Source organism: Wolffia australiana, chromosome 4 (assembly GCF_029677425.1).
Source record: "Wolffia australiana isolate 7733 chromosome 4, ASM2967742v1".
Lineage (NCBI taxonomy): Eukaryota > Viridiplantae > Streptophyta > Magnoliopsida > Alismatales > Araceae > Wolffia > Wolffia australiana.
In genome coordinates this window covers 20,132,984-20,203,800 of record NC_135838.1, presented here as the reverse complement: position 1 = coordinate 20,203,800, position 70,817 = coordinate 20,132,984, and the positions used below count along the sequence as shown (strand labels likewise).

At 44.7% G+C, this 70,817-nt stretch overlaps 4 protein-coding genes across 7 annotated transcripts; 3 read left to right on the top strand and 1 right to left on the bottom strand.

The window, feature by feature from the left end:
• The first annotated feature begins 9,656 nt into the window (after positions 1-9,656).
• Positions 9,657-12,004, top strand: LOC144702299 (glucan endo-1,3-beta-glucosidase 7-like). 2 transcript variants are annotated; one of them, XM_078574303.1, is made up of 3 exons: positions 9,661-10,970; positions 11,469-11,733; positions 11,835-12,004. In XM_078574303.1, the coding sequence occupies exons 1-3, from the start codon at positions 9,879-9,881 to the stop codon at positions 11,870-11,872; spliced, it is 1,395 nt and encodes a 464-aa protein (XP_078430429.1). In that variant the 5' UTR covers positions 9,661-9,878; the 3' UTR covers positions 11,873-12,004. The 2 variants fall into 2 exon arrangements, with proteins under 2 accessions (XP_078430428.1, XP_078430429.1); XM_078574302.1 differs by having other exon boundaries at positions 9,657-10,970; positions 11,469-12,004.
• Positions 11,949-17,626, bottom strand: CHR1 (chromatin remodeling 1). The gene is made up of 16 exons (XM_078574301.1): positions 17,518-17,626; positions 17,264-17,359; positions 16,657-17,001; positions 16,483-16,572; positions 14,955-15,301; positions 14,689-14,875; positions 14,397-14,572; positions 13,820-13,889; positions 13,557-13,746; positions 13,374-13,478; positions 13,202-13,296; positions 12,993-13,112; positions 12,780-12,899; positions 12,599-12,697; positions 12,428-12,529; positions 11,949-12,347 (listed from the first exon to the last, which is right to left on the bottom strand). Exons 2-16 carry the CDS (start codon positions 17,354-17,356, stop codon positions 12,123-12,125), a joined length of 2,364 nt encoding a protein of 787 aa, XP_078430427.1. The 5' UTR covers positions 17,357-17,359; positions 17,518-17,626; the 3' UTR covers positions 11,949-12,122.
• Positions 17,627-22,858: 5,232 nt separating this feature from the next.
• On the top strand, positions 22,859-33,911 carry LOC144702297 (Sugar isomerase (SIS) family protein). 2 transcript variants are annotated; one of them, XM_078574299.1, is made up of 24 exons: positions 22,859-23,009; positions 23,103-23,159; positions 23,246-23,322; positions 23,389-23,470; positions 23,547-23,594; positions 29,384-29,539; positions 29,656-29,752; positions 29,849-29,891; positions 30,248-30,315; positions 30,412-30,496; positions 30,580-30,628; positions 31,252-31,324; positions 31,407-31,467; positions 31,814-31,880; positions 31,951-32,007; positions 32,126-32,179; positions 32,279-32,407; positions 32,634-32,697; positions 32,831-32,904; positions 32,982-33,035; positions 33,128-33,196; positions 33,343-33,432; positions 33,508-33,615; positions 33,725-33,911. In XM_078574299.1, exons 2-24 carry the CDS (start codon positions 23,109-23,111, stop codon positions 33,773-33,775), a joined length of 1,707 nt encoding a protein of 568 aa, XP_078430425.1. In that variant the 5' UTR covers positions 22,859-23,009; positions 23,103-23,108; the 3' UTR covers positions 33,776-33,911. The 2 variants fall into 2 exon arrangements, with proteins under 2 accessions (XP_078430425.1, XP_078430426.1); XM_078574300.1 differs by having other exon boundaries at positions 22,867-23,013.
• Positions 33,912-45,439: 11,528 nt separating this feature from the next.
• On the top strand, positions 45,440-48,315 carry AGB1 (GTP binding protein beta 1). 2 transcript variants are annotated; one of them, XM_078574298.1, is made up of 7 exons: positions 45,474-45,634; positions 45,713-45,807; positions 45,882-45,951; positions 46,231-46,655; positions 47,251-47,611; positions 47,829-47,942; positions 48,113-48,315. In XM_078574298.1, the coding sequence occupies exons 2-7, from the start codon at positions 45,722-45,724 to the stop codon at positions 48,146-48,148; spliced, it is 1,092 nt and encodes a 363-aa protein (XP_078430424.1). In that variant the 5' UTR covers positions 45,474-45,634; positions 45,713-45,721; the 3' UTR covers positions 48,149-48,315. The 2 variants fall into 2 exon arrangements, with proteins under 2 accessions (XP_078430423.1, XP_078430424.1); XM_078574297.1 differs by lacking the exon at positions 45,882-45,951 and having other exon boundaries at positions 45,440-45,634.
• Positions 48,316-70,817: the final 22,502 nt, after the last annotated feature.

The following is a 70,817-nucleotide window of genomic DNA, read 5'->3' as shown; positions in this document are numbered from 1 at the left end:
AGATCTCTCTCTTCCTCTCCACTCCTCCATTTGCATCTGCCTCAAATTTTTTTGAAGGGCAGAGTTTCTAGGGTTGACTTTGGCTCTGCACCATTGTAGGCATAGGATGACGTATGAGGCAGCCTCTCGACAATGTCCTTGAGCTGACAAGGAGAGAGAAGGTTGAATCAGTATAAAATAGTTGCCTTAGATAACATCAAAAAAAGAGCTATGAAAAGATAACTGAAAGGTTAGAGATTTAATAACCGCTTTGGCAGTCTTTGACGTGGCAGATTCCTCAGCGGCCATTGCGGCTGCTTCCTTGGCTCTCTTGGTGGTTGCCTCAAGATCAAGCTCTTGTAGCTCGCGTCGCTGCTTGAGACTCTCGACCTAACAGAATCCAACATAATAACAAGCATTATCTCTCTCTATTTGACTTTAAAACATTCATCGATTTCATCTTTACGATAATCACTAACCTAGGCCCGCAACTTCAAGACTTCGTGGCTTTCTTGAGAAAGGCGAGACTGCTCTTGAATTACCCACGGAATAGGTGTTGACGGCGTTGACCAAGATACAATCAAACTGTTTTACAAGTTCTGGCGTTGTGCCCTTGCTGCCTGCAGCTAGAGCAAGTGACACCCCTCTGCTTCTTTTTACTTTGCAGATGCTCTGCCATGCTTATGTAGCGCTTGTTCCCTATTTTGGGTCGTCCTTTGCAATGAGCTTTCAACGGATTTCTAACAATATCTTCCTCTAAATCAGACAATGCAGGGTGCGATGTCTGTAGGTTTCTTTCAATAGTTTCGCCCAAAACAATCATTGATGCCTTGTACAACTGAAATGTGCTCTCGGTTCCAATTGAACAGTGTAAAATGGGCTTTGTCAAAGCCGTTAGTTCAGAAAAACATTGATCTTCGGTCATTCCTTGTGTAGCCCTGACTTCAGAGCTGGGTCGCGTAGCCAACGCAGTATCGATGAAGACAGACTGAATATCCACAGTTTCACAGTCCTTTTTCCAGCGTCGATTAAACATTGAGACAGGGCATGATAATATGTTACAGTTGTGTCTGCATACAATACCGAGCCAAATCGCCTTCCTACAGGTGCACGTACTTTGCTCAACGGAGCCAATGGATATCCTCACAACACAAAATTTGTTTGGAAAGTCTTTGTGACTGATTAGGAAATATCCCTGATCTTTGGAATCATCTGCAACACAATTATATGAAAGCGACATTCCTGATTCAGCTTTGAGAAGAACCTGGGCATAATTTGTCAGTATTTGAAGGGCCTCATTAATTAGAGGATCCATTGTTGTTGTGGCGAACTTGGTGGAAAGGCTAGCTTGGGACAACTTGTCTCGCGATCGTGTTTCGACTGCATCGAAACCATCAATAATACGCAATAGAGATGAATTTGACAATAACGCGGATTTGATCTGATAGTTGACCATCTCCTGGCGTTATGTAGAAGACACACCTGAGGCGAAGTTGTTATGGGTGTAGGCGAATGCCCATTGCTTCTTTTTTTCCTTGAGAACTCGAAGATAGGATTCTGCCGCTTGCCATTTTGACTTCAATGTTGAAAATTCCATCTCGAATTCATCAACATCTTCAATGGAGCCGACCCTCCAGAAATCATCCATGAATCCGCTGACATTGGCCCTCAAAGAGCTAGCTAGAGCACGAGTGATATTCTGGGAAATGTGGAATCTGCACAGTAGATGGACTGTAGTGGGCCAAATGTCCTTAATAGCTCGGGCCAATTCCATATCGCCATCTGTAAACAAGACGATGGGATCAAGATTCGTATATGATCAAAATTGTTGAAGAGCCCAAGAGTAGGATTCAAATTGCTCGTTGGACAAAAGAAAACCAGCACTCAATACTGTCAAACCATGGTTATCGACCACTGTGAACAGCACTAGAGGCATGCCAAAGTGATTCATCTTGTATGTAGCATCGATTTCTAAAACATTGTTGAACTGCACATACTTCTCTTTGCCATTGCTGAAATCCAGAAAACTCTCTCCAAGCGAAGTGTGTCATCATTCAATTAGAAATTGAAGGACTAACCATGATTGGACTTCTCTTTCAATAATTTGTCAAAATCGTTAGTCTCGCGAGCTCTGCTAGAAGATTTTTGTAACAAATTATGTACGTATCTTAGTGTCCACGTGACTGGAACATCTGGGAAATGCTCCTGCTCTATCAATGTCTTGATTTGAGAGCACCCAAGCATGCCAAGTTCGTTTAACTCCAGCATTTTTTTTTTCACTTCGTCCGAAATGAAGTGATTTTGCGGCATTTGGGCCAATTCAACTTCAGTAAAAAGATCGTGATTGTGCTGATTATTTATCTGATACACTTCATAGACGCACGAGGCTCTATTTAACCACAGCTTAATTACGAATAGACATTGATATTTCAATGTCCTCTTCTCTCTTTGGAACTCTGTAGAAACTGAGGACTGCTTCATCGATGCCTGACCACCGCGAAAACAAAGAAACCTAATGAATTCAAGTGCTTGGAACTCTTCTGACCAAGGGGGCAGTTGGCGTACTTGGTACACTTCTCACGTGCTTGCTCGAGTGTTTCAAAGACATCTCCAACGGATACTTTCTGAGTTTCTACAGAAGCCAAAATCAAGTTTCTACAACTGTTCAAACTCCTTAGAACACCACTAGATGATGCATGCCAAGCATGAGCAATTGACGATTCGACGACGGGAGCAACATCTAATACTCCCGTGCTAGCACAGCCAACATCTTCATTCAAGGAGCTACCGGTGACCAACATCGCTTGAGGCAGCGGTGAAGCAGTTGCGTCTTCAGAGATCGTAGCAACCCCAGCTTCAGCACCCTTCATTGCCGAAAACAGTGGAGACAACATGTTTCATTAGATAGATAGATAGATAGATGGAGAGATTGCGGAAAATGCGGACGAAGCAGGGTCCTACCTGGACTCGTCTTTCCCGGTCCGTCATTGCGTAGCCTAGTAGCCGTGTCTCGGCGTTGATGGTCGGGGCAGCGATTGTATGCACTAACGGGGCTTTCCGGAAGCCGGAGAATTGCCGGAGTATCGCCGGAGGATCGCCGGAGGATCGCCGGAGGATCGCCAGGAAGAGAGATATAGAGAGAGAGAGAGGGGATTACGGGTTGCCCAGGAAAACTTCCAGAGAGAGTGTATTTGGGGGTTCCCGGGCTTCCACGCCCAATCCTTGCAAGACACGTGGCTTTTTTTCCACTTGTCCCGGTTGCCCAAGATTCCTTTGGGGCAACCGGTTGCCCGTGTAGCTGGGTGGTAAAAATAATTCAGGATATATATTGCTAACAAAATTTTAAGTGACTGCATTAGCAAAATATATTCCTACTTAATGTTCTCTTGATTCCTCCAAAAATAATTTCTTAAGAATCAGTCATTTTTAGGTGAATCGTCAAGCTGAGAAATTCTAATATGAAATGAATCATATTGTGATGAATATTTATGATACGATTGTAATTATTTTCACAAAAATTTATGGATGTAAAGATAAATTTCTATTAGGAGGAGAAGAATTAGAATGATTTTTCCCATATTACTCTTGATGTTGATGACAACGATCGTGATCATGATAATTACAACTCCTTTCACAAAAATATGAACTCATTGCATTGTAAGAATTTTATCAAAGGATAAAGTGAGCAGAGTTGCCAATGAATTCCACATTTAATTTTGGTTCTGTAGTTATAAAATGTCAGAAAATATTGTAAATCAAAATTAAATTTACTTACTCAATGGCACCTGCTCTCCGGCAACGACACCAGTCGATAAACCAGACATTTGGGTTAAATAAGGCTTTCAAGATCTCTAGATTTTATGAAAATATTTATAATTACCTTATGAGCATAGAATGAGTAAGGGTCGAATCCATAGAGAGAAAGTATCGAATAAGTGAATTTTTTATGAGATTTATACTCTTTTAGGATTTTTTGAATATTTATTTTAGGAAAAAATCCACTTTAACAGAAAAACTAGTGAAAGAAGTTAAAATAATTATAGGAAGGTCAGAAAATATTTAATTCAATTTAACCTTATTAATTTAGGTTTTATAAAATAACTATGAGAATTTGACTATGAATTTAGGCCAACAATTGGGAACATCGGGTGATGGTAGATGGAGATACACATGAGTGGAGTGGAGCGGATGAAAGAGATACATTGCATATTGTAACAGAGATGAAAGAGATACACGTGCGTCGACGAGCGACGAAGAACGAGTGAGTGACTATAAGTTTACTGTCTCTAGTGCGATGGAGATGGAGGCAGATACATGCCGATGAGTGGCGAAGTTGAAGGTGGTGTGCATGAGAGTAGAAACCTAGGGTATAGGCAATGATAACCTAGGAAAATGGACAAGATGTGACTTATACGTCAGATCACACTAACCTCATCGTCACGTGCCCATAGGGCCGAGTGGTGCTTTTTCTTCACGTGTCTAAAAATCACTCCTTTAATCCTTCGCTCTTGTATTACAAGAATGTACCCAAAAGAGATTTTGAATGATCAAAAAACTCTTGCAATCATAATTAGGCAAAAAATACAAGGCCAGTGTCTTTTCACAATGATGGGGGGTTCTATTTATAGATCCAATAGATGGACGGATATAGAAGGGAAATGTGGAACTACCCTCAAAATTTCAGCCCGAAACTCCTTCTATATCATTAAATAACATCGTTTTAATTCGAAGCCATTTGAGCCATCTAATTATCTCGTCTCAAATTTTCTCACTCCTCCTAATTGATGGTGCAGCACCGTCCGAGACCGCAGGACCATCGCTCGAGGAGTCGGCACCGCCTTCGATCTCGCACTAACTCGCATCCAGCCCGCACGACAAGCCAATGCGACGACGCGCGCACCCAGATTCAGATATCCTGGGTAACGGCGCGCCCCCTTCGAGTCCATCTATCATTTGCTTGCGTTTATTTCCTTTCGTAGTTTTATCATCTCCTCTGCGATGTAGAGAGGGGAAGTTCCCGTATGAGGATACCTTTGTTGGGTTCTATAGAGGCCTAGATCTGGATGAACAGAACAAAACGATGCGCAGCGAAAGTGCTTTTTGCGAATTGAACGGCATCAACAAAAATATTGAAACGAGGTACCTTTGCACGAATCTCATTCTTGATTTCTTCGATCCCGGAGCGAGACGAGTCGAGCTGCTCAAGTGTGCAGCCTCTAGATGTATCCACGCAGTCCTCGGCACGTCGGATCTCCTCCTTCTCGTTGACGAGCCCTGTTCTTTCTCCGTCGGCGTCGTTACGTCGTCCCGATCACATCAGGGATGGAGACGGGGTGTGGGGAGAGTGGAGAAGAAGGGGAAAGGCCCCTGAACAATTCAGGCCTGGGTCAATTTCGTTCAAGGCCTTCCCCTATTTATACTAAGTAGGTATTTTTCATAAAAACCCCCAAAACTTAAATATATCTTCCAACGTCCAAAAGACCATTTGCGTGTGACCCTCTAGGCCCATGTATCAGTCTAGTTAACGACTCCAGTGGCCGAATAACCTTTATTGGCCTTCCAAATTAATTAACTATATCATCATATAGATTAATTAATGTCGGATCGATTTAACCCAATCGATAGGTCGAGACTCCGACACGTGGGGTGCCAAGCTACACCTCGTGTCCTAGAAGATACAAAGGAGTGTGTATCGAATCACTCATGGAACATGTTCATCATCGGTTACCGTGTATGTATAATCCCTCATCCACTTGACGCTCCTTGGACGACTTAGGGTATGGTCAACTGTCAAACCCTAATCGATCATCCGAGTTAGTACTAATGCATTCGGAAATCATCGGAGAACTCTTCTCCGATATTTCACTACCTTGGCCAAGGACTTCATTGCATCGTCTTCCTTGAGCTGTCACCTCTTATACCGAGGGTGGACGATCCCATCTTGACCACTCAATCGCCTTCGTGTACTTCTTGATGCACCCGAACTAAGACCGTTTAGAATCCCATGATTAGAGACTCGTTGGCCATAGCCAAAGTACAACCGTCCATCCACAAGACGTCTTTGGTGTCTCAGGTCTAAGGACCACTTACACAACCGTGACGTGAATCAACCTGATTGACAGTTCGGTATAATACCATTCAGGGATTCGTACAGATCAAATCAGTGAACTCTTTCCACTAAAGAGCACCCACTATCTATCCTTACTGTCACCACACTAATGGCTACAAGACCGGCCATACTCATCATATGAGTGAGGCTAGATAGTGCTATTCTATCTGGATACTTCGATGTCCTTCTCGCGTATCCTTTGAATAGGAATGGTTAGAACACATGCTTAAAGACTAGTTATCTCCGTATTACGATCTCATCGTAATTCACTAAATCCGATCATGTATTCATGGACTTCATTATACGCATCACACGTGCATTATAATGAATATGTTCTATTAATGAATATGGAATGAGATGTGGAATGTGTGATTGGCTTGCCGGCCACATATATTTCCATCAACCTTCCCCTCCCTTATTGGGCCTTCATAAACCCTTGTTTTATTTCTCATCTTGTTTCCCATTTTGTAGTTCAAGGGGCCCATTTACCTCTCTCCTATAAAAGGGAGGGGTGGGCGCCCCCCCAAGTCACTCTTGAATTTCATTTTGAAAGTTTTAATGTAAGAAGTTGAAGAGTCATTCTCGTTGAGGAGAGGAAGAAGAAGAAAGAAGAAGAAGAAGGAAGAAGAAGAAGGATGAAGAAGAAGGAAGAAGAAGAAGAAGGAAGAAGAAGAAGAAGAAGGAGAGGGAAAGGAGAGAAAAGAAGGGAAGGAGGAGGTCGCCGACGCCATCGCCCACCCTCCAGAGCGCCGACGTCTGCCGCTTCAAGCGCCGCCGCCGTCGTTGTTCCTGCCATCGAACGCCACCGCCCGCACCTTGCGTTGCGGGCCACGCCCTGTGACGCGTCGTGCTCCGCCTACACCACGCCTACCTCCTCCGACCGCACCCCGCGCAGTGGATCGCGCCCAGCACCACGCCGGCACCGCTCCCGAGCTGCACCTGGTCTCTGCGCCGTGCCCACATCTCGTGCCGCGCCTGCGTCGCGCCGACCACCGCCGTCCGTGACCCGGGCTGCAACCCGCGCCCAACGCCGTGCCCGCGCCGTGCCCGAGCTCAGCATCGCGCCCGCGCCTTATGTCGCGCCCGCACCGCTGCGCCTGCGTCGCGTAGCACCCAGCACGCCCGCGCCCCACAGCTTTGCCGCGCCCCCGTCAACACCGCTACCTCCGGTCCCTCGTGTTACGAAATTTCCGTCACAAGACGCGACGAAGGTACCCCTCTTACTGCTCTTTACGTCTCTTATCTACTTCAGTATACTTTCGTATTTCCTCCTCCGCGCTCGGATTAGACGTAGGTGAGAGAGACAGGTTGAGAAGATGACGATTATTTACATGAGAGTCTTACCTATCCGGTACGAGTCGGGTTCTCCCGACGCGTGTGAGCATACTAGCGGGAAATTCCCGTTCGGCGACGTATTCGCCCTCAACCCTCTCGGGCGAGGTTCAGGAAGTCCGTTTGACCTCACCACAAGCGACCCCGTCAATCCTTGGAATGGCGTAACCGCATCTTCGGCTCCTGCACGTACTACAGCTAGCGCTTTCATAGTTACGTACTCTCTGTTCACCCGTGTTATTGGTCAATACCCCCGGTCGCTGACCGATAGACATTCAGATTCGATACCGAGCCACTACCCTCGGTGACGACCGAACGACGTCTTGACGACGTCCGGCATCACTAATCATCTACCGGATTGCCAGCCTGGCATGAACCTCTAGGAGCAAATAAAGTCAATTAATTCATTAATAATATTTAAGTAAATCCAAATTTATATTTTTTAATCATATAATTATATTCATTATGAATTTAACTTCAAACAATTCCATAAAAATATGACAATATCATCTTAAAAATATAATAAACATTTCTTAATATTTAAATATATCTAAAAAGATATTTTATGAATTGTGAAAGTATTTTGTTTATGATACTGATGTCAGAAAACTATGCTTAAGTATTGAAATTTTAGAAAATGAGTGAAATAAATCATTTGAACTCTAATAACATGTATTTATGATAATTTCAAGGAGAATAAACACAAAGTGCATGACATTACTATGAAAGTTAACATCTCATTCGTGATTATCAGCATGGTTCATCTCTTCTTGGGTAAACGAGTAATTTCTTCAGAACATTAAAGATGAAAAAAATGATTCAAACTCTTTGATTGATATTTGTGTATTTTATAAAAAAACTAGCTCACATATTTTCTACATTTAAAACTCTATAAATATGTCATAGTACTCATTATCAAATATTAGAAACCAAAAATAATCCATTTTACATAAATTAAATAATGATGTGTATTTTATTGGTCAAAATTCAAAAGTGACAATTGCTCATATTAATTCTAAATACTAGTGTAGTTGAATTTGAATATTTATTCCCTTAAAATAAATATAATGTATTGATGCATTATAAAATGGTCAGCGTTTTCAATATTATGTATGTATATAAATGTTTATTCTCTACAAATAAAAAGGCTGCAATAAAACACTCAATAGTGCAGTATTATAATATTTAATTTTAATAAAAAATATAATTTACACTATGTAATTTGACTCTTACATATATAAATTTACAACCCCAAAATAGAGGGTGGTAATTCTGTTGGCTGAAACAATAACTTCCCAATTGATGCCATTTGCTTTCAAAATATGGTTGTCCCTAGTCGTAATTTATTGCTTAAACTGTTTTGTCACTAGACTATTCGACCAATCTTTTTATTGCAAAAAAGATAAAAAAAGAATTGAATTTGAAATGAGCATTCATTTTCCTTTCATTCGTTCATGTGCTATAAAAAATACAAAAAAAAAATCCAGAAGAAGTAATTCTGGATGGAGACCAAGAGATCCAGAGGAACAATTCAAAAGATAAAGAGGTATCAGAATTTAATCCAATTATGGGGACCCCAAGATTCATTCTGCTTCTGAAACTAGCTTCCGAATTCCTTCAACTATAAAATCTACACGACGTGGGAGGAAGAGAATGAAGAATGAATCAAAAAAAACTCCCCACGTTGTAGTGATCCATTGAATGAATCTCCCTTCTCTATTCCCTAAAAAAGCAAGGGCTCCCTTTAAGACACACTACACATTAGACTAATAAATGTGACCGTGTAATATTCTTCTAGAAAGGTCAGTTACGACCCAGCCTCGCCAAAAGTTTAGAAATGCCCGGCTGAATATTTTAAGAAACGCACTACCTCTATGAATCACTACAAATTTGAGCCACTGTCCATACTCCAAGAGTTGTTACGTTTCAGAGATTAACAAGTTCAATGAATCCCTGGAATCCTCTCTCTGATAAAATAATAAAACCTCCACAGCTCATAAATTTTATTCAGCATTCATTAACAGGGTTGAAAAAAATTCAACAACGGACGACCCAGGGTTGAAAAAAAATTAAGACACATTACACATTAGGCTAATAAATGTGACCGTGTAATATTCTTCAAGAAAGGTCAGCCTCGCTAGAAGTCTATAAATGCCCGGCTGAAAATATTAAGAAACGCACTACCTCCACGAATTACCAAGAATTCGAGCCACCGACCATGCTTTACGTTTCAGAGATTAACAAGTCCAAAAGAAGACGGCGGCGCGGGGTGGGCACGAAAGCCACACGTACGATCCGGATCCAACGGCTGACGCGATTCCGCGATGACAGCTCACCGACTTCCCTAGATCTCTATATTCCCTCTGACGAAGGAAAATACCCATAATACCCCTGATGGGCCACCAGCTAACAGCGACCGTCAAATGGGTAATCCGGGGAAGAGTCCAGCAGAGAAGCGATGGCGGCGGAGCGCCGCCTCTTCTCTCTCCTCCTCCTCTTCGCGACGGCGGCCTCCGCCGTGGATCCGAGCAGCCTGGTCGGCGTGAACTACGGCGAAGTGGCGGACAACCTGCCGGCGCCGGCGGCCACGGCGAAGCTCCTCCGATCGACGAGCCTATCCAGACTCCGCCTCTACGGCGCCAACCCCGCCGTCATGCAGGCAATGGCAGGCACCGGCATCGCCCTCGTCATCGCCGCCGCCAACGCCGACATCGCCGCCCTCGCCGCCGACCCCGCCGCCGCCGCCGGCTGGGTCGCCGCCAACGTCCTCCCCTTCCACCCCGCCACCGCCATCTCCACCATCTCCGTCGGCAACGAAGTCCTCCTCTACGGAGACCCCGCCGCCGCCGCCCAGCTCCTCCCCGCCATGCAGAACCTCCGCGCCGCCCTCGCGGCTAACTCCCTCGCCGACCGGATCGCCGTCTCCACGGTCCACCCCATGTCGGTCCTGGCCCAGTCCGCGCCGCCCTCCGCCGGGGCCTTCCACCCCGCCCACTCCGCCACCCTCGCCCGGATCCTCGACTTCCTGAACCAGACCCGCGGGCCGTTCATGGTCAACCCTTACCCGTTCTTCGCTTACCAGGCCGACCCCCGCCCGGAGACTTTGGCCTTCTGCCTCTTCCAGCCCAACCCCGGCCGGTTCGACCCGGGCTCGCAGAAGACCTACGCCAACATGTTCGACGCGCAGGTCGACGCGGTCCGGTCGGCGATCGACCGTGCGGGGTTCCCCGGGGTGGAGATCGTGGTGGCGGAGACCGGCTGGCCGTACAGGGGGGACCCGACCGAGGCCGGCGCGGGCCTGGACAACGCCCGGGCTTACGTCCGAAACCTGGTGGCCCATATCCGGTCCGGGGCTGGCACGCCGCTGATGCCGGGCCGGCCCGTGGAGACCTACCTCTTCGCCCTTTACGACGAGGACCTCAAGCCCGGGCCGGCCTCCGAGCGGGCCTTTGGTCTGTACCGGCCCGCGGACCAGACCCCGAACTACGACGCCGGCCTAGCCCAAGCCCAGCCCCAGGCCCCAGCCCCGGTCCCTGCCCCAGGCGATAAGGTATTGTGAAGGGTAAAGTTTCACTAGGGGACGGATGACGGACCCCCTTCCGTCCAAATGCTGGACAGTGGACCAGTCAGTCCTATCTAGTGTTAGATTTCAGATGCTGGCATCTGTCTGATTCTGGATATATGCCTGATATCACGGAGGGGTCAGAATGGTGGCAATTGACTGTACCAGCAGTACAGGCATTTGCCAATAATCGCCTGATATCAGGGGGCTAGGGAACGGCAGGCGTCATCCGTCACTCGTTACAGAGATGATATGTTTCTAAATTTAGGCATGATGGTGACATGTTTCTAAATTTAGTCCTGTGACGGTGGTGGTGACAGGGCAGATGCCAAAGGGGTAGATGGAATCGAGATGCCTGAATATCGGACATCGGATGGATATTTGATATTCGCATCATATCAGATATTGGGACGGACACCGAAGGGCTTAGGATGGTGGCAGATGACGGTACCAACAGGATAGGTACTTACCGGTAAACCATGGCAGGGATCCCCGACTCCGGCGCCGGCGAGGTGGTGCGTACCGGTGCAGGCCGGGGTGACAGAGCAGCAGCTGCAAGGGAATCTAGACTACGCCTGCGGGCAGCCGGCGGTAGACTGCAGCGCAATTCAACCAGGGAAACCCTGCTACGAACCCAACACAGTGGCCTCCCACGCCGCCTACGCCATGAACATGCTGTTCCAGGTCGCGGGGAGGCAGCCGGCGAGCTGCTACTTCAAGCAGACGGGTGTGATCACGGTGAAGGACCCAAGTGCGCACCTCTTAACGATGTGGCTAGCAAGCCCTGGCAGGGTGATGACATGGGCAGTTCTGACTTGGTGGTGCTTCCTCTCCTTTCTGCTTGTCTGGTAGGTTTCGGCGGATGTAGGTTCCCGGGGACGGGTGCTTGAGGCCGGCAGCGGCAGCAGCGGCAGCAGCGGGCACGTCACCAACAATAAATTATGATCCAAAGGCTAATTCTGAAGATTTTGGAAATCACTGTTTGCCCATTTTCTTCACAAAATGGAGTTTTTTCACAAAAATTGAGCGGCGCATGCGGTTAGAAAGCATGACGCCGCTGGGGAATGGGCTTTGTATGGGATTTGATGCCTCAAATTTTTTCGGCGACAAAAAGAAAAGTAGGATAAGCGCACCTGGGCCTTAGCTGTTGACAGCAGAGAGCAGGCCTCCGCCGGCTTTGGCGGGAAGAACGACCTCCCAGCCGGGCCCTCTTAGTCGGTAGGACGGGACTTGTTCGCCGCCAGGGGAGACGACGAGATCGCTGCGATCAAGAACCCGAAGTAGATCCGAATCGCTGATATCTCTCTGGACCAGCTTGTCCTCCGGGCTCTCGTCATCTCGAAGCAAAGCCAAAAGCTCCGCCTCCTAAAACCCACCAGAAAACCAAAGTTAATTGGGCCGTAAATGGGCTTGGAACTGATCCCAGAAGCAGCGGCCGAGCAAACCTCTAGAGTTTCAGGTTTTCTTCTCTCCTGCTCGAACCGTCCCTTTCCGATGACAACATGCTCCAGTTTCAGCTTACCGAAAGCTCTCTTCAGCATCCGACCCTACATCAAACAAAAATTGCAACTAAAAAGGCGCCCGAGAACGAAACCCCGGCAAATTAAAACACGTACTTCTATTGAATGCGCAGTGGCCAATCTGTAAACATGGACGGGCTTGGTCTGGCCAATCCTGTGGCACCGATCCATCGCCTGTAGATCCATCTGCGGATTCTGGATCCGCAAAAGAAGCGCGTTGAGTAGATCACCCTCGCATCGCTGAACTTTGGTAATAAATGTAAATAACTTCACAAACCCAATCGCTGTCGTAGAGTATGCAGGTGTCTGCTGCAGTTAAGTTGATGCCCAGTCCACCGGCTCTGGTGCTGAGAAGAAACACTTGGGTGTCGCTATTCACATCATTGAAATCATCAATCTGTGAGAATTCAACGAGAGAACAGCAGAAGATTAGACCGAATAGAAGATCAAAAGAGGAAATAAAAGCGATGAAACAGCCAGTCACACCTACCTGCCTTCTCCTTTCTGCAAGATTCACATTTCCATCTATCCTACAGACTTGGAGGCCTTTCTCCTCGAGAAAATATTCTAAGATGTCTAGAACTTTAGTCCACTGGGAGAAGATTAGGACCTGATAATTCTCATGCCGAAGAAAATGAGTAAACAGAGTACGCAGGAGATGCAGAATCAAAGGTTTATGTAAAGTCTATGTATCAGAACCTTATGTTTACGTTCAAGTAACAAAGTTAATAGCCTATCGAGCAAGCGAAGTTTGCCGCATTGTTCAATCATGTTGTCGATCGGAGGGTACATGGCTTGCGAGGGATTCGACAGAGTTAGTTCTATCTCCACCAAACAAAAAACACCGTCGACAAAGAGTTGCAGAACTTACTTGATTCGTCGTATGCAGATTCTAAAAGATCCGGGTGGTTGCAGTTCTTTCTCAACTGAATAGCCAGATTATTCAGCTTCCCCTTCAAACCTTTTCTAGTTATCACTGCATCCGTATAACGAACCCATTAAGAAACAGAATTGCACTTAATTTATCTTTATCTCGCGTCGATTGACGACTCACCGTTATCGGCAAGATTTTCCATGTAGTTTTCAAGTGTCTTGTTGAGCAAGTGATCTTGGATGTTCTTCTGATGATCAGTCATGTCTGCATAAAGAATGATTTCCTTCTTTCGCGGGAGCAACTGTTCAACGTCTTGTTTCATTCTTCTCAGAAGAAATGGACGCAAGATAGAATGAAGCTTCGAAACCACCTGAAGAAATTAGAGAGAGGCGAGCGGAGATTAGAGTGCAAACTAAGTTCACAGAGGCATAATGTCGATTTACCTCAATCCTTCTTTTTTCTTCGCTTTCCTCCGGATGAGTGTCTGAGCCATGCTTGCGAGAAAAATCGAACCTGAAAAGCAACAAGTCCACGTGCCAGCTCAGCAGAGCAAGAACAAAATCCAAGGCCACAAATCAATCATCCTCTTGAATATGACTCCGACAGGTGGAACAGGCACACGTATCGACCAAAGACTGATTTTGTTATGCGCCTTTACATGTCTCACTTGTGCCTCCAACAGTCGAATTTATTTATTTTGGTAGCAATTATCCCTGAACTTATAGCGTGACAATCCGGAGACTCCTTTTATTTTCGGACCAATTAATACTTAAATTGTGCTTGCAAATCATTCAGAAATGAGTCATTTTAATTGAAGCCGTAAGTTTTCCTCTCAACATTGATACGTGATTCCGTATAATCGGTGATCCATTCAAGAGCATATCGTTGTGAGTTCGAATAGACTTCTAGAAAGTCTTAAGGCAGCAAACGTTTTATCCGCGGGCAATGGTAATGCATAAAGAAGGGACGTCAAAATTCCATCGTATGAAATTAACTATGTGCCGCAGGAAAAGAACGTACCAAGACTCGAATTCCTGATGGGATGAAAAAATATCAGGAAGAATAAAATTCAACAACGACCACAACTCAGCTAGGTTGTTTTGTAACGGAGTTCCGGTGAGCAAAAGCTTATTCTCGATAGGAAAACGTCTCAATGCCTTCACTAACAGGCAGTTTGTGTTCTTCAAGCGATGACCCTATAAAAGAGAGAACCCGTGTCAAACAGAAGACCAAATGCCATCAGACCAAAGCGATGAAGCTATGTCATGAATGAGAGTAACAGCAAATATTTTCCAGTTTACATCCAGCTAACCTCGTCAACAACAACATACTTCCACTTGTAGAGAGACAGAGGCACTGCGTCGTTCAAAGCAACCTCATATGACGTCACAATGATAGGAAATTTTGGACCAATCCCTTTGGGCATAACCTTCTTACGTATATCCATCCTCTCTTGCTTCGATCCATGATATATAATGGCTTTCATCCCAGGAGTAAACCTGTATTTGCATGGAGAGAGAAATTCCTGATTACAACGATTTCATTACGAAATTTAGAGAATGAGAGTGATAATAATACCTTGAGATTTCGTTCACCCAATTCGAAAGTGTGGAAAGTGGAGCTATTATTAAATACGGCCCGTGTAATCCCTTCCCTTTGAGATGCGCGAGAAAGGCAATTGTTTGGATCGTTTTACCAAGCCCCATTTGATCAGCTAGTATTCCATTCAGGCCATTCTGCCACAACGATATTAGCCACTTCACGCCCTTTAGTTGGTACGACTTCAACTTTCCACCAGTCAACAGTGGTACAAGTTCAGCTTGTTCTTTCCCAATTCTCTCCTCCTCAGAGAGTTGAAGATCCTCAGATTCCGCACTTTCCTGGGCCCTCGTCAACATAGCGGCAACAGCTGTTTTCGCTCTTCCCTGGGAGCAAAATTAAAAATAAATCACTAGGATAAAAGCAGAAAGGAGAAAAAGGCCGTGAAACAAAGTAAAAAGAAAAACAGAAACAGTATTAACAAATGGAAAGATCAAAGATGGATGAATAATCTTTGTTGCCGACAAAAGGAAGACCAATTTAACTGAGATTCAAAAAAATTCGGATACTGTAGGGACCCTATGATTCAGCATCAGCATCCCCTGGAATATAACTTTCATTTCTTAGTTTAGTTTATACTTAACCGATAAAATTTCTATATCAGAAAGACACCTCGTTCAATCAAATAATAAACAACTGGCACAGAGGGCGGAACGAGCCGAGTGGAAATTTCACCACATGCTCGTCTTGTTTCAGTAGAGAAAAGAGGAACAAAAGGTTTAAACGACACCCCAAGAAATAGGATAACATTTCGATATTTATTCAATTCAAAAAATAGGATTTAAATGGATGAGAATTAAACGACAACCCAAAGTTCATCAACTAACCAACAGTCAAACATTACATTCAGGATAACATTTTTTCAAAGGTAATTTTTTTTTGAACTATTTTTCAAAGGTAATATGTTGAGCAAAATAGGGATCAGCCTAAATCAAATCGAAAAAATCCAAGCCGTCGTCATACCTAAGCAGAAAAAGTCATGCAATAAATATTAAGATTGCGCTATACCGGTTAAGGGCAGAATGAAATAATAGAAAACATCAGGAATTGAAATATCAAATTTTATATTCATGCACCCAAATTACTGCATTTCAATCATTCGCACTCTATCTTGACAACATCCTTTTCCGTCTTCTCCTTCACTTAATGATTTGACTAGTCAATCGTTAAGTCCGACATAGAAATATTGATTCTATTGCGCCATCTCAATATGATTGTCTCCTTACATTTGTACGGATCCGCCACAATCACACTCACTTTTCAAGATTAACCCAGCTCAAACATCCGCAGTTAGAACAGATTCTAACAGGGAAAAAGATGGTCGTGATGGACCAACACAACATGACCGAGCTTGAGTCAATGAAAGATAATTTTTACACTCGAAATAATAAGTCCATCCCTAGGCTGGCGAGTATCACTCTCATTCATGAGCAAACACCTCTGCCCAAAGGATTAAAAAACGTGTATTTTAAGCGTCGATTGCAGAATGTATCAAAGAGAGGCTTACCGAGTTATATTGAGCAGCGTTCTTCCGCTTACGGCCTCTCCCCTTCTGCTTCCCCGTCGGCATTTCTTCTGTTTCCTTCTGACTGCCGGTCTGAAGGGAAAGGAATGAGAATGAAACTTACATTAGAAGGATGCACACAAAACTAATGAAGGTAAATTTAAAGAGAAGTCGTACAAAAGATATGTCATCCATCTTCTCGAGAAGGAACTCCGAGTAAAGCTGCGTTTGGGTCAACAGTTCATCTAGTTTGCTGAACTGCGAATTTTTGTCTACGGCCGGCTTAACAACATCTTCACTTTCGCCTTCTTCATGTTTTATTCTCTCCGCCAGTAACTTTTCCTCCTCTTCGGCCATGGTTTTCGAAATGAGGGAAGTATCGGCATTTTTAGCGTCACTGAGCAAAAAACTATGTTCCATAAGGTTATCTTTTCCTTCGGGATCATTAATGGCTTCCAGCCGAGGTTTATCTCCATCTTCGGAGATAGCTCGCTGACCGTCGATGCTGCTGCAAGTGTCCTGCTAAAACCACAAAAAATAAGCGTCACAAAAGGTAACACAGACGACATGAAGAAGAAAAGAAGATTGAAACTTGATAAAGAACGGAAATATCGACTCCACCAGTCTGTAAGTTAACCGAAGTCTCGGAGACGCCGACTGATTAGAAAACAAAAATCGAATGCGACGCAAGCATCAGAGGATGTGACAGAATCATGGCAAGATCATGATCAAACAACATATTTTTAACACAGGATCGCGTGAAGAGGAAACATAGAAATACAACCTCGTCCTCCAGCACAGAGGTCGGCGACTCCGCAGGCAACTCGATCTTGGTATCATTCTCGGACCTCATTTCCATCTCTTTTCCGTTCCCCATTCACTGCGCCGCAATGAAAAATATAAAATCACGATCACCACTAGGAATCAAAAGAAAAGAAAAACAAAACGAACGAAAAATGTTTCCACAGCGGTTGATCGACTGATGATCGGAGAAGAATAATCGCGAAATGCCGATGAAATCACCGATTAAGAGCTTACCTAGGAACCCCCGCAACGAGGGTTTCGACGAGGAAATGAATGTAGTAACCTCTGCGTCGAACCTAGCAACTGACGAATACCCATAAGCATCGCTTGTAGAAAGGGCGGGAAAATTGCGCCGCTCTGACCGAATAAAAAAGGACTTCCTTTTTTCTAATATTTATTATAGTGCCATTATCTGGGACCCACGGTCCGTAATTTGAAATTTTAAGGGACGGACGACGGAACTGTCGGACAGTTCACTAAATTTGACGTCTACGAGGTTTGATGACACGGGTACTTATATTTTACTAAACTTCAGAAAGGAATTGGGAGGAAAACATAGGTGTTTATTTTTTAATTATAACCCTTGCATTGCTATGATGTAATCTGGGCCAATTTTCAAAATTTATTATTTTCCACTGTCCACCTACTGCATGCCAGCCCTCATTGCCATGTTTTTTTTTATGAAGCATATATATCTTCCCTCATGGGCATGTTATATTTTGGAAGATTTTGTGGCATCAAAATATGTTTACTATGTATGCTCAGCTTTCAGGTTAGGACCCGTACGTGCAGAAAAAATCATGACAGGAAATTGGAACACAACCTTAAAGAAATTACGGACCTCTCCATTAGACTCGAGATTCATCTAGAAATTGTACCTCCAGTAGGGCGTCGGCCCAGCCTATAATGAATTATACAAATTATAGCAGTTCCACAACACCTATTTCCACAAGGGCAAATCAACTTTATAAAAAGAAAATCCTCAAAATTGCAACATCCACATTACTAAAGCAGAATTCCAATATATAATATAATGGTTCGTGTTATTGTTATAGTGAGATTTTTTCTCATGGACATCACTGTGCATGAGATCTTTATATCGTGATGGTCCTATAGAAAGAGGTTGAAGAGGGAAAGCAAGCAGAATAACTTTATATGATACATGTAGAAAAAGAAACTACTACTTGTGGATCAGACTTTACAGCACAAGTGCCATTTTATTTGATGCCAGGGACTCGTGTATGCGGAATGATAAAGCTTGGGGAAACATATTGTGATTCCATGTACTCATAGTAAATGGTACCTTACAATATTCAACTAGTATATGCTGGGACATCCTATATTATTTATAAGGCACAAGTACAACTCAAGTTTTCTAATCACTATAAATGAGAGACGTGGAAATTGTGCTGGAATTGTCTTGTTTGAGGACTATGAAATGGCTTCCCAGCAAGTGTGATTTACTCAGATTAAATATGGGCATGTTATATTTTGGAAGATTTTGTGGCATCAAAATATGTTTACTATGTATGCTCAGCTTTCAGGTTAGGACCTGTACGTGCAGAAAAAAATCATGACAGGAAATTGGAACACAACCTTAAAGAAATTACGGACCTCTCCATTAGACTCGAGATTCATCTAGAAATTGTACCTCCAGTAGGGCGTCGGCCCAGCCTATAATGAATTATACAAATTATAGCAGTTCCACAACACCTATTTCCACAAGGGCAAATCAACTTTATAAAAAGAAAATCCTCAAAATTGCAACATCCACATTACTAAAGCAGAATTCCAATATATAATATAATGGTTCGTGTTATTGTTATAGTGAGATTTTTTCTCATGGACATCACTGTGCATGAGATCTTTATATCGTGATGGTCCTATAGAAAGAGGTTGAAGAGGGAAAGCAAGCAGAATAACTTTATATGATACATGTAGAAAAAGAAACTACTACTTGTGGATCAGACTTTACAGCACAAGTGCCATTTTATTTGATGCCAGGGACTCGTGTATGCGGAATGATAAAGCTTGGGGAAACATATTGTGATTCCATGTACTCATAGTAAATGGTACCTTACAATATTCAACTAGTATATGCTGGGACATCCTATATTATTTATAAGGCACAAGTACAACTCAAGTTTTCTAATCACTATAAATGAGAGACGTGGAAATTGTGCTGGAATTGTCTTGTTTGAGGACTATGAAATGGCTTCCCAGCAAGTGTGATTTACTCAGATTAAATATATTATAATAGGATGTTTATGAGATAAAGAAAGATCTAGTGTTATTTTTCATCCACTGTAATCCCAACCCTGAGAAATCGTGAGATATTAAATGCATGTGATCCTTCAAAAAAAATTATTCCATCTCATCCTACTTCCTTTCATCGGTGATTTTACACTGACAATCTCCGATGGTTTTTTTAATTGTCTATTAATTTGCCACCAAGAATACCATTGAACCACAAAATACGTCACTGACCAAACACAAAGCCTATATATCCCTGACCCAACCATTGTTCTCACTTCTGTAGATTGGTTGTCATTCTATTAGCACCTATTATAGCCCTACACTGCAAGAAAAAAATAAAGTCGAGGGGTGGAGAACATGTATCGATTATTAGCCCGTTGATTGTACCGATATTCCAAATAGACACTATATCTCAACCTTTGATAAGTTATTCAATGAGCTCCACAAGTTTATGACATATGCTAAATTAGATTTGAAATATGTCCCCTAACAACTTACAATGTGCAAATATGATATTCGGTATACAACCTTCAAGATACTTCATGAACATTTTGAATTTTTATTAGTGCTATTTGATTTGACCCATGCCCCCTCCACTAATGGGTCATTAGAAAACGACGAGGCAAAACTTAATTGATTCACAAATTGGAATTCGGGGAATATAATCACAATGGCACATTAATTACTTAAGCACAAATGTCCTTCCCCGAGATACCTTTGGCGTCTTATGTCAAAGGACCACTCACACGAGCGTGACATGAATCAACATGATTGACAATTTTGTATAATACCATTTAGGTATTTGTGTGTATTCATTCGTTAAAATCTAATGAACATTCTATTAATGAAAATGCAATGAGATATGTAATGTGTAATTGGCTCATTGGCCACATATATTTTCATCAATCTCCCACATGGATAAATCAATCGTTCATTTATTAATTAATCAATCCACTTGTCAATATTTATAATTAGTAGGATTATTGTATTGTGATTAGTGGGCCACAAAATTTGTTACCTAGATTGATATATGACCGAGAATGCCATATGCAAATGGTCTTTTGGATGTCAACAATATACTTCAAGATTACGATATTTTATGAAAAAAATTATGTTAAATATAAATATGAGAATTCTCGAGGTGCCCATCCGTCTTCTCCCTTCTCACGTTAGCTCCCATCCATTCTCAATGCGATTGGGGGATCAATAATAGGAGGGCATCGAGACGAAAGATTATATTTGACATAGCAATGACGACGTGGACACATCTAGATGCTAGACACATGCAAAACTCAACATATCTCACTTCACGAAAAACAAGATAATGGATCTGATATGTGTCATGGTAATTTAATCATTGGGGTTTAAGGTCAATTACAATTCTATTATGTTATTTGCTACACAAACCAATAAAGTTTCACATCAATCACCACAATAGAAACCAACAGTAAAATATTTTGATACATGGACGAAGGGAGAAGGAAAATAGGGTGGGAGGAAGAAAGAGGGCGAGAGAGCGGGAGAGAGAGAGAGGAATACGGGAGGAAGATGAAGAGAGAGAGGGAGGGAGAGAGAGAGAGAGGAATACAGGAGGAAGATGGAGAGAGAGAGAGGAAGAGGGATAGATAGAGAGGAAGAGGGAGGGAGAGGGAGAGAAGGGGGGAGAGAGAGTGAGAGAGAGAGAGAGGAAGAGGTTGGGGAGAGGGATAGATAGAGAGGAAGAGGGAGGGAGACGGAGAGAAGGGGGGAGAGAGTGAGAGAGAGAGAGAGGAAGAGGTTGGGGAGAGGGAGAGAGGGAGAGAGAGGGGGGGAGAGATAGCGGGAGAGAGGGAGAGGGAGAGGGATAGAGAGAGGGAGGGAGAGAGAGAGGGAGAGGGTGAGAGTGATACGATCCCGGATCTGGGCTCGTATCGGAGGGACGGTAGAGGATGAGATAAGGTAGAAATTCCCGGGGGTAGAGAGAGGGAAGGATAAGAGAAGAGGCCGATCAGAGGGGGCAAGGATTGGGCGAGGATGAGCCGTTGCAATCGGAAGGAGGGTAGACGAGCGAGGCGAGGTAGAAGTTCCGGGGTAAAGAGGAGAACGGGAATGGTCGGGGGAAGGCCAAGCAGAGGGGGCAGGGATCGGCCGAGGACAAGCCGCTTGAAGACGTAGTGAGGTAGAGACGATCTCGAGAGTGGGGATCGTAGAGGGAGAGGGGAAACCAGACCAAGACGAGGAGAGGGGAGACAAGAACTTCTTTCTTCTATCTTCTTGGCTGCCCTCCTAAATGGAGGGTATCCCTATTTAAAGGAAATACAGATTGCGAAATGACTGAAATGCCCCTACAGGCTAAAATGACAAGACTACCCCGAAATAGGTTGAGGCTCCTATCAAGGAGCTTATAAGAGAGATGGGTTTGACGGTCTTGGGCCGGGTTTTTAGCAAAGACCTAAACTTCGGTCCAGTTCCGGTATGTTCTTATTCGTTCCTAGTCCAGTCCGGACCAGTCCCAGTCTGGTCAGGTTGACTAGTCAATTTAAAAGTCAAAGTATATCAAATTTATGTTCGCGGTTGTGTTGAATATCCTCTACGCCAAGAGGGTGACCACGAATGGTCAAATATACAGAGGTTACGCTGAGCTCACTAGAAACCTCTTTGGCGAGTTGAATTTGATATTTTTAGAATTTTACAAAAATATTAAATGAGTAACTAATAATTCACTTCCGGTTCTAGTAAGGGGGAGAGAGAGGGAGAGGGGGAGAGAGAGGGAGAGGGGGAGAGAGAGAGAGAGGGAGAGAGAGAGAGAGAGAGAGAGAGAGAGAGAGAGAGAGAGAGAGAGAGAGAGAGAGAGAGAGAGAGAGAGAGAGAGAGAGAGAGAGAGAGAGAGAGAGAGAGAGAGAGAGAGAGAGAGAGAGAGAGAGAGAGAGAGAGAGAGAGAGAGAGAGAGAGAGAGAGAGAGAGAGAGAGAGAGAGAGAGAGAGAGAGAGAGAGAGAGAGAGAGGACAAAAATGAAATGGGGGTGTCCTCTTAATGGACAGCCGTTCATACCCGTCCCAGTCGTCCACGTAGCGTGGACTCAGAAAACACTGAACTAAAAAAAACTAAAAAAATCCTTATTTGAAGTATTAAAATGTTGTATTTCCCTCGTCAGAAAACCCAATGATGAAACTCCAAGACTTCCAAATTAAACTAACACTTAATGATTTTAAATAACTATTCTCGCATGGTCAGACCTTCCGGTTATACACAATAAATAAAACCAGAAGAGTTAAAACAAACCACCTGGCAGCGTCAGACGTAGCCACGGCAGCAGTCAGACAGAGAAATTCCACGGGGATCTTTTCTTCTCCGCCTCAGCCCCAAAGCGAATGCGATAAATCGAGATAATAGCCCGACAAAATTTATTTTCTTCCAGCGTCGTCCGCAGACTTCGTTTCAGTCGCCGGCTCTTCGCTCTCGGCGATTGCATTCATTCATCAGATTCGCTCGTAGGTGATGCTACATTGAATTATTTTTCATTGTTTTCTTTTCTGTTTTGGATGCGATGTTGCGATTTTTCTGTTTGTATTGCTTTTGTGCAGCGATCGATGGCTTCTGGACCTCTTATTTGCGACACGGAGCCATGGAAGAATCTGAAGGTATCGGATTTCGTGATGTTAGTCCGTGGCTTCTGTCGATGTTGATGGCGGTGTTTGATGTCAAATTTTTTTTTGGTGGAATGCAGGCGCACGTTGATGATGTTAAGAAGACACATTTGCGTGAGCTGCTGGCGGACGAGGAGAGATGCAAGTCGATGATCATGTAGGGACTGCGGTGTGGATAAATGGGGATTTCCCGACGGCGTCTGATTTTTCATTTTCGATGCAGAGATCACGATGGAATAGTTTTGGATTTCTCTCGGCAGCAGATCCTGAAGGAGACTATCGAAGGGCTCTTCAAGTTGGCCGAGGTTGGTATCCATTTTCCGTTGAGCGCATCAATTGATTCTGAAAATGCACAATTTTGATAAATTATTGCGAATACAGGCTGCTCGGCTCAAAGAGAAGATCGATAAAATGTTCAGCGGAGAAAAGGTAATCATCCGATTCTTAATTAGGGGAAATCGTTCTGCCTCTTGCGTAGATTCGTCTAGGATCCGTGTTTGACTTTTTTCGGATGTTTCTATCATAATCAAAGGTACCCTTCAATATACTCACTCGAGAACTACAAATAACCTAAGTTAAGGTCGCCTTCTGTCTTATTGGGATTCTTCTACGACTTACGTAAGGAGATATTGTCGTCATCACCCGTGAAATTCCTGTTGACAGAGTATCGTCGTCAAATTTCGTTCAACATTTATATCTACAACTTTTGGAATAATTAGTGTGAACCCTAGAGGGTCCTTGGAGAGAACGAGAGATTGAGAGGAGAATAGAGTAATGACTTAAGAGAATAAGGAGATGTACAAGGGGTATATATACCCTATGGAGAGAGAAACAGATAAGAGGGCTAATGGGCTTATAGAACAGGGCCCATTAGCCCATATAGGATATGTCTCACTAACAGCCCCCCGCAAGCGAAGCATGGATATCGTTCATACTGAGCTTGGACACTGCACGTTGCAAGAGAGGCCTGGACAGGCCCTTGGTAAGCACATCAGCGGCTTGGTCCGAAGAGGCAACAAAATCAATGTCGAAAATGCCCTCGTCAACCCGCTCCTTGAAGAAGTAGCGGTCACGTTCCATGTGCTTGAACTTTCCCTGCTGGCCAGGATTCTTGGCCAGTGCAATTGCTGACTTGTTGTCACAGAAGAAGTGAATCGGGCCGGAATACTCAACCCGTAGGTCTTGAAGTATCCCATAGATCCACTGAGCCTCGGAGGCCCCATCAGCAAGCGCTCGGTACTCGGCTTCGGCACTAGAGCGGGATACTTTGTCCTGCTTGCTGCTCTTCCAACTAACCAAGCTGCCGAAGATGAATGTGCAATACCCTGTGGTGGAGCGATAATCGATAAGAGACCCACCAAAAATCTGCATCAGTATATACTTTCACCGTCCGGTTCGAGCTTCGCGGGAAGAGCACACCCTTCCCTGGGCAGCCCTTCAGATACGCGAGTACCCGAGTGACCGCCTGACGATGAATGACGTGCGGATCATGCATGAACTGGCTCAGGAGGTTGACGGCAAAGCTGATGTCGGGCCGAGTGTGCGTCAAGTAGATCAATTTCCCCACAATCTGCTGGTACTCATAGTGATCCACTGGATGCGAGTCCTCCCCCTTCCCCAATTTGACGTTAGGGTCGAGGGGAGTGCTAGCTGGCGTGCACTCTGTCATACCAGTCAAAGTCAACAGATCCGTGCAATACTTCTGCTGGGAGACGAAGATACCCCTCGAAGAGTAAGCAACTTCAAGGCCAAGGAAATACCAGAGTTCTCCCAGGGCCTTGATCTCGAACTCCTTGGCCAAAGCAGCAGCAAGACGAGTAGCTTCGACTGTATCGGACCCCGTCAACAGCATATCATCAACATAAACAGCAAGGATGGAGACGCCACCAGGAGAATGTCGGAAAAACAAGGTGGCATCCCCATTGCTCTGGGTGTATCCTTCGGCCTTCATGACTGAGGCAAAGCGGCCGAACCACATCCGTGGCGACTGCTTCAGCCCATAAATGGACTTACGCAATCGACAGACGGTGCCCGGCGGGCCAAGAGGATATCCCGGAGGCTGCTGCATGTATACCTCCTCGGTCAGATCGCCGTGCAGAAAGGCGTTCTTCACATCAAATTGCCGAATCACCCAGTGGAAATGAGCCGCCAATGCCAAGAGAAGACGGATAGTCTCCATCTTCGCCACCGGAGAGAATGTCTCGAAGTAGTCGATGCCGTAAGCTTGGGTGAACCCCCAGGCCACAAGTCGAGATTTGCGGCGCTCGAGGGTCCCGTCTGCGTGGTGCTTCTTGGCGTGGACCCACTTGCAACCCACCGCCTTCTTGCCCGGAGGGAGGGGGACGACATCCCATGGGTGGTTCTTGAGCAAGGACTGCATCTCCTCGTCCATCGCCGCTTTCCAATGAGGAGAAGCGATAGCATCGGTGATGCGGCGAGGGATAGGATCCGAGTCGATGCGAGAAAGAAACAGCCGGTAGGGGTTACTCAGCCGTGCAAGAGAGACATAATGAGACATCGGATAAAGGGAAGTGCGGGTGCACTTGCGAACCCCTTTGCGAAGGGCGATGGGCCTGCCAAGGTGGTCATCGTCACCATCAGAGGAAGGAGGCCCACCGGAAGAAGAGGGAGCGGAAGCATGAGTATGAGGAAGTGAGTTCTCCACTAGAGGAAAAACGGGAGAAGAATCCTCATTGGGAGTCGACGATGAGGTGGCCTCAAGGGGAGGCAAAGACGGAACGACGTCGAAATTAGGAATGGTCGGCTCCGTACGCACCTCGGGAGATGGCACGGGGGGAACGGAAGGATCAAAGGAAGGCGGATCAGGAGAAGATGACAAAGGATCAACCGAAGGAGCCTCATCCAACGGAAGGCGGGATGAGGAAGAGGAGTCTCCAAAATAGGGCTCGTACTCAGCGAAGGTGACATTCGCCGAGACAAAGAACCGCCTCGAAGGAGGATGATAACAGCGGTACCCTTTTTGGAGAGTCGAGTACCCCACGAACACACACCGTAGAGCTCTAGCATCCAGCTTCGTCAAGGACGGTGAGGTGTCGTGGACGTACGCGGTGCAACCAAAGATGCGAGGAAGAAGACCGGTCTTCAAGGAGACCTCCGGGAAAGCCGCACTGAAACGATCAAGAGGACTAGTGAAGCCCAGTGATTGGGATGGGAGACGATTGACGAGATGTGTACTCGTCAAAATCGCCTCACCCCAATACGTCCACGGGACCTCATAGTTCCCCAGAAGCGTCCGAGCTGTCGATGTCACGTAGCCGATCCGTCTTTCGGCCATGCTGTTCTGCTCCGGTGTAGCCACGCACGAGGACTCATGGAGGATCCCTCTGTCGGCAAAGAACGCAGCAAGATCGGCGTTGACGAAATCTCGTGCATTGTCCGACCGGAAGCGCTGAATACCACGGCCAAACTGTGTCTGGATCATGGCGCAATAATGGCGAACAGTCTCCGATACATCGGACATGGCCCGAAGTAGATACGTCCACGTGAGCCGGGTGGCCTCGTCAACGAAAATCAGGAAGTAACGATGTCCCTGCAGGCTCGGTCGGGGGGCTGGTCCCCAGACATCACTATGAATGCGAAACAGCGGCGTCGAGGTATGAGACTAAGATGGGGGAAAAGACGAACGACGGTGTTTAGCCAATTGACAAGCCTCACACACGATAGTCTTCGGGTCCAATCCCACAAACAAAGTCGGAAATAAGCGCCGCAAAGACGTGAAAGACGGATGTCCGAGGCGCTGATGCGTCAGATGAAGTCGACCCCTCCGTTGCTCATCGGCCGGCCGAAGACTAAGCTGTACCCGGAAGCACTGCGAGGTCCCCCCGTCGTCCAACAGCAGTAGCCCGTGCTCTCGTCTAATCGGTGTAGTCCTCCCCACCTTGTCAGACAGAGACATTCCGTCAGGTGTCAGGTGAAAAGAGCAAAACACTGAATCGACAAGACGCTGGGGTGACATCAAAATCGCTCTTAAAGACGGAACATGAAGAACCCCCTGAACCACGCCGAGGCCATCAATGTAAACTGCCCCAATGCCCGCCACTGGGAGTCGGCCACCTCCCGCGGTGAGTACTGTACGACCCCCAACATGCCGATCATACGAGACAAACTGGTGGTTGAAGGGGGTCATATGTTCCGTGGCCCGCGAATCAATCACCCAAGTCGTGTCCGAAACAAGGGGAGCAGTAAAGGCGGTATGGCCACAATACCACTCCGTAGTGGGGGAGGGAGAGCACGCACCAAAGAAGGAGGACGACTGCGTAGGGGCAGATGGCTGAAGGGCAGCTAGCTGGGACGTGAGACTAGCAAGCTGGGCCTGCACACGGTCAAACTGCTCAACGGTGACGGAAGACGAAGTGCCGGACGTGGACGGGGTAGACTGAGTAACCATGGTCGCATCTTTCTTCTTCTTCTTCTTCTGTTCAGCCCATAATTTCTTCCGACAGTGGGACTCAGTATGGCCAATGCGGTTGCAGTATGAGCACACAGGGGCACTACCACCCGGGGCCGGTGTAGGAGTGGAGGAGGGGCGAGAGAGGAGGGCCGTCGAGTCCCTTGAATCCTCAGAAGCTGGACGGCCAAACTTCAGGATGTGACTCTCCTCTTCTTGAAGTTCCTTCACTAAGTCAGTAATAGTGGGCAGGCCTTCCTTGCGGTACATGGCAGCACGTCGAATATGCTCGTACTCACGATTCAGTCCACGGATAAAGCCCAGCAAGCGGAGACGCATCGTATGCTGATACATAAGACAGGTGGTATCATCCGGAGGAAGATAGTGATCCACCTCATCCCATATACGTTTGTGGGCCAGGGCATACTCCATAATTGACAGTGACCCCTGGCAGAGGGAGTAGGCCTGGTCAACGAGATCAAGGAGACGCCAATTGTCCCCATCTTTGCCGCAGAATAAGTTGGCTTGGTCCCAAAAACCCTTGACCGTGGCCTGATAAGGGAACGTGTCTGCAAACTCCGGCGTGAGAGTGTGAAGACGAAGCCAATTCAATATGAAATGTTCCTCCGCATCCCATGCGGCATAATGAGGGTGGGAGGCCGGAAGTGCTGGAGCCGTGCAGTGCTTGTACAACTGTCGAGCCCGCAGCGTAGACTCCACGAAGCGACTCCATTTGAGAACATTGGGGCCAGAAAGACGACCCGCATCGGATGGATGCGGCAGGGGGTGAACCACTTTATGTGACAGTGGTTTTTCCAGAAAATCGTTGTCGGAGAATTCCTCCGCCGTGGCGGCAGTCTTGTCATCAACCATGGCCTCGGCTTCACCTGAGAAACTGACGGCTCGGGCTTCCACAGACGGCTTGGGCTTCCACAGACGGCAGCCTGCGGGTTGCGGCCTGCGGGTTGCGGCCTGAAGGTTGCGGCCTGAAGGTTGCGGCCTGCGACCTTGACTGCTGTGCGCAGCTAGGGCTGCACGTGGCGGTCGGGATGGCGAGCACGACTAAGGCCGTGCACCAGGAGGGTGATGTCAAGCCCTCTGAGGAATCAAGACGATCGGGGAAGGCGGAAGAATTCTCTATGGAGATGTAAGGAGATGACGGGGATCAAAGATCGTCGCGCGTCCAAGATCCCCGATCACTGGGCGTTCTTGGACGAAATCGAAGCTCCGATGTGGGCCGACCTAGATGCCGAGATCAATCTCCTTGTCTCCCTAATTCGGTGTCGAGATCGAGGGGAAAAAATCATCATCCTCTGAGCGGCATCCCATCAGAAATCTCCCAGCAAGAACGCAAAATCCGCCGTCCATTTCTCATCGAATGCTCTGATACCATGTGAACCCTAGAGGGTCCTTGGAGAGAACGAGAGATTGAGAGGAGAATAGAGTAATGACTTAAGAGAATAAGGAGATGTACAAGGGGTATATATACCCTATGGAGAGAGAAACAGATAAGAGGGCTAATGGGCTTATAGAACAGGGCCCATTAGCCCATATAGGATATGTCTCACTAACAATTAGAGTCATTTCATGAAAAAATAGAGCCCGTTGCACTGAAGAAAATTAAATTTCATGTGTTTTTTCGATATATTCTCTCAGTTGTCAGTGCTGTATATAATTTTTATTATGGTCGTTTTCTACTACTATCTATACATCAGAGTTACTTCTTCGGCGGATCACATACGTTTCGATGTAGGTCGCAGGAACATGAAAGAGATATTCAAACTTAGGAATTAATTTTCTCTCTTTTCAGATAAACCAGACAGAAAATAGATCTGTCCTCCATGCGGCACTTCGAGCAGCCAGAGATGCTGTTATATATAGTGATGGATGTAATGTGGTTCCAGATGTTTGGAGTGTTTTGGATAAAATCAAATCATTCTCTGAAAGTGTCCGAAACGGCTCTTGGGTAAGCAATTCTCGGAATTCTACAATTTGTCGTTTAATATAGTTTAAAAAAAACAATTTTTCGTTTAATCATGAATCCAAAAGATTATATATGATTTCCATTTTTTACGATGGCAGGTTGGCGCCACAGGGAAGGCTTTGACAGATGTGGTATCTGTCGGAATTGGTGGAAGCTTCTTGGGCCCCTTGTTTGTTCACACAGCTCTTCAGACAGGTTTTTACATGGGCAATAAGATTGATGTGGAGACTCCATTTTTACTCGACTGTTTTCTACATAACTATTCCTGCTTTTTTGGTTAAAATTTCACAGATGGAGAGGCTTCTCATTCCGCAAAAGGACGAGAATTGAGATTGTAAGTTTGATTTTTTTAACGCTCATGAATTATGGGATATAAAGCTTGCATCTCGCTGATTGATTGATTAACTTTACTGATAAAAATATGCTTCAGGCTGTTTTTTGCATTATCCTTTTCGTTTTCTAATCTCATTTAAATATTTGCTGCACTAAGGTAGATCTGACATTCTTTTTGAGATTCCTTCAAATTCCTTCAAGGAACGTGTGCTGTCCCGTGTGTTTTCGGGAAGACAATTTTCCATTTGGTTTTACCGCTTTGCTCTCCATTTTTTTTCTTTCTGTGTTAGTGCCTTCTATTTCTTGTTGATAATTTTCTAGAGTTATTTAGCTTCATTTCACGTTTCTCTGCTTCAGTCTTGCAAATGTCGACCCTGTAGATGTTGCTCGAAGCATTGCTGGGCTCAATCCTGAAACTACGTTGGGTGAAGATCGGCCATAATTGACTTCATACTATTTATTTGATCTGAACACGAACTGCTTGTTATGTAGTGTTTTAATTGTTTCTTTCCTCCCTGCAGTTGTGGTTGTCTCAAAAACTTTTACGACGGCTGAGACTATGTTGAACGCTCGGACACTGAGGGAGTGGATTTCTTCAGCTCTCGGGTGAGAATATTTTTCAACCTTTCTATACATGCATGGGGCCACATTTTGATATTTGATTTGGCTAACTTGGCTTATTTTCTCAGTGCCCAGGCGGTTGCAAAGCATATGGTTGCAGTGAGCACGAACATTGAGGTATTTTTCTTGGGATTGCACTTAAAGAAAACATTTGTCTCGCCAATAGGCATTTTATGTTTTTTTCTTAATCCTCCAGACCTTGTAATCCTTCTCTTTTCACCAGTTTTGTTGTCGAAGAAAACATATTCTGAAATGACCAGTTTTGTCATCACATGTTTCTGCACTTGATGGCTGTTTTTTCCTTCGCCTGATTTAGTCAGGTCAGGTTGAGCGCCGTTTGTGTTTGAATTGGCCGACGTTGACCCTAATGTTTCTATGTTCTTTGATATCCAACATGTATGACTGTATCACCTTTCTTACTCCCTGTTCACGAAATTCTTTCATGTATCTTACATAATTGAAATCATACATGCATTTGAGTGTTATGACCTAGATTGACGGATGTTTGTAACGGAGATATATTGTTAGTGTGTTTCTTCTAACCATTAGATTCCTGTTTTTTTATGTGCTGCGATGAAATGAGTTGGCATTTTTTACTAGCCTTCAAATGAGAAGTTATTCATGTCTCTAACTACGCCATTTAATACCTTAGTTTTAATATTTATGCAATCACCTTGTTAAACTTCTGTATTTTGAAACTAGCGGAATATCCAACTATGCTGTCTCTTGTGCTGGTGCAGCTTGTAGAGAAGTTTGGAATCGACCCCAATAATGCATTTGCCTTCTGGGATTGGGTTGGCGGTCGTTATAGTGGTAATTTACTGCCACTGGTCGCTTTAAGACCTGCTTCTGACACACTCATTTCCAATTAAATATTTTGGGCATACTATTGCAGTTTGCAGTGCTGTTGGTGTACTTCCGTTGTCTTTGCAGTATGGTTTCTCAATTGTCGAAAAGTAAGTCGTTGGCAGTTCTAGATTCATTCCCCGCGTCTCACTGTCATGATTGAGTATTTCGTCCTTGCGCTCAGATATCCTTTTGATATTCAGAAAATAATGACTCGGAAGAAATTCAGGCATTCAGTCACGTCAGAGCGGGCCTATGTTTTTTCTCAGTTGGCATTGTGACATCTGATATTGTCTTACGTTTTATTTTTCTCATTTCTCAAACAGTTTGTCTATAATAGCATGCACCACTGCGACAGTTGAAAATATGCTCGCCAGTCGTGATACTTTTTTTCGCATTTTCCGCCTCATGATTTCAGTTAATCTCTAAACGATAATGTCTTGATGTTTTGTGAAGGTTTCTGAGTGGTGCCAGAAGCATCGACAATCATTTTCATTCAACTCCATTTGAGAAGAATATTCCTGTGAGAAATTGTCAACTGTAATGGATTTTTTTATTAAATATTATTGTCTCCTAATTTTGTCTCATTGCAGGTTCTTTTAGGGTTGTTAAGTGTTTGGAACGTGACATTTCTCGGATACCCTGCTCGAGTGAGTAAATATTCACAGTTTAATGTTACCTTTTTAATGCGCATGTGTTAATTATTGCTTTTCTCATAGAATGTGAGTGCATTATCTTTCATATAATATTTTTTGTTGTCATTTTTAGGCCATACTTCCGTACTGCCAAGCCTTGGAGAAGTTTGCACCACATATTCAGCAGGTTCTTCTCTTCTACGTGTTCTACTCCTTTTATTCTGCACTCTAACATTGTGTATACATGTCTTTCTCAAAATAACATCGTATATATATCACATCATAGGTAAGCATGGAAAGCAATGGAAAGGGGGTTTCGATCGACGGAATTCCTCTTCCATATGAAACTGGGGAGATTGATTTTGGGGAGCCCGGAACGAACGGCCAACATAGCTTTTACCAGCTTATTCACCAGGTGATACTTTTTAAAATTTTTATTTCTTAGATTATATTGAGAAAATTTCGAGTCTTTTGTTGTTCCTAAAGTGTGATTCGAATTTGTGCTCCCTCATCTAGTTTTTCCCGTGTGCTTATAATGTATCTGTTTTCTTTGAGGGCTCAATATATTTTCTGTGATGTTTTTTAGGTCGTATTTCAATAACTACCAACATTTTACTGATATTTCTGTGCAAAACGTTCAGGGGAGAGTGATTCCGTGCGATTTTATAGGAATCGTGATGAGTCAGCAGCCTGTTTTTCTTAAAGGTACAAGTACACGCGTCAAACTTTTGGTTTTTGAGGAAAAAACAATAAAAATCAAAAGCTTTAATGAAGGATTTATCTTAACTTAATAGATTTCTTTGAAGTACTCATCAGCGATCTGGCATTTATTTTCTAGGTGAACCTGTCAACAACCATGATGAGCTCATGTCTAATTTTTTTGCTCAGCCAGATGCGCTTGCCTTCGGGAAGGTAGAATATATTTTTAATATTTTTTTCTATTAACGCGCACTCTGACTCTCTAATTGAAAATCAATGATAATCTTCAGACGCCAGAGCAGTTGGTGAGTGAGAATGTTCCGAATCATCTTATCCCGCACAAGGTAGATTTACCTTAATCTAATATGTCCTATCCTTAACGATTTGTCTTATCTGTAATTAAATATAAGTCTCGGGGTGGTCGCATGAATTGCAGACCTTCTCTGGTAACCGGCCTTCACTGAGCATTCTGCTACCTCATCTGACTGCGTATAATATCGGACAAGTGAGCAAAGTTTTTGGTTTCATACTACTATCTCTGAAAAAGGGATTGATTTTTCTGCAGTAATTTCCATCAGCTTATTAAATAAACTTTAAAAACTCTTGGAAGCAAATTAGTAATTCGTGCATTGTCTATACTCATGACTGCAGCTTTTGGCTATGTATGAGCACCGGGTTGCAGTTGAAGGTTTTGTGTGGGGAATCAACTCCTTTGATCAGTGGGGGGTCGAGCTGGGAAAGGTCGTAATTTCACACCAATTTTTAAAAATTACGCATAATTAGTCATTTACATTGTGTAAACTTGTTCCATAGCAGTCATTAGCCACTCAAGTGCGAAAGCAGCTCCATTCGTCCCGCACGGCTGAAGAACCGATCAAGGGGTTCAACTACAGCACTTCCACCCTGCTCAGTAAATATCTCGAGGTAAGTTCCTCTTGTTAATAAATAGCTAATATTTTTCCCTATACATAGGCCGTATAAATCTTCAATCTCGTTCTCTCCATAAATAACTGACCCTACTCTTTTGCTACAGGCTGAGACGGGCATCGCCTCCAGCACTTCCACGGTGCTTCCGAGAGTTTAAGTCCATAATCATGATCTGTTTGTCCAATTATGAGGCATTAATAAGAGCCGTGTCACAGAACCGGTGAAGCCGGCAACTGTCATCTTGTATTAACAAGGACCTTGGAAAAATGGGATTGGCAGAGTCAATAAGCTCACTGAGGAACCTAACATCGCTTTCCGCTTTGATCTCACTAGGAGCTGCAGTCTGATCCGATCCAAAAGGATCCGATCGAGAAATTGATGTGATCGAGCAATTCAATCGGTCATTAGGCCTGGATAGGGATTGGCATTCATCATCCATTATAGTGTTACGTTCCTGTAACTCGAAGATGAACTGGTAACTTCACTAGCTTGATTGAGTCCAAACACCATAAATGTCCGCAAGGCGGGAAGGCCGAAATGGCAAAAGATAGAAGAAGATAGGGAGATAGACGAGAGAGGGAGAATGATGGTGGGATTGGCATGCCCTGAGCAGACAGGTTGGACAACGCCTGGCTCGGTCTGGTAGTCGCCTCGTGCAGGAGTGGTCGTCTGCAAACGAGGAGATCAGTGAGGGCCTTTGAGAGATGGATGCACTTACCAACGTCAAAAGTCCCCTATCTCTCTCTGCCGGTTGGTCGAAATAGTCTCCGCAAATGGGCCCCTAACGTGGGCCTGGCCGACGTTCGTAGATGCGATGTCGGATCGCATCAGGACTCCCTCTCAAAGCAACCAACTTGTCCTCAAGCTGAAAAGCCGCGAACTGTTGGCAGAGGTGGTCTGTCACTTCTCAAGTTGCTTCAAAGTCCGAAAGGCCTGCCCAATGCGTGGGGACTTGGAGTCCTTGAGCGGAAGGACTAAATGTTGTAATATGCGACGGTGTAACTTGCCATTCTTGTTCCGCAGTTAGGCTTCGCAGTAGCGCTTGTACGCGATCCGTCTTTCCCACCGCTTGCTTGAGCTGCGATAGATGAAACACGAGATGGATATAAGCCTCGGGCAGCAAGTCGAGATGATATGCCACTGCTCCAATGCGCTAGGTGATTCGATACGGCCCGAAGTACTTGGGGGCAAGTTTCTCATTTGGAACTCAGGCAAGTGATCTCATGCGTAGGGCTTAAGTCGGAGAAATACCAATTCCTCTACGTTGAACTCCACCTCACGACGATGACTGTCAGTCGTGCGCTTCATAATGGCTTGTGCTCATTCTAAATGTTGGCAAAGTAGAGTCAGAATTTGATCCCGCTCTTGCAGAAGACGGTCTAAGTCGTTCAGCGGTGTTGCAGGACTGTAGTGACGTAGAAGCATCGGTGGTTCGCGCCCATACACTGCCTTGAAGGGCGACATCTTGCTGGCTGCATGGTATGACATACTGTAGCTCAGTTCTGCCCAGTGCAGCCAAGAACTCTACTTTTTGCATTGATTGCCTGCAAAACAACCCAAATAAGCTTCTAGAGAGCGGTTATGGTGGCAACGACGTCAATACACCATCTGCGGACATGCCGCCACCGTCTCCAGAGACGACGCGCATCATGACTCGTCGCCAACATCAACTGCAAAACATACCTAACAACGACCAAATCAACGCACTAGCATCAGTCGCGTCTCCACCGACACATGCCCCATCACGCATCATGACATGTCGTCAACGCTAGATCCAGAACTGTCCTCTGATGTGACACGATATCACGTCGTCTAGTTGAATTTTATTTCATTTCACGTATTTTCTCTTTCCTCCAAGGCCTATATGTAGGCCAATGTTGTAAGAGACTTTTGGCGAATTTATTTCAAGAATTAAAGTTTCTTTCTTCTTGGAGGATTTGTCCTAGCTCTCTCTCCCTCTCGGATCGCTGCTGTTGTCACCGCCACTGCCGTCGATCGTCCGCCTAGCAAGCCCGCGTAGGCCCTACCCGCGCAGGCCGCCCACACAGGCCACCCGCGCCAGCCACCCAAGCGGGCTGCCCATGCCGGCCGCCCACGCAAGCCCTGCCCGCGCAGGCCGCCCACACAGGCCGCTCGAGCCATCCACCCTAGCGAGCTGCCCATGTCGGCTGCCCGCGCAAGCCCTGCTCGCGCAGGCCACCTGCGCCGGCCACCCACACAAGCTGACCATACCGGCCACCCTACCAGGCTGCCCACGCCGGCCGCCCGCACAGACCGCCCACGCAGGCCGCCCGCACCCACCATTGCAAGTCCATCCACTTGTGCCCGCAGAGTCCCCGGCCACCAGCGCGCACCCACCGTGCCCTTGGACGCCCTCACAGCCACTGGTCGCCGCGCATGTCGTTCAAGTGTGGGGGTGCTGCCCCGCACCCCGTAAGGGGGCGACTCCCCCCTTGACCCCCCGCAAACTAACTGTGCAGTTGGATCCGCGACACCCTGTCAAAGCACACGTCAATCGCCCCGCCAACGACATGTCGAGAATTCCATGCAACCTCGCCGCACACTATCTGGTGCTGAGGTACTCCTAAACTCTCTGGTGTCCCGTGTTCTTCGTACAATATTCCCCAAGAGTTCATCCACCACCGTCGGGTTTGCTTTTGATTTAATATTTTCAAGCGAATAGTTGAATTAGTTTTTGAATCTTCAAACAGACGATCGTTCAAATTTATTGATTTTGGTGCTTAGCATCATCACGGTGGTTGAAGACAGTACTCCCGCCCTCGACAAGGAAAGGGGCTGCACCACCACTATTTCATCAGATTTAATTCTCAAAAGTGATCGTGTAATTTGCTGATTTTGGTGCTTAGCATCATCGCGGTGGTTTGGTTTTATCCTACCCTTTCCCTAGTCGCCCGACACACTATAACTGTTGTTATCCCGTCACGTTCCCTCTAGTCATCCTGCATCAGGTTAACCTCCACGGTTTGTCCGTCGGTTTCTGGGTGATAAGCCGAGCTGTGCTTCAATTTAGTCCCTTGTAATTTATGTAGCTCGGTCCAAAAATGGCTCAAGAATATGCTGTCGTGGTCCGAGACCATGGTGCGCGGCATGCCGTGGAGCTTAACGATCTCGGTGGTGAACTTAGAAGCCACATCCTTAGCGGAGAAAGGATGGTCCAGTCCGATGAAGTGCGCATACTTGCTGAGGCAATTTGACCATGACTAATATGCAATCCACGATGCCGGGCTTGGGGAGACCCTTCACGAAGTCCATGTAAATATCTTCCATATTTTTCGCAAAATCGCTAGTGGTTGCATGAGCCCCTCAGGAGAAAGCGACGATGTCTTGAACCGATGGCACTAGGAACAGCTGTTGACGTAAGCCTTGTTGTCTCTTTTCATACATCACCAGTAGAATTGCGAAGCCATGCGCTTGTACGCCTTGAGAAATCCCCAATCGCCCCCAATGATGATGAAAATATATGTGGCCGGCAAGCCAATCACATAGTCCACATCTCGTTCCATGTTCATTAATAGAACATATTCATTATAGTGCACATGTGATTGCTTATAATGAAGTCCATAAATACATAATCGTGTTTAGTGAATTATGATGAGATCGTAATACAGAGATCACTAGTGTTTAAGTATGTGTTCTAAATATTCCTATTCGAAGGATATGCAAGAAGTACATCGAAGTATCTGGATAAAATAACACTATCTAGTCTCACTCATATGATGAGTATGACCGATTTCGTAGCCATTAGTGTGGCGATACTAAGGATAAATAGGGGGTGCTCTTTAGTGGAAAGAGTTCACAAAATTTATCCATACGAATCCCTAGATGGTATTATATCGAACTGTCAATCAGGTTGATTCACGTCACGGTTGTGTAAGTGGTCCTTAGACCGGAAACACCAAAATGTCTTGGGATTCTAAACATTCTTAGTTTGGGTAGATCAAGAAGTTCACTAAGACAACTGAGTGGTCAAGATGGGATCGTCCACCCTCAGTATAAGAGGTGACAACTCAAGGAAGATGGTGCGATGAAGTCCTTGGCTAAGGCAGTGAAATATCGGAGAAGAGTTCTCTCATGATTTTCGAATGCATCAATACTAACTCGGATCATCGATTAGGGTTTGACAGTTGACCATACCCTAAGTCGTCCAAGGAGTGTCAAGTGGGGGATTATACATACACGGTAACCGATGACGAACATGTTCTATGAACTGAGTCAATACACACTCCTTTGTATCTTCTAGAACACGAGTTGTAGCTTGGCACCCCATGTGTTGGAGACTCAACCTATCGATTGGGTTAAATCAATTTGACATTAATTAATCTATATGATAATATAGTTAATTAATTTGGAAGGCCAATAAATATTATTAGGCCACTGGAGTCATTAACTAGACTGTTACATGGGCCTAGAGGGTCACACCCAAATGATCTTTTGGACGTCGAAAGATATACATAAGTTTTGGGGGGTTTTATGAACTATACTCACTTAGTATAAATAGGGGAAGGCCCTGAACGAAATTGACCCAAGCCAGAATTGTTCAGGGGCCTTTCCCCTTCTTCTACCTTCACCCCACACCCCCTCTCCACTCCCAATACGATCGAAATGGCGTAACGACGACGATGGAGGTAGAACGGGGCTCATCAATGAGAAGGAGGAGATTCGACGTGATGAGGATCGCGTGGATACGTTTTGTAGGCTGCACAGTTGAGCAGCTCAACTCGCCTCACTCTAAGATCCAAAAAATCACGGATGTGATCCGTGCAAAGGTACTTTGTTTCATGTTTTAATGAAGCCGTTCAATTTTGCAAAAGTCTTCTGCTGCGGATCCTTTTAATTTGTTCATCCAGATCTAGGCCTCTAGAACCCAACAAATGACCCCGTCGCGAAGTTCCTTCATGATAAGCCCAATTCTTGGGGAGCTGGATGGTAATACTAGCCGTTCGTCATGAAGTAGTGCTCTATGTGACAGTTTGTACTTGCCCTGGCTGTTGGGGTCATCTTGTAACTTCTGAATGACATACTATAGATACGGATCTCAATCCGCCTCTTGGTGTAGGCTTCTATGCTCCCCCATGGAGAGAGAGAGACGTTGCACGGACGGTCATGTCTGCAGTTGCCATTTGGTGAGATAATGCGTCAGCCACTTGATTCGAGCTGCCTGCCTTATACTGAATGGAAAAATGGTAACCCATCAGTTTCGAAAGCAAGTGATGATATTCACCTTGAATTTCTTGCTGCTCGAGCAAGTGTTTGAGGCTTCGTTGATCTGTGCATATGACAAATGCGTGGAACATGAGATAATGACGCCATTTCTTGGCCGCAAGGACAACTACAACCAATTCTCTTTCATACACCGATTGAGTGCGGATAGTGAGTGGGAGTGCCTTGCTGAAGAAATCGATGGGCCGCTCCTTTTGCAGCAGCACCGCGTCCATGCCCATGCCTTATGGGTTCGTGTCAATTGTAAATGGCTGGGTGAAGTCCGGAAGGGCCAGTACAGTGCTGAGGACAAGGCTTGCTTTAATTCCAAGAACCCTCGTTTGCGCTTCCTCTCCCCACTAAAATTTTCACTTCTTTAATAGTTGTATCAGCGGCCACGCCTTGGACGCATACCCCTCGATGAACCTTCGATAATAGCCTACTAACCCCAAGAATCGAGGCAGTTGTCACAGATTTTGAGGGAATGGCCACTCGCGATAGCTTCAATTTTTGCTACGTCCATGGCGACCCCTTCTGTGGAGATTTAGTGGCCCAAATATTCCAACCTCGATTGTGCGAGAGAGCATTTTCTTGGCATTGATTATTAGATGGTGCTCCTTCAGCAGTTGCAGCACCGCCCGTAGATGTTTCTCGTGCTCGTCCCAGTTGTGACTGTAAATTAAGATGTCATCAAAGAAAACCAAGACAAAGTTACGGAGGAATGGCTGGAAAATTGAGTTCATCAAGGCCTGGAAGGTGGCTGGAGTGTTGCACAGACCAAAAGGCATCACCAAGTATTTTTAATGCCCTTGATGAGTGCTGAAGGCACTCTTCTTGATATCTTCTGGCTTCATGTGAATCTGATGATAGCCCGACTTGAGGTCGAGCTTGGAGAAGAGTGTCGTGCTGTGGAGTTTCTCAAGCAGCTCATCTACCACGGGAATGGGAAATCGATCAGGTACTGTGATGCTGTTGAGGGCCTTGTAGTCCACGCAAAACCGCCATCCCTTGTCTTTTTCTTCACGAGTAGAGCTGGACTGGAGAAGGGCTGCGAGACAGCCTGATGATTCCCACCGTCAGCTGCTCTTCCACCAAATTTTCTAATTCATTCTTCTGTAGGTGGGAGTAATGGTAGGGATGACAATGGACTTGTCTGGCTCTGGGAAGTAGCGTGATTTGATGATCACATGCTCGGTGTGGTGATAGCGTCGTCGGTGCTTGGAAGACGGTCGAAAATTGCATTTTGTAAGGCTTGACGTCCGCGGCATGAAACTGTAGTAGGAGTAGGTTCCACTTCGTGGATGTCCTTCCTAGGGTGCGGGAGCCAAGCGAAAACCAAGATGACATTGAGGCATCAATCCTGGACTGGATGGAAGGAAACAGTTGCAGAATAGGCTTGAATGTGGAGTTGCACATCGGGGCACAGCTTTGTCCCTTGAGATTGTCTGCTATCTCCATAACGCACACAGTATGGGTTTGTTTGCTGTTGCCTCAGGCCCAGCCTATGAACCAGCCCGTCATTGATGACATTGTTGGATGCCCCCGAGTTGGTGAGAATAATGACCTCTTGGTCATGAATACGGCCCTTGAGCTGAAGAGAATGCGGCAATTGACATGTTAGTGATTGCTTGAATAGCGAGTTTTTGAGCTCCCGTGGACTGTCTGTCATTGGACTAGCCTCGTCCTCGATCTCCGCTTCCTCATTTGACTGAATTCCTGTCGACTCCGTTGTATTCATCACGATGGAGACATTCAGTGTCTTATGACATGCATGACCCGACGTAAACTTATTGTTGTATTGGAAACACAAGCCTTGCGCCCTCCGGGTGGCAATTTCCTCGGTTGTTAGGCAAATCTGGCGTTGGGGGTTTTCCGCTGGGCGCTCTCCTTAGGGGGTTTGATACGGGGAAGCTGCGTGAAATGTCCCCCCGCCGCTCACTGAACCCCATTGCTCCGCCTTGATGTTGTCATCTCCAGTTGGTTCAGTAGCTTCTCCGCCTTGAACGCACATTCAATTAGTGCTTCGGTGGAGCGAGGTTCTCGTCAGTCAATTTCTACTTGGAGGGATGGTTTCAAAGCAGAGTATAAGGCGTGCCTGGCAGTTTCTTATGAGATCTCGGGCAAGTACCCCATCAAATCCAGGAAGGTGGAGACCACTTCGTCCATAGAGCCCATTCGATGTAGCTTGAACAGTTGATGGTAGACCTCCCGGGGTTGTAAGCCGAAGCGATGCGGCAATTTTCGTTTGAAATCGTCCCAGTTGACAAACCTGGCTCGGTCATCTTTGAAACAGAACCATGCCGACGCCTTGCCTTCCATGTACGACGAGACAATTCAGAGTCTCTCTGTGTCCCCGGCGGGGTATGCTTGGAAGTAGTGCTCCACATGGTGCAGCCAACGCTTTGGGTCCCCTCCCGTGAAGGATGATATTTCAGCGGACCGATAGTGGCAAGGAGACTGGTGTTGCCAATTTCCAGGGTGGTGTCCTTGTCCTACTGGTCCTCGACAATTATAATCTTCGTCTTCGTCACGGTCCGAATCGGAGTCTCCCGCGAAGGCCTGACAGTCGTGATGGTGCATCACAGGCCGCACGCGAGGCCCCGGTCACAGTTCCTATGACGGAGATGGCTCCCTTGAACGGGGGCGAACTCCTGGTGGTTCCCGCATAATTCCAAAGCAAAAGCAATGTATGGGCGGCCTCAAGTTGTCGTCCCCATGCCCGGGTCTGCGCTCTTCCAATGCTAGGTGGGTTCTTGATGAATGAGTCACTAGGGAGTTTCGGGAAGTTCTTTGTCGACAAGCCGGCGGCGTTCCCACCCGACGTCTGGTGGCAGAAGGCCTTGGCCGTCCTTCGAGCTGCCAAACCTGACCGTGAGAGGTGGAGAGGGGTCGTCGGCTGAGAACCCTCTCGTACAGCCGTTAAAGTTCTGAAATGAGAGCTCTCGGTCGTCCTCCTGCGGGCCTCCTTCTCTTGATTGTCAGGCCGGGGCCGCTCATAAGTGAGCCTGGCTGACGTGTCTCGCCCATCAGCAGGCCCAGAGACTTGAGGAAGGCCCGATCTTGGCGTGAGCTGGATAAGTCAGGCCCAATCTCGGCGTGAGCTGGATAAGTTCGGCCTTTATTTACCGGCCCAATAAGCCGACTGGAGTCCTCTACGTCCTGCCCATTAGGGTTGGCCTTTGAAGACTTAGACTCGTCGATAGTGGTCCCGACAGTTGGACCTCTAGGGAGCGGTGGCGGCAGAACTTGCGCAGGAGGCGGGATTGGTGGCGACGGGTTCTTGGGCAAGGGTGGGTGCTCCGACAACAAAGCAGCACCTCCGTCGTCATGTGCCAGTGGAGGGAAGCCATGGGTGTGCTTTAATAGCTGGAGAATGCAAGCGAGCTTGATGGAGCGCGTCCAAACGACCTCGACGAAATGTCATCAGAGCCATCATCATCGTCATCAGCGTCACCGCCGGTCCGTGTCCAGCCCAACTGGTATCCCAAAGCAACCGTGAAGACTCCCGGGTTTAAATACCCTGGGTAGAGCACGACTGTGCACGCGTTCACATTTTAATTACCTATTTTATTCGTCCAATTTCATGTTCGTATTCGTCATGACGAGTTCACTGTACTCGTCATGACACATTCATATTGTCGCATTGCACTCGTCATTTTATTTCGAGTTGTTTTAATATTTCTCCATATTTTTTTTCATTTTTCAACGTTGTAAAGGGGGTACCTTATTGGGCCCCTTATGTGTATTGTGTGATGGGTCCATCATGGCCCTATATTAGGCCATGATGGACACGTTCAATGTTAGATCTGGAATTTTTTGTTGCAGTTACACTTCGTGTTTCAGATCTCACGACAGAGGAGAGAAGAGGGAGGAGAAAGAAGAAGAATAGAAGGAAGGAAGAAGAGGTAAAACAGACGTTGGATTGATATCCTCCGTCTGATCGCGCCCAGTTAAGCTTCCACTTCCGTGCGCTAACCAGCTTTGGACTGTCGCCGCTGATCGCCGGCTTCAAGCAACCTTCCGCATCAATCGAACACGCGCCGATCACGGTTTGCACCGCCCGTGGATCGCCACCGCTGCCAACCGACACCCTCGTCCAGCACACGACGGCACTCAACCTTCTCGGCCATCCGCAGAACGACGAAGAGTTTGCACCACCCCCCCGGTTTTAGGGATCGTGATTTGTCCTGTTCAGAGGTCTTGATTATCCAGACTGGTCTCCCGTTGATCGCACCTCGACGCTGCCGAATACTCCGTCACTTGTGCCAGGTCAACCAACCTCGATCCACCACAAACCTGCAGTGAACGAGTCGGGAAACATCCTGCCTGTGACAAACAATGAGCCGTGTCATTTGGTCAACCGCCTGGCATTCCACACCGTGCGTCCTGGTCTACCGGCTACCACGCCAGATCGGATTATCGTGGCCCCTCCTGCTACCTTCACGGAACTGTCACTTACATATTAACCCACGGTGTTGATCGGTGTCACGGCTGACTGTGGCGGTGTTGGATATCTGCCATGTTGAAAACTGCCTGCTGCACCGCGCTGCCATCTACCGACCGCCCTGCGTTCGGTTGATCTTCGTGTGCAGTCCACCATCGTGCCATCGCAATTGAGGTCTGTTGAACCCATTAATGCTTGGGAACGAACTGTTTCTGAACAGTCACTGTCAGCCTACGTGCGATCCTCGTCTCCCAGGGTCGCCGAACCCTTGTAGAGCTTAAGACGCTGCCGGTGTGGACCACTATTATCGCTCTCCCTGGACTCGCGGACTGCTCAGCAAATCTGCCGGTCGCACCCAGTGCTGCTGCCACCGTCGTGGCCGCTGGCCGTGGCTGACCCACCGCCGATGAACCTCCACAATCCCGCTCTGGACACATCGGTTCATTAATGCGAACGAGCCCGTTGAGCTCCGGACCTTCGTTTGCGCTGCTTCTTCACTGCACCTATCTCCTTCATCCTCCAACCCGCTCCGGCTATCGCTCCTACGCCGCGACACTATCGCCATTCGAGCCTCTCCGTGCCCTTCACCAACGGCATGCCCTCATCTACCTGTCCCACCAATCCGTGCCCGATGAAGACATCGACGACGAACGTCACCATCGACGAGGTACGTCGGTCTCTTGCTCGTCAGTTATATTATGTCTTCCAGTATATTTTCGGCTGCACTCTACATCGCTCGGTTAGATTAGGTGAGAGAAATTATACAGAAAACTACGTCAAGAGTGATTCTCTAGGTACGAGTTGAGCCCGTCCGTTGCGTGTGAGCCCCTACGTAATTATACCGTTTGGCGCAGTAGTCGTTGTCATCGCTCCGACGAGGGTAGAAGGTCACCGTCATCGTTAATGGTTGCCTGCCCCGGAGCTCGGAATTCGGCAATTCCAGCAAGTCGGACCTGCACATACCTTCCACGTAGGTCATTCACACTCACATAGTTCCATTGAACTTAGTGAGTTACCCGTCGGACGAAGTCATTGACGACATCCGGCATCAGAGCTGTTGCTCAATATTGTGGATGCGCTCATCCATGGGTCACCGGAAAGGCTGCTCTGATACCAATTGTTACGTTCCTGTAACTTGAAGTTGAAGTGGTAACTCCACAAGCTTGATTGAGTCCAAACACCGTAAATGTCCACAAAGCCGGAAGGCCGAAATAACAATAGATAGAAGAAGATAGGGAGACAAACGAGAGAGGGAGAACGATGGCAGGATTGGCACGCCCCAAGCAAACGGGTTGGACAACGCCTGGCTCTGTCCGGTAGTTGCCTCGTGCAGGAGTGGTCGTCTGCAAACGAGGATATCAGTGAGGTCCTTTGAGAGAGGAAGGCACTTACCAACGTCAAAAGTCCCCTATCTCTCTCCGCCGGTTAGTTGAAATAGTCTCCGCTAATGGGCCCCCGACGTGGGCCTAGGCCGACGTTCGTAGATGCGATGTTGGATCGCATCATATAGTCATCTGCTTATGATGACTGCGGGGACGATGGGCAATACCTTGTGTGACATTGGTGAATGACGAGTTCAAAATTAGTATTTTGGGTCCACTTTCTTTAAAGATGACATGTTTTTACTTACAAGATCATGGAAATTTGGAGATAAATATCAAATCCTATGTAGAGAGAAATAGCAATCTGCCTTACCGGCGCCAAGCAGCAGGCCATTGGCATGAGGGCGGGGACGGCAAGCAACGGGTGGTTGTGACCCGTCTTTTTATCCTCGAAGCAAATAACGGCAAATTTTAGGGACTCGGCAGACAGAAGACATCTGTGATACTGAATCAAAAATCTAGTCCATACCCGCAGGAAATCCAAAATAAGGTATCTACCCGACCATTATATAAATAGTGTTGTGATGAAGTAAGGCGCGAATTTACGAGCGGATCGGTAAGTCTGCTGGTTCTTAACCGTCCCCATATCTGGTTTCCTTGGCACATCCGCCCAATGGAATAATGGCACGTGGAGGAGACCAACGGTCGGATCGAGACTGTGTTCGATCGAGGCGACGATGAATCCAATAGGCCGGATCGTGGGCCTGGCCCATTACTGGCCTGCGATCGGATCGGTCGATCGGGTCGATTTTCCGAAGAAGACTGCCTCTCCCCCCCTCACTGTTGGAATGTGAATTGGGGCTACGTTCGACGGGCGAGTACATGGTCAGGGAGGGAGCTCCACGGCGGAGGGAGTAGTTCTACATGTCTACCAAGGAGCTGACGGAGCGCCACGTGGCAGCGGAGGCGGCCGTGAATGCTCTGCGAGAGAGGTTGAAGGAGCGGCGGCAGCAGCTCCTCGACACCGACAGTTCGTCTCAATTTTCATCTTTTCTTCTCGATTTCTGGTTGAAATTTGAGTTGATTTATACTTTTTTTGTGTGTGTAGTCGCGACTTATGCGACCGAGCAAGGGAGAACGGCCGTCGGCTTCGGGCCTACGGATCTTGTTTGCTGTAGAACTCTCCAGGGTCACTCCGGCAGGGTCAGCCTTGAAATACCCTCGATTTTTTTTTCAGTTTATCCTGTTTTGAACGAAAGAAGTTGGCATGGTTGCAGTTTAATCGATTTATGGGGAAACCGCTGCTTTCTAGTGTACCCTCTCTGTGGTATCAATTCCATGCAGATGGTAATTTTCCTGAGTTTACGGGCTAATTTGCGTGAAGAAAATTTATTAATCTTTCGGGAGAGATGATACTATTGCACTCATGAATAATTCGATTGACGGCAGTAGGAATTAAAGATTTTTAGACTTGCTTTTTGTTGAAACATCAAAAGATTTGATTTTTGGACTTTGCTGTCTTGCCAATTATCTTAGAACAATTGGAGAGCTGTTTATCCGACGGATTTCTATCAAGTAGGATAAAAAATACTGCCAATCAATTGATAGAATTTGCTACTGCTTTAGGTTTATTGCGTTGATTGGACCCTTGAGAAGAACAGGATTGTCAGCGCCTCTCAAGATGGAAGATTGATCGTGTGGAATTCCTTGACCAGCCAGAAAACTCACGCCATAAAACTGCCCTGTGCGTGGGTTATGACCTGCGCCTTTGCACCCAACGGCCAGTTTATCGCATCCGGAGGTCTAGACAGCGCCTGCTCTGTGTTTGATCTCCTCGCTCCAGCTGATAACGATGGTAACCTGCCTGTGGCAAGAACCCTAACTGGGCATAAGGGGTACGTGTCATCATGTCAATACGTTACTGATGATGAAACCCATCTGGTCACTGGGTCTGGTGATCAGACCTGCGTTCTATGGGATATTACAACCGGTCAAAAAGTTTCTGTTTTTGGAGGGGAATTTCCGTCGGGTCACACAGCAGATGTGCTCAGGTGAGACTTTTGTGGTGTTTGAGTGGTGTGATCTTTCTCTATGAAATTGATGTTGGTTTATTTGCATGATTTTAGTGGAATGATGCTTTCTATTTTAATCTTTCTTCAAGGCTAATTGTTTGTTTTTTTTTGTTTTTCTCGTTTTTTTTTTACTTTTTACTCTACGGTTTCGTCGTTGTCATTCTGGACGTAGACATGGACAACAAAGAGGACGGCTCATCATTGTCCCTCAAAGATGGGAATCTCATCATCGATCAGCTAACCCTTATAAGAATCTTATCTATTTGTCTATTTAGCATTATCCAGCAGCAAACTCTGAATTTTGGATCTGGAAAAGGGAGAGATTAAACTGCAAAAGGCCATTCACTAAAAAAAAAAGGCCATTCACTTTGGCGAGGCTTAAATAAATCTTTGTTTCAAGATGTTGAGCTTCGTTGTCCGTTTGCCCCCAAAATTTTTTACCGTCAAGATTGGAATTCTCTCTTAGAATAAGAAAATTTACATAAAATCTTCAAATATGCTTCTCCTCTGTGAAACTTTGTCGGCTTACTCTGCAAATTAATTTATCAATAATAATTTTTACATTTTTTTACAGCATCTCCATAAACAGTTCAGATCCAAAGGTGTTTGTCTCCGGATCTTGTGACACAACTGCGCGGCTCTGGGACACGAGAATCGCCAGCCGGGCAGTTCGTACATACCAATACCACTTAGGGGATGTCAACACTGTGAAGTTCTTCCCAGATGGACAAAGATTTGGCACGGGATCTGATGATGGCACATGTAGACTATTTGATGTGAGAACCGGGCATCAACTCCAAGTATACAGTCATGAACCAAGAGATGCCGACGAAACCCCGCACGTCACCTCTATAGCTTTCTCTTTGTCTGGCAGGCTGCTATTTGCTGCTTATTCGAATGGAGATTGTTTACTTTGGGACACTTTACTCGCAAAGGTACATTTTTCCATATTTTAGCCTTTCAGATCTTGTTTGGAGAAAAATTGGAACAAAGTCCTAGGAGTATTCGTTGACCTAGTTCATGATATTTTGTTTTCATGATAGCTTAGGTATTTTGACAGTTGTATTATGCCAATATTCTAGGTTTCTATTGTGTTCAAGTCTAAGGTAAGCCTTCATGATTGTCATGGTTGTTACGAATTTCATTTTTCAGGTTGTCTTGAACCTGGGAGCCCTTCATAATTCTCATGAGGGTAGAATATCGAGTCTCAGCCTGTCAGCGGATGGAAGTGCACTGTGCACTGGGAGCTGGGATAAAAACCTCAAGGTAAATGTGTCAGCGTGGCTGTTGACTTTTGAACTCCCCGCTGTCAACAAAAGTTCCATACCAAATGGATATATTGATGATATTATTGGAATAAAAAACAAAATATTTTCTCCTCAATCAGTCCTTTAATTGCCTGCTAACATGCTCCTTCACCTTGAATCTAATTGCAGATATGGGCTTTTGGTGGACGCAGGAGGTTGCTTTAGAGTTTGATACTGGTGGACCTCTCTCTCTCATCCTATCTTCTTCTTTTTCTTCTCTATCTATGTGTGAACTTCGCCTTCCATTTTTAGTTCACCGGTACAGAAATATGAGCCACCCTACACATTTGTTAAACAAAGCCATTTATCTTATTGAGACCCCCTCAACCCCAGTCTCCCCCCTTCACCATGTTTTGAAATAGGACTCCCGTTAAACTCTACAAACCTTCTGGTGCAAAGTGGATAGCTAAGTTGACTTACTGTGAGATCAGCAAATCTGAGAATCCTCTCACCATAAAAGAAGGCATTGAACCTTAGAAAATGTAGAATAAAGATATGAAATATGGTTTAGATGTCTTATCATGCTTGGATGTAATTCATTAGGGTGAAGAAACCTGGCTGTTGAGGGCAGAGCAATATAGAGGTAAGTAAAATGTTGAATTCTTGTTGGTCTCAACCAAATAAGAACTTATACACAATATTATGTATTAAGAAAACTTGCAAACTATTTCAACATTTTTAACCTCTCGTGTTGGTCTGAGATATGCTCTTTATTGATGATAGATTTATCGCTATAGAGGAGGTGAGTTGACCACACAGCTCTAAAATGCATCAACTCTACACAGCTTTGATGGATTTTCAAGTAAAATCTATAAAGATGATCTAAAGGTGGCATGTTGCTTCCTCCTGTGCCAAGTAATAAGATTCGACTTTAGATTATAGTAACAAATGGTTGACCAGGGATCATCAACCCTACCTGTCTAACTGTCATTATCATAAATTTGGAGATTGAGGACATATAAGAGCCTAAAGTCAGTGGTTCCTTTTAAGAGGTATATATACTCACACATGAGCCTCATGTAAATATGGAACTCTAAGATATGTTTTAGTAGGGTTAGCAATAGTTAAAGGGAATACATTTAAACTTCTGTCTGCTCTTTTGAGTGAAATATACGGAAGTTAAACACCCAACAAACCCTAGACTGGATAGAAGTTGCAATAATGCTCCAGCTGATGTAGGGGAACTATATCAATCATGCCCTACTAGAGACCATGTTGATAATGCATTCTACTAATTGTACAGGGTCTATGATCAGTCCGTAATCCCTTTAAGAGTGTCAAAAGGATCACCATGGTGATCTCAAAGTTCCAATGGAAGGAAGGTGATGGGGTTGGCCCATGGATTTTCATTCCTATCGTCACCTTTCACTAGAGCCAAACCAGAGGAAGTATATAAGTGTTGTTGGTCTTCACACGAGTGGGGTGGTTCTTGAGATGTGATGGAGGCAATTCTTGGTGTCCTCAAACAGATTATTCTCTTGGGTCTCTATGAGGCAAGAAAGAGTTAGATCCGCTAAAAAATAAATAGTTTGAAATAATATTGGTTACTCTATTTTTAAGAGACATCATTTAGGTACATGAGATATGGGTAGGATTACTACTATTTGTTATTTATAAACACTAAAATTGGTAATGTTAAGAAGAATATCACAAAATGACTCAAATCTTCTATTTCATTTGGCAAAGCTCGTACAACGTAAAATCTGCCGAGTTTGGAGATATGTGGTCAATTGTGCTTTAGGAACCGATAAATTAAAGAATATACTTCTACAAATTTTATTTGTTGAGGAAAACTTAAAAATATCTTTGTAAAAATACTTCTTTTGCACCTTCGTATGGGAACATTAACAGAAGGATATGGAGATTGAATTACTTCATGGACCTTTGAGGTGTAAGTTCAGCACCTTTATGTGGTTGTCATTCAAATAGACAATTCAGCATAAGAAGTTCCCAGTCTTGGTGCTTCTCCAATAAAGGTCGTAGTTGTCCTAAATTATCTAATGGCACTTATTATTAATTTAACGCAATACATGTCATTAATTTATATGAAAAAAAAATATTTGTGACATTGGAATGACATTTGATTGTAATGATTGTTTTGTTTTTAACTCCATAAATATATATATATATAGAATATTTTATTTTTTACCAACGAATGTCTCAAATATGTTCACTTGCTTCGTATTCTATTACCCTAATATATGTTACTTAATGTGATTTATCTGGTGTTCTACATATACACAGATATTTTCACAGAGTCGTGATTTTCTCTTTCCTAGATGTTGCTCTGTATTATTTCCTGATCTCTCTTCTCTCAAACCTTCAACTTATATATTAGTTCTCTTTTTATTCCAATCATATCTGATGGCAGACATTGTCAGTGACGTCGTCCGATGGGTAAATCCCTAAGGATGTGAAACTACGTGATGTAATGAATCCTAGGTGGATGTTGATGACTCTCAATATGTCATCAATTATTAAGAGTTCTTGAGCATTAAAGTATCAATTACATTCATTTAATCCATATTTTTTATCATTCATATGCATTATTTTTCCAACTTACTAACCCCACTTGATTCTTTGAATCAAGTGGATTAGATCTCACGTATTTGATTAATGAGTTCAGATATGGATTAAGCATCCAAAGAAAAATGAAATTGATCAAGAGGAGCTGGCGAAAATCAAGAAGAAGAAAAAAAGCCCTAAAAGCTCAAAGAAGCCTGATTAAGAGAAACCTATAAATAGCCGCATAAGGGCTCATTCTAGGTTGTCCAGAATTTCTCTCCAAAGAGGCCAGGGCTTGGAGGAGAAGGGGTGCTGCAGACCCTCCAAGAGCTGTTGAGCATTGGAGTTGGGGAGAGAAGCAATCTGAGGAGTAACCAAAGCAAGAAGATCATCGCCGTGCCGGCAGGGACGTGACACAAGGTTGGTGTGATTGCTGGGTTTCAGAAATTGTATTCTCTTCCCCCTCAAGACAATCTAGGTTGGGCTGGAAGCTCTTGTCAATGATCTTCCAGCATTCTCCAACTGAACTTGTTCTGTGTTTAATCAGTCTGAAGTTTTGTTGTTCAGAAATCATCTTCTTTCACTTCTTCCTCGTTTGATTTCATCCATACCTTGACACGCCCTGCTCAATTGCTTCTCTGTGCAATCCCCTTCAAAGTCCCGCTCAGCTGGGAAGAGCACAGCCAAAGCTGTGCCCAGCTTAACCACGTCCTTCAGGGATTGAACGCAGCAGACAAACAGGTGCACCGCACCCGTTTGCTTTGTGTGCATAGAGAGCGCTGCACGGAGGAGTTCCTCGTGCAGCATCTGTGAGCCCCAGCACGTAGGAATCCTGCGCGTAAGGAACTCACGCACAGGGAAACCCGCGCGCAGGAAGAACCTGCGCGCAGACGCCCGCGCGCAGGCACTCCGCGCGCAGGCAACTGCTGCGCGCAGAGCCACGCCGCGAGCAAACACCTGCGCACAGGCCGCCGCCTGCGCACAAGGTGTTTGCTCCCTTGCCTCAAAGGGCGCAGGCACTCCGCGCGCAGGCAGCTGCTGTGCGCAGAGCCTCGCCGCGAGCAAACACCTGCGCACAGGCCGCTACCTGCGCGCAAGGTGTTTGCTCCCTTGCCTCAAAGGGCGGGGGTGAACCGTCAGCTAGAAATCCTCAGCTGACGGTTCTGCTCAGTTAAGTTTTACAAAAATTATTCTGTAGAGCTTAACTGAAGACAAATTAAACTGAATTTAGGACTCTGAATATAACTATACATTAAACTGGAAAGAGATTACTCTTGATTGCCTGCTCCCTGTGGATCGACACCCCACTTACCCTAAGGTTGTGAGGTTATAAATTTGTGTATAAGCTCTATCCTCACACAATTTAACTGATAATTAACCAGTAAAACACCCTAAATTTGAGCTTATTAGATGTACATGCAGGCCCGACTCGTGGGGTCTTGCCAAGCTCCGAGCTCCGGGGTGGGTGACCGATGACGTTGACGGTGACCTTATGACCCTTGTCGGAGCGACGACCGTGACTACGACATCAAACATGATAGTTCCGTTGGGGCTCGCACACAACGGACGGGCTCGACCCGTACCTAGGAATTCACTTGATGTGTCATTCTCGATCTTTAAACTCTCACCTAATCTAACCCAAGCGCAATGGAGTGCAGCCAAATATATACTGAAGATGGTAATATAATGGGGCAGCGAGGAGAACAACGTACCTCATCGGTGGTGTCATTCGTTGTCGGAGTCTTCGTTGGAGCGATGGCCGGTGCGAACATGTGCGGTGGAGTGTCGTAGACTAAGGTGTTGCCCGACATGCAATGGGACGACGACTCCGAAGCATGACGTAGAGGAAGACGAGGGCAAAGGGATGTTGGCGGGGCGGCTTGAGCGTACGGCATAGTGGCACAAACGGCTGAGCGGTGATTGACACAAACGACGACAGTTGGTAACACTGGGAGCGCGTGACACAAGCAGCGCAGGTGCAACAACAGCGGTGCGTGCGCAGCGGCACAAGGGCGACGCGGTGCAGATGGGCGTTGCTGGCATGGCGCAGTCACGAGTACAACAGCATGGGCAGACCGAAAATGGTGTGGCGACCCGACACGAGTACAAGCACATACTATAGTGGTGGCGGCGGCTTTAGGCAACGACACCGATAGGGACGGGCAGTGCGAGAGGTGGCGCGTTGAGCCATGAGTTGCAAGCGCCGAGCAATGTGATGTGTTGGAATCTCTCTCTCTCTTTCTTTAGTGGGTCCACTCTGGGGCCACATTCTCTTTCTTCTCTCATATCCTATATAAATATATGGGGGCGTCTTGTCAAGAACATGGAACCCTATTTTCCTAATTTATGCCGCTTTCTTTCTCTTTGATCACCCCACTTTCTACTTGGTATCAGAGCGTCGGGAGCAGTGATCCTTCCTGGCAATTTTTGATGGTGTCTTCACCTTATCGGCGGCCATCCTCGAAGGCGGCAAACTTCCAAGCGTCTTCATTAGGTGCCGATCTGCTAGCCGACTTCATCAAGCGCCGATCCTTCCTGGTGTCTTCATCCGGTGCCAATTTTCATCAGGCGGCCGCCCTTCTTGGCATTCTTCCCACTGATCTTCATCAAGTGCCCTCCAGGCCAGAGGTCAATCTTCATCTGGCGGCAGTCTCCCTCCAGCCAAATTCATTAGGCGCCATTTTTCCAGGCGTCTTCGTCGGGGCCTTCCATGCTAGTCACCGATCTTAATTAGGCGGCGGTCTCCCTTCAACACATCTCTCTCCGGTGGAGTTGTTATAGGCGGCATTCCTATCTCTATCACCTTTTATTGCAGACAAAGGGGAATCCTCCATCCAAATGGCTCCCCTTGGCCCAATTCTCCTGAGGCACTCGATCATGACAGCTCTCATGTGTCCATCATATACATTTTACGGAACAAATTATAGTTCGTGGTTGACTGCATTCTTGGAATTCTTGAATGTTCATCGACTTTGACATCACCTGACGGATCCTCCACCGATAAAGTCAGATCGGATCTATGCCGAGTGGAGTTACCTTGAATCGGCAATATGTATGTGGTTGTGTTTGAGCGTTGACAGCAAGATCATGCAACCTATCAGTCGAACTCACCCAGCTCGTGCTTTATGGCAGCAACTAGCGATGATGTACGCCAACAAGAGCAATTTCAGTAAGACCATTTGTCCATATGAGGATCTATTTGCATGCAAGCAGGGTTCTCATTCACTCTAGGACTATTATGGCATGATGGAGTCCATCATTACTGAGATAGCAGTGTATCAGCCTCTGTCTACTGATCCCGACACATTGGCTCCATACCGATATGAGCTTTGGGCTGGTGCATTCTTGAGTGGTCTGAAGCTCGAGCTCACCCATATGATACGCAGACAAGTTCTTGCTGGTTCTCGGGCGATGCCTATCGAGGAGATTTTTCCTGCAGCATTCCGGGTCATGATAGTGTGCCTACCTTGTCGCCTACACCTTCGGCCGATATCTCTGCCCTAGTTGCATCTAGTGGATTTGGAGGTCCCCGGAAGCCCTTGGGTAAGGAGCCTACCTTTGGAAAGCCACGGAATGCTTTTACTCCGTGCAAGTATTGTGGGAAGCTTACACATCCCTCAGAGAAGTGCTGGAAGGAATTTGGGAAACCACCATAGGTATTCGCCGCCTATGGGGGCAAATCCACACTGGGTGCATTGAGCACCTCAACTCCTTCTATGATGTCCACTATGTTCGCTGCTGCCTCATCTCCTGTAAGCTACCAGATCTTAGTCTCACATGTAGAGCTTGCATATCTCTAGGCTTCCGCGCATCCACTATGCACACTCTGCCGGGTGCATCAACTAGTATGGCCTCTCTCACCACCAGCCCAACTTTCTATGCTGGAGGAAGCTCCTCTACTCCAGGTATGTCCACCCTCTCAGCTTCTAATATGATTTGGATAATTGACTTAGGAGCTTCGGCTCATATGATGGGTACCTCCTCCATCTTAAAACCCTATTCCCCTGACACCTCACACCTTGAAGTCTACGTCGCTGATGGTCGATCGTGCCCTGTAAAGGGGCCAGAAACACTCACGCTACATCTTGTTTGGCCATCCACAATGTCCTTTATGTTCCCAATTTTCCCACGAACTTGCTCTCCATCAGTGCTATCACCAAAGCCCTCATTTGCAGTGTTTTCTTCTATCCTTGTCACTACATCTTCCAGGACCTTCGTACGGGGCCGAGGATTGGACTGGGCCATGAGAATGGGCGAGGAATCTGTGAGCTTATGCCTGCTTTGTCATCAGCTGGACTACTTGCCTTTTTCTTTCAACATCCCAATTTTCTTCCCAAAACTCTTTTTGTGGCATTGAATTACCATGGATTAATACGTGTTCCGTCAAATGTGAATTGTGTGAACTAAAGAAACATCATCGATCATCATATCCTGCACGCACCGGCATACCTTCCGTTCGACCTTTTGATCTTGTGCACTGCGACGTATGGGGCCCTGCACAACACACCTCACCTTCCGGGGGAGATACTACATTGTCTTTGTGGATGACTACACTAGATGTAGCTGGACGTACATTCTTCAGAGCCAAAAATAACTCCTAGACATAGTTCAACAATTTGTGATGGAGATCATTACACAATACGCTGTCACCTCGAAGGTACTTCATACGGATAATGCCCTAGAATTTTTACAACATTCTTTGGAGACCCTTTGTGCAGACAAAGGGATTATCCATCAGACGACTTGCCCCTACACCTCCCAACAGAATGTGGTGGCTGAGCGGAAACATCGACATCTCTTGGATATGGTGCGTACCATGTTGGTTCCTATGCATGTTCCCATGTATCTATGGTGAGATGCAGTCCTTACTACCACATTCTTGGTGAATCGCCTTCCATCTGCTGCCTTAAGTGGGGATGTTCCTATTCAGTGGCTTCATCCAAATGCAGACACATTCTCCTTACCTCCTCGAGTCTTTGGCTGCACTGCATTTGTTCAAGATCACACCCCTGGGTTATCCAAACTCGCTCCGCGTGCTCTCAAGGGTGTCTTCGTTGGTTATTCCAAGACTTAGAAAGGTTACCTTGTCTACTTTCCTTGTGCATGCCGCTACATCACATCTACCGAAGTTGCTTTCCACGAGGATGTTCCATATTTCACACCATCACCCCTAGTTCCCTCACTCGTCTCTGTAACTCCTTTTGACGCTGGAGGCCCTCTTCTCACTTCGCTTTCCTCGGCTTCCATTTCTGATTCCACAACCGCTTCCTCTTCTTTCACCATTCTAGCCGACTCTTCATCTGGTCCCGACTCTCCACCACTCTCCGCACCTTCTCCTGTTCCTCAGCCTGCCATCCCTACATCTCCTCCTCCACCCGTCGATCCATCCGTTGATCCTGCATCCCCCTCGCACCTCTATCATCCATACCTACCCCTCCTCCCTTGAACCTTGACCTTCCTATTGCCTTTTGAAAAGGCACACGTCGATGTACTCAACATCCTATTAGCCATCATATTTCCTCTACTCATCTCTCTCCATCCTATCAGACCTTCCCCCTTTCCGTCATCAATGGGTCAGTTCCAAAATTGTATTCTGAAGCTTTGTAGGCACCTGAGTAGAAGACGGCTATGGATGCAGAATATGCTGCATTTCTTCAGCAAGACACATGGCAGCTGGTGCCTCGTCCGTCCGACACCAACGTTGTCTCCTGTAAGTGGGTGTACTCCCTCAAGTATAATCCTAACGGTACTATTTCCTGGTACAAGGCACATCTCATTGCTCGAAGCTTCTCTCAGGCCTATGGTCTTGACTATACTGAGACTTTCTCTCTAGTGGCCCGTCTCAGCTCCATTCGCGTCCTCTTCTCGGTGGCACTCAATCAGCTTGACGTCTCCAATGCCTTCCTTTATGGAGACTTGGCGGAAGAAGTCTATATTGAGCAACCTCCTGGGTATGTTGCTATGGGGGAGTCTCCTATGGTATGTCTCTTGAACAAAGCAATTGATGGCTTGAAGCAAAGCCCTCGCGCATGGTTTCACAAGTTCTCCAAGTTGCTGTTTGCTTATGGCTTCGTCTCCACTTGTCTTCGATCCCATAGTTATGCGCAAGCGAGCTCCTCTGGGGTGCATTGTGCTAGCTATCTATGTTGATGATATTATTATCACTGGCAGTGACGAGGCCGAGATTGCTGCGACCAACGCTTATCTTTGTCAGCATTTTGTGACTCATGATCTCTCCTCACCACGGTATTTCCTTGGTCTTGAAATTGGTTATTGCCCCGACCACATGGTTTTATGTCAGCGGAAGTATGCTTTAAGTCTCTTGGAAGAAACGGGTATACTCGGATGTAAACCAGTAGCTTCTCTTATGGAGGCGAATGTCAATTGGTGGGATAAAGCAACAACATTGTTGGTGGACCCAGGCCAGTATCGCTGTCTGGTTGGTAAACTCCTTGATGTGAAACGACGACGGCCGGGATCGATCGGCGCGTTTCACGTCACAGGATTATGATGCGAATGTATGGGATGTAAGCCGAATGATGAGAAAATACGAATGAGCAGATAAGGACTTGACGGATAACGACGTCGGCCGTACTGGTCCACGAGAGAGGAGTGATCCTAAGATCAAACTCCCAATGACCCGTTGGAACTACTAGACGTCTACTAAGTGAGGGGCGTCTAACAGCCCTGGAGCGTTCGGCGTCCAAGTCGGATGACAGTCCGTCTATCACAAGAATCCCTACGCTCGACAAGGTGGCTAGTTCTATCCGATGGTGTTCGAGAATATCGCGGTAGCGGACGCGATAGGGGAAGACGAGACTGTCGAAGATAATAATACTGGAGTTTATGGAGGGGAGACAAGACTGACCTTTGTATCGCTTAGTCCAAGGCGTCCAATTCGTCGAGCGGATGCTTAGTGTCGGATCGTGCGGGCGAGTGTCGTTGACGAGGACGAAACCGGGTGTGGACGGTGCGGTCGTAACTACCAGTAGAGAGCTGAGTCCACGGGTGGCGTGTAGCAAGAGTCGGAGTAGAGGGCGCACAAGGCGCGCGCTTGGCTGGCGCACGGCGCAGCCGTGTGGGCGGGCAAGACAGCGAACCAAGTATCGTGGGAATAGTCGTGTGGGTGGGGCAGAAAACCAAGAAATTGGTTATGGCGTAGAGGGTGGGAGTCAAGAAATCAAGAAAGGTGAGGGCGATGGGAGGGCGATGGGAGGGCGATGGGAGGGCGATGGGAGGGCGATGGGAGGGCGATGGGAGGGCGATGGGAGGGCGAAGGGGAGGATGAAGGGGAATCAAGGAGATATGGTGAGATCAAGAAATCAAGAAATCATGAAATCAAGAAATCAAGAGGAAAGAAAGGTGGACGATCAAGAAAGGCAAGAGGAGGCGGTTGGGAATCAAGAAACGATGGGGAAAAGGAGGGTGGGCGATCAAGAAAGGCGAGAGGAGGCGGTTGGGAATCAAGAAACGATGGGGAAAGGAGGGTGGGCGATCAAGAAAGGCAAGAGGAGGCGGTTGGGAATCAAGAAACGAAGGGGAAAGGAGGGTGGGCGATCAAGAAAGGCAGGGGTAGGGGGAGGGCGATCAAGAAAGGCAAGAAGAGGTGGTTGGGTGATCAAGAAGGGCAGGGGAAGGGGAGAGGGGGATCAAGAAAGGGTAGGGGAAGCGATTGGGCGATCAAGAATTTCAAGAAAATGGAGGACGAGAATGGATGGCGTTCAAGAATCGGCGGGAAAGATCAATAAATGGGGTTAGATGATCAAGAAGCGAGGGTGAAGGGGTGGCGTCCAAGGAAATGTGGGCGAGATGGGCTGGATGAAGGAGAAGGGGGGGGAGGATGTGGTGGAAGATGGGCAAGGGGGGAATCAAGAACATGGCTGGCGTCGGGTTCTTGATGGTCGGGGCAATGCTCCCTTGACAGAGCGGATTCCCAGCTTGGTCGCGGCGTCGATGACGTTCAGGAACCTCCAAGAATTCCCAGAATGATCTCGACGGAGACTCTTCTCAGCCCTGAAGGACAGCGACTTCTTGAAAATCTTTAACCCGTGCCGGAGTGATCTCGATGGCACGCTTCAGCACGATCCTCCCGGAGTGATCTCGACGGAAGAAACGTGGGCTCTACCCACGAAGTGATCTCGACGTGGGTGGGGCTAGCCAAACCCCCTACACTAGAACTACAATAGGGGGAAGATCAATTGCAACTCAATTTTCAACAATGACTTCCAAATGTTCCTTGGGCATGCCATCCCCTTATATAGGGAGGATGGGTGCCAAGAGAACGTGGGAGAGGACGAACCGTTGCAAGACGTGGTTAGTCCTCTCCTTACAAATTCAAAATACAAATGAAAAAAGGAAATGAAAAACGAAGGACGGGGCCCAACACTGGCCCAATCCCTAAATCCAGAAATATAAGAAAAAACAAACATAAATGAAAATGCATACTTACCCGGAGTACTTAAACCCCGGGTGGCGAGCGTCGGCGCGAGCTGCTCGTCGTGGCTGTTGTCGTCTCGTCGTGTCATTCTCGAGATGGGTCTTCATCTTCGTGGTGTCGTCCTTGGGATGGTCCTCCATCACTCCTCTATTTGACTGTGACACACCTTGACATTGCATATGCAATGAGTCAGTTCATGCAAGCTCCTCATGTAGTACAACCTTGATGTTGTATATCGTGTTCCCGCCTACATAAAGCGAGCCCCAGAAAAGGCCTATTGTACCGGAGGCATGGCCATCTACATGTTGAGGCTTATTCTGATGCAGGATATGCGAGCGATAAGGAAGATCACAAGTCTCATGGTGGCTACGCTACTTATGTTGGGGCAATCTGGTCACATGGAGATCACAGAAACAATCTATGATTTCCCGTTCCACTACCGAGTTAGAGTACATGGCCATGGTGGACATGACATTAAAACTGCTCTGGTTGAGATCCCTTCTCACTGAACTCGGTTTTCCGCCTCCCTTGCCTATGAAGATGTATTGTGATAATGAAGCCGCCACCTTCATCACCAGCAATGACACTTTTCACATGAGGACCAAGCATATCAAAATTGATTGCCACTTCATTCAACAATTCGTCATAGATGGTACTATCTGTACTCCTCATGTTTCTTCCGCACATCAACTCGCAGATATCCTTACGAAGGCACTGACAGGAATGACGTATGAGACTATTGGAGGCAAGCTGGGCATGTTTGATCTCCATGCTCCAGCTTGAGGGGGAGTGTTGGAATATATATATATATATATATATCTCATTCTTTAGTGGGTCCACTTTGGGCCCACATTCTCTTTCTTATCTCATATCCTATATAAATGTATGGGGACGTCTTGGCAAGAACATAGAACCCTATTTTTCTAATTTCTGCTGCTTTCTTTCTCTTTGATCACCCCACTTTCTACTTGATGCTCACTGTGTAACGCACAGTCAATGTGAGATTGAAGTCATTGGCACGCCGACGACGAGCTCGTTTGGCGGCCCAAATACATAGGCGGCAGCTGGACGGACCCTCAAGGGCGTTTCAACGAGCACTGGTGTGATGAGTGCGGGACGTGTGCTCAGCGAGACTGGTGTGGTCCATAGAGTGCTCCGGTCGGCAAAGGCCTGGCCGCGATGGTCGACACCCGACGGTGCAGTAGTCAATCCTCGGCGAGACATAGGGTCAATCGTTGAGGCAGCTAAGGGGTGCCGCGCAGTATCGGGCAGGCTACGAAGGCTTCTCGGCATGCAAATAATAGTCAACACGTCGTGAAACTGCACGCCTGCGTCATGACGGTGCACACATAGCCTTTCATGTCAACGTACATGGTGAAAATCGCGGGTGATGGCATGGTGCTCACGGGGCGTGAGGGGATGTCCGACCGAGTGTCGGTTGGCGATAGCGATCCGTAGAGGTGAATGGACTTGGCGGCGGCTGAAGCTGGAGGTACATCACTTCTCCCCTCTCCCACTCTCCTTCTTCCTCCTCTACCTCTTCTTCCTCGTTTCTCCTTTCTCTTCTTCTCAGTGAGACCAAGTGAACGAGAGCTCTTTCAAAATAAAACCCTGTTTGCCGACCTAGGGCACCCATCTCTCCCTTAAATAGGGGGTCAAGATGGGCCCCTTAGGGGGGTCCAATAAAGGAGGGGCGGGGTGGGGGAGAAGTCCATATACATAAGGAACCCTTTTAAACCCAAATACAACACTAAATAAACAAAAAGACAAGATGACACACGACAAGGAGACAAAAACAATATGGCACATGATGCTACGAACACGACTCAACGAACATGGACACGATGAAAACAAACACACAAGCACGGTAAAATGACGAATAGAATGAGCACATGTCAATGAAGATCAAATCGTCAAATGCATGGGCGTGCTTTTACCCGGGGCATTTGAACCCTGGCGTCTTCACCTTTGCCTCGGCGTGCCGGTTGGGCTGGAGGCGAACTGGCGGGGCAGTCAATGACGAAGACATCTCTGAAGGGATGGCCTGGTGTGCTCCATCAATATATCCCTTAAAGTTATGTTCTTTACCTTAAACATTTTCCTCAATTTCTCTCTCTTAGAACATTCTCTTGCACTATATTTCCACGTGATTTTATCTTCCATGCTCAAAGCATATGCATCATTCTCCATAATAGATGAGGAAAATATCTACCTTTGATTTAACAATGAGGGTTGACTCTCCCTCTTGTTTGAATAAAGTCTATTTTGTCTAGATCAGTATTCAATGTCAAAAAGGAAAGGAGAATAAGGGTTATACTGTCTAACTCTCACCTCATATCAATCTCTCTCCTTCTGATAACTTTTTGCTGTCTCATGTTTTTCATCACCTTATAAAGTTACCTTTGTCAAAAACTTCCATTTTATTATCTGCCTCATAAAATCAATTTCATAAAATTATCAAATCCCTTAATCAAATTTTATATTTGAATATTTTTCTATTTTACATTTTAAAACCCTTGATCTCTGTCATAACTCTATGATCTATAAATTTAACATTGTTATATTTCAAAATTATGGTATTCTACTCATCTTTACAGAATAATGATCCCAATCTTGGTCCCATATTCTTCAAATCGGGCTGGTCCTTGGTATAAATTGATATTGTCAGAGTAAAACCTTAGTCTCAATCCCTTTGAACAATTTTATGGTCAAAGTCATGAATTTTATATATCTTTGTGACAGCTAATCCCCATTATTATCTATCTTATTGACCCAACCTGATGTTAAATCTTGATGGCCTACCCTTTTGGTAAATGAACTTTATTTATGCTTTTGTCATGCTAAAGATGATTTTTTTTCTAGAAAAGGAGTAACAAGCTCTCATCTGCCTATTGTGCTCACTTTCTCTTTCCCTTAGTCTCTGTCTCTGTCTCTCTCTCTCTCTCTCTTCAATCTCCTTCTCATAGTCTTTGTCCGTCTTTACCTCATTCCCTTCCTCCTAAGTTTTCTCTCTTTTCATTTCTTCTTTATTCTATAGTGATATTTGACCTCCTCTCATCCAATATGAGATTCAACTAACATAATAAAGATGAATTAAATTGGACATTAGAAACCAAAATTTTTCAATAATCGTATTACCTTTCATGGAGTCAACTATGTGATTGTTTAACTTTTCGAGTGACTCATTTGAAGCTGCCTAAATTCTCTGCTTCTACACATATCCACGTGGTCATCATCTAATCGTAACTCCTCGCCTTGTAATCAAGAAAGGCCACCAAATATTTTTAATGATTATTGACCAAATGTTTTTAATCACCAAATATTATCAGCATTCTAGTCAGACACGGATGGAGGAATCTAAAGGAGAAGGGAGGAGGGGGCACAAGGAGAAAGTTACATGGGTTATTCTCACTTAGGACATAATGTCCTTTTATGCTTAAATGTAATTTTTGATAGAAATTCCTATGCTTTAAGGATGCTGCCTGTCCTCTGACATTCAATAAAACTTATGCATCTGACCTGTTAGCCCCATGTACTAGTATATTTATGGAATCCATTACCCAAATACTCAATTCTCATAAAATTTTAATAATCAATTATATAACTATAAATTTATTAATCACAGCCTGATTTAATCCAATCATTAGGTCATCGCCAACATGTGAGGTCACAAGCTACACCATTTTTTCAATAAGGTACAAAGGGTATAATCAACCCTTCATGTAATTTGTTAATCATTACTTAAAGTAAAACATAATACATGCAACAATCCTAAAATGACTTCGAGATGATTTATTGGTAGAACATGATTTGTCATCCTAGTCGGGACTAATGCATTGGGAAACCATAAAAATATTTATGATGTTTCCGCTGCCTTGGTCAAGGAATTCATTGCATATTCTCCTCAATCTGTCTCTTCTCATACCAAGGGCAGGTGATCCCATATTTAGCACAAAATTACCTTTATGGACTTGTTGCTGCATTAGAGTTTTAAAACTGTATGAGAGTCCCATGATTCAAAGTTCATAGATCACTATAAAACTGTACAGACCATTCATAATTTTTCCTTGGTGTCACAGGTCTTAGGGACCACTCTCAGAGTTCAGACATGAACTAAACAAGTTTTTGGTTATGTGTAAAATCATATTGAGATTTGTACTAATGAACTCGATGACCTCTTTTCTTAAAGATCACTCACTATCATTCTTTACTGTCTCGGCTGAAATGGTTATTGGATTAATTATGGTCATGATATGACGATGAATATGTATTGTTATTGTATCCATATATGTCAATGTCTTCCTCAAATATCCTAAGAATAGGGATGTTTGGGTTAAATAACCATTTGTGATTATTGTAGTTTGTAGTTTGATACCATTATGTGATGGAGCATGCCCAAGCATCATCGACAACATGGCATCAGAGCTTTCTACACCACCATCAGTATCACCGTCGGTCTATGTCCTGGCCGACCGACACGCCAAAGCATCTGTGAAGATGCCCGGGTTTAAATAACCTGGGTAGAGCACGTCCGCGTCTGTATCTTTGTATTTGTTTTTGTTGGTTTAATCTCTGGTTTGTGCTCATCACGAGTGCTCCTACTTGTCGTGACGCGTTCGTATCATCATTTTCGTATACGTATCGCCATATCCGTCTGTATCGTTTTAATTTCGTATCATTTTACTCTCCTAGTTTCTTTATTTATGTTGTAAAATGGTGTTTCTTATTGGGCCCCCTTGTTGGACTCCTTGTAAGGGGCCCATCATGGCCCTATATAAGGTCATGATGAGCCCCACGTTCAGACCAGAACTGGAAAGTGTTTTGTTGCAGTTACACATCGTTTTCAGATCTCACCTTGAGAGAAGGGAACGTTGCTTGTCCAAGCTTCGTTCACTCTCAACCCGCCACCCCTCTAGCATCGACGGGCCACCAATACGCTTGAAGGACGCCATCCCTCATTGCCTGACCAACGCTCTATCGGGTGAAAATTGCGGTCCACGCTCGTGTACGCATAAAAAACACCCGACATAGCTGCTGGGCGGCGTGCTACCGACGGATCTCTCCGCCGACCCGATCGCCAGTTGAGACTGCATGGATCCCCCCCTCTTGTGCAATCATAGTCCTTGGCCGAACGGAGCACCGGTGGGCTGGTCCACGCCCCTCGACCAGTTAGTGCAAGGTGACTCAGTGCGAGGATGGGGTTGACCACCCGCCCAGCTGCCACTGAGCGTCCATCCACTTGAACGTGGGAGATCGACCGCATAGTGACAACGCCATGCGCTCTGCTCCTTCTGACCCAGTGCCGATCTTGTCTACGATAAGGTCGGGTTGGCTTTGCCAGCCAACATCTCTACTGACGGAGGAAGACCAATCCTGCTGCGTCATCCTTCATCGACACTTGAAGTGGACACCCTCGCTTGACTCGACGACCCAGCTGGCTCCAAAGTCCAGACTTGCGGGCTGGTGACTATCATCCCACCCCGCCGTCAAACCGAGCTGACCCAGGAAAGGTTGTCCGTTCGGCTGTTCCCAATTTCTCACCTCCAAACTCCATTGACCAGGTCTGAGCTTGTTGATGGAGCCCGCGTCGTTGATCTGTACCGCTTGCACTTGCGTCTCTGCCACGTCAATCGCAAGTCTGCACGACGCTGCTTCATCTCTAGCTTCTCTTCGCTCGACACCTTTGACTACTGCTCCAGCATCGACATTATCACCCTATTGAGCATGCCGAGCTCACCTCTAGTATACCACCACCGACCGGCTCGTACCGGCCCTTTTGCAGCGTCAAAGACGCCGATGACAAACACCACTACCAACGAGGTACATCGTTCACGTGCTCGTCAGTTACATTACTTCTTTTAGTATATTTTTGACTGTGCTCCACCGCACCGGGTTTAGGATAGATGAGATAGAATTATTCTCGAGAAAACTACGAGTCGAGCATCTTCCTAGGTATGGGCTGGACCCGTCTGTTACGTGCGAACCCCTACGAAATTATTCTGTTTGGCACCGTAGTCGCCATCGTCGCTCCGACGAGAGTCAGAAGGTCACCGTCATCGTCATCGGTCACATGCTCCAGAGCTCAGAACTCGTCGAATTCTTAGTCGTCGGCCCTACATGTACATTTCATCTAGGATATTCACATCACATAGTTACATTTTCACTTCGTGAACTTACTGATCGGACGACGTCATTGACTACGTCTGACATCATTATGTTTTACTGATGACTACATATATCATTCGACTTCATTACAAACTTACGATTAGTATCGATGAATATTGGAAGAGGTGCAAAATAGGCACTTGGCTATCAGAATGTATAATTTTATCATGTCTTTAATGCCAAATGTACGCCTTTTCATGCATTTTTTTCTCTTGTGAAGAGAAATATTAACTCAGAGATTACATTAAGAAACATCCATAAAATTTTTATTATCCTAATATAATAATTTGATAATAATTTTGTATTGTCATAATTAAAATCAGTGTATTGTGACAATACATGTTAATTATTAGATGAATATATGAATTTTATGTCTTTATATTCATTAAAATAATTATATATTATTTTTATTTATCTTAAAGGATTAAATATTATTTTTTGATGGAATTTTGGTTATTTTTATGGAATTTTGGTTATTTTTGTGGAATTTTGAAACATATTGAAAGTAAGGAAAATAACTTTCCAAGTCTAAATGTATATCTTTAGATGACATAATAATATGGAGATCCTGGGTCCTTAGACATTTGTACTTAATTTATTTTATCTTTATTTATCATTCCATTACTCCTATTTGAAGGATATAAGAAAATAACATTATTTCGTCTCAGTCATTTGATGAGTATGACTGATTGCAGATTCACTAGTGTGGAGACAGTGGGGACATATAGTGGTGCTCTTTATCATAAATAGTTCACCACATATATTTGTACAAATCCCTGGATGGTATTATATTAAAGTATCAATCACGTTGATTCGTGACATGGTTGTGTAAATAGATCTTAGACATGAAGTGCTAAACATATCTCATGTCGTCATGATTCAGTTTTGAATCTGATTAAAAATTGAAATTAAATTTATCTAAGTCCTGTATTTCAATAAAAATCCAATAATTTTTTTTATAATTATCGAGTTGAATTTAAAGAGTCAATCGAAGTTAGTCTCAAATATCACTACTAAGTGTATAAAATAAAATAAATCAGGGCTTAGTGACGATTTTAGTGTCTATCTAGTTTTAGCATAAGAGATGATTATTACGAGTTCATCACAAAAAATACACCAGCACACAAATATTAACAGGTATCTTATATTATCATTTGAGATTCCTGAAAACAAACTAATATTCCTAGAAAAATAAACTAAGAAATATCAAGATGAAATATAAAATTATAGCTGCCATTTTTCTCCCCCTTCACCACTCAAATTATATATTTATGCTCAAAATTTAATAAGCGTTCACAATATTTTTTTATCCAAATTCAGATATCGTTTCATATGAGTCACAATATAATATGATAAAATTAAATATAAACTAGTTTTCACATACTTCAAGCCCTATCACTAAAGGTTTCGTTTAGTAAATAAATAATAAACTGTTTTCTCAATATGGAAAATTATATGCATTATTTTTTATATTAAATTTTATTAAGTTGAAGTAAAAAATAGAAATTAAAGTCCTTAAAAGATTTGGCCAAAATCATAGACTGAATGATTTCTATTGCGGTTTAAAATTAAAATATTTTATAAACATGAGTCTTTTTACAGTGGGACCATTCCATTTCAATTAAACTTGATTACTGAATGGATGTACACATCCTCCCATACTTAGTTGAATGCCCATCACCTCCTTCTGTCCAGGGTGATTAACTCCAAGATTTCCAAACCAAATGAAACGTCTATGCGGAATGAATGCATATTTTGTGTCTTTTGAAAAACTGAGATCCATATCTTTCTAATGAGTCTAAGTTTATATTAATTAATGACCTGAGGAGGGAGAAAGTGTAGCATGAATCACAGAGACAATTCAGTGTGAAGTTGAGATCCAACATCAATCCATCAATGTTTCACCAGATACCAGTCAAGTTTTTTTATAACTCACTAACCATAAATTTTGAGTCATATTTTAGTTTTAAAACATATTAAATTATCATTTTAGTTTGATAATTTATATTTTATGTCATTTCACTATTTTAGACTTTTTGGAAAATTCTTAGACCTCAGAGCACCAATTTCATTTGATATGTTGATTAAATATTATTCTCACTCCAACCACAATCCCTTCCCCCTAATACAAAAACATGTTATCAAACTAGTGATTGAATACAAAAAATCTCACCAGTTCACTTCAAACTCACTATGATTAAATTTTCTGATTTTTCAAATGGATTATGTGTCTAAAATTTTAGATTGATCAAGTATTCATAAAAGAGCAATCACGTATTGAAATAAATTATATTTTAGTTGTATAGTCTAAGAATTATAGATGATTAAGCCATTATATAACTATTTCAAATGTTCGTCAGACCCATCATTTTTAAATTATAAATAAATTTCATGAGCCAAGTCTCTGTCCTAGTGCGGCAGATCATCCTCTTTGAGTAGCTATTGATCATTGCCTCAGCTGGCTATTACCTCCCCAACTAGGTAAGCTGATGCGAGTCCTTCCTGGGCAGATTCCTCATTTTGCTCCAAAATCTGGGGGTATAAGAGCGGATGTACTGTTTGTGGCTATTTGTGCTCATCAACCTGAAGGTCATAGATTCCTCGTCATCCTCTCTGAGTAGCTATTTGTGCTTCCCTTCCAAGTGCTGGTTTCTATGCATTGATCACCTACCCACCACTAGGAGCACCACTTCCCATCCAACTTGCATGTGTTAAGCATGGCACTACCATTCATCTTGAAACAAGATAAAACTATCTGCAAGATTCATCTTGCCAAAAAAATTGAAGCTTAGGAAAATGTGTTAAGAGTATGTGCAGAAAAAGAATATATATGACTATTTCCTGCTAATTATAAGCAGTTATTTCTGTTTTATGTTGGCTGCTTAATAAATAACTCTGTGTTTTTAATGGATTGAACAAAATATGTCTTATTTGAAATTAAGTCAAGAATAAAAGAAATGAGTAGTTGTATGAGATTGAAGTACTCTAAGATTCTTCTCCATTTCAATTTCCAAAATTTGGTAATTGAGTTTAATGAAAAGTCCAAATTTAGCGGTTTCATGTCATTGTTTTGATTTCATATTATCCAACAATATTTATGAAATTTTTACACTTAAATACTCTATAATTAATATAGGGAAAGTAAGGGGTCAATCGACAGACCAGCAAAAATTTAATTTCAGAAATTTTCTCAAGCTTGGGATGAAGAAAATGATTTTCAAAGGAAAAAAAAATTTCTGGGATTTTTATAGATTTTTAAGTAGTTTATATAATTTCCTACGATTTAAATTAAAGCCAAAATATAAAGAAAAACACAAAAATATTTATACATTAATTTTCCTATTTTTTCTTACCAAAATAAATCAAAAATAAATATTTATAGAATATTTTAATATTTAATTTACACCAAAAACGACTAGAAATATTAAAAAGGAGAGTTAGATATTTTTAAGAGTTTTTTTAGATGTTAAAATGATTATATGAATTTTCTGGATTTTTCCTAATTTTTTGGAATTTTTAAATTCTGGAAGTATTTTTTTCTATTTTTACTGATTTTTAAAATTATATTTAAATACTAAAATATAAAATTTACCTGCCCCAGCGATCAGCGACAGCGGCGACGTCAGTAGCGGTAGTAGCAACGGTGGCAAAGCGGCAACGATGGTGGACAGTATGGGTCGGCAGTCCTGGTGTGGCCCGTATAGGGCTGGCCTTAGTGGCCTTGACCCAATATGGTCAGGACTTAGCCGATTTGTCTAAATCCTGCAAAGGACTACCCTGTGCCCTACAGTTGTGTGTGCTGCTTGTGCGTGGACCGGCACCTCAAGCTAGCGGCTAGGAGAGGGAAAATTTGAGTTTTGAAAGGATAAAAGTGATATTTAAGTGTGATTTTTTTGGGATTTGAAGTGGGGGATGCCTGATGATCTAGATAGAGATAGTGATATATTTTAGAGAGAGAAATAAATATGTTTAGAGAGAGAAAATGTTTAAATGAGAGGATAGAGAGAGAAAATTAAGAGATAGAGAGAGAATAAAGAAATGGTGTAGAGAGAGTTTGAGAGGGAATTTGATGGTGTAAATGAAAGATATTTTTTATGAAATTTTTAGGGGATGAACTAGGGATATGGACGAATGTCTAGAGAGAGAAATACAAATTCTAGAGAGAGGAAAGGCCACATGAGGAGATAGAGGAGAGAAAATGAAGAGAGAGTGTAGAAGGAGTTTGAGATAGAATTTGAAGGTGCAAATGAAGAAGATTTTTTATGAAATTTTTGGGGGAGTAGATAGGGATATAGATGAAGGTCTAGAGATAGAAATAACCTATTCTAGAGAGATAATGTATGTAAAATGAGTGTTTAGAGTGAGAAAATGATAGATTTTAACGATACATGGATGTATAATGATAGATAAAATAGAAATCTAAGATCATAAAACCTCAATGCAAGTTCAATGAGCCCTCAACACCACCTCTCAAGTATGGGTCCTTATATTTCACCAGGGTCAGGCATTTTTCAATGCAAACAAGAGATGGGATTACGAGAAAACTTCAATAAACTTACATTAAGCAGGTTGAACAACCTGGATTCTGAAAAATGCATTGTCATGCTCGCCAGCCACTTGCTAGAGCGCGTCCAGAATGAGGGAAAATGAGGGAGAAAAAGTCTATTTATACATTGGGAGAATTACTAAATTATCATTTTGGGCATTTTCTATTCTCTTTTCTTGCCATTTTGCCTCTTTTTCTCCATTGGTTGAGAGCTTCCCCTTGTAATCTTTAGCTTTTTTCTTTATAAGGCTTTTGAGAGCCCTATTGGAAGTTCAAGCGGTGGCCCTTTCAAGCCCCTTTGTCCAATCACTAAACTCAAAAAAAATCTCCAACTCTTTAAGAGTTACCATCTTCTCATTCCTCTAAATTTCTACACATGTAAAACTATAGAATACTCATCATTACTACAACTGCTTGACTTCAAGAAGTCAAGGAGTTTAGTAAAAAATAACCATAATGTGCAAAAACTAGAATTTATAGCTAGTGCATAAATATTTATTTAATTCGAGTGATAACATGATAAATTCTAAATTAATAATACAAAAAACATCTAAAATGATTGAAAATATACATGCATTTATCATGTTATAATTTAACAAATGATATGCATTATTATTTAGGAAATAAAAGGTACAATGAAGATACATCATATCCAAATAAGATTAAGAACAAGGTCAGATGTATCAAACTGGCTCAACCAATTGGAATATTAAGGTCCCTTTATCATTAGAAGGACATAAATCAATAGATTGATGTCATTCAATATTGCCGTATGAACATGATGCCTTCTCAAACCAATTGAAAGTCCCCTCTATCAAACAGTAAATAGACATGATGTAACTTAATTACACTTGACTAACTAACATACACACACATATACTCTTACATAACCTTTATTGGTGTATTATCAATGAATAAGGGCCAATGCTTACTCTGTAACGTTATTAAAATCAATGGATATAAGTTATGTAGGAACAGAGGGACGCATATATATTACCTATCCTATAAGTAATACCATTCAATTTGGAATTTGTTTTATTTTTGAAAAATCAGTACATAAAAAATTGTATCAAATATTTTAATGAACCCTGTTAATAAAATTATATCTTAATTTTAATATTTCTCTCTGAATCCTAAGATATCTGTATTAAATAAGCGAGAGAACGATAGATAGAGATAAA

What these genes read in the sequence shown, in the direction of transcription:
- CHR1 (XM_078574301.1), bottom strand. Translation starts at nt 17,356, where the DNA reads ATGGGGAACGGAAAAGAGATGGAAATGAGGTCCGAGAATGATACCAAG. An exon ending in CCTCTGTGCTGGAGGACGAG is followed by an intron (nt 17,002 to 17,263) that starts GTTGTATTTCTA and finishes TTGTGGTTTTAG; the next exon opens with CAGGACACTTGCAGCAGCAT. An exon ending in GAAAACCTGAAACTCTAGAG is followed by an intron (nt 12,348 to 12,427) that starts GTTTGCTCGGCC and finishes GGTGGGTTTTAG; the next exon opens with GAGGCGGAGCTTTTGGCTTT.
- AGB1 (XM_078574297.1), top strand. Translation starts at nt 45,529, where the DNA reads ATGTCTACCAAGGAGCTGACGGAGCGCCACGTGGCAGCGGAGGCGGCC. An exon ending in TCCAGGGTCACTCCGGCAGG is followed by an intron (nt 45,808 to 46,230) that starts GTCAGCCTTGAA and finishes CTACTGCTTTAG; the next exon opens with GTTTATTGCGTTGATTGGAC. An exon ending in GCTGGGATAAAAACCTCAAG is followed by an intron (nt 47,943 to 48,112) that starts GTAAATGTGTCA and finishes ATCTAATTGCAG; the next exon opens with ATATGGGCTTTTGGTGGACG.
- LOC144702299 (XM_078574302.1), top strand. Translation starts at nt 9,879, where the DNA reads ATGGCGGCGGAGCGCCGCCTCTTCTCTCTCCTCCTCCTCTTCGCGACG. An exon ending in TCCCTGCCCCAGGCGATAAG is followed by an intron (nt 10,971 to 11,468) that starts GTATTGTGAAGG and finishes AAACCATGGCAG; the next exon opens with GGATCCCCGACTCCGGCGCC.
- LOC144702297 (XM_078574299.1), top strand. Translation starts at nt 23,109, where the DNA reads ATGGCTTCTGGACCTCTTATTTGCGACACGGAGCCATGGAAGAATCTG. An exon ending in CATTTGAGAAGAATATTCCT is followed by an intron (nt 31,881 to 31,950) that starts GTGAGAAATTGT and finishes GTCTCATTGCAG; the next exon opens with GTTCTTTTAGGGTTGTTAAG. An exon ending in TTGCACCACATATTCAGCAG is followed by an intron (nt 32,180 to 32,278) that starts GTTCTTCTCTTC and finishes ATCACATCATAG; the next exon opens with GTAAGCATGGAAAGCAATGG.